At 44.6% G+C, this 72,089-nt stretch overlaps 1 protein-coding gene across 1 annotated transcript; it reads left to right on the forward strand.

Annotated features, from left to right (window-relative positions):
• Nucleotides 1–17,506: 17,506 nt before the first annotated feature.
• On the forward strand, nucleotides 17,507–49,925 carry LOC136621720 (uncharacterized). The gene is made up of 17 exons (XM_066597393.1): nucleotides 17,507–17,646; nucleotides 18,192–18,250; nucleotides 19,158–19,217; nucleotides 20,212–20,274; nucleotides 20,603–20,629; nucleotides 22,684–22,737; nucleotides 25,069–25,116; nucleotides 26,593–26,634; nucleotides 29,712–29,732; nucleotides 33,727–33,747; nucleotides 34,566–34,601; nucleotides 35,627–35,671; nucleotides 37,543–37,590; nucleotides 39,291–39,368; nucleotides 43,046–43,099; nucleotides 46,029–46,221; nucleotides 49,764–49,925. Exons 1-16 carry the CDS (start codon nucleotides 17,595–17,597, stop codon nucleotides 46,176–46,178), a joined length of 858 nt encoding a protein of 285 aa, XP_066453490.1. The 5' UTR covers nucleotides 17,507–17,594; the 3' UTR covers nucleotides 46,179–46,221; nucleotides 49,764–49,925.
• Nucleotides 49,926–72,089: the final 22,164 nt, after the last annotated feature.

Below are 72,089 nucleotides of genomic sequence, written 5' to 3' on the forward strand. Positions count from 1 at the left end.
AAGACTATAGGCTGGTCGTTAAGGGGTAAAGGGCTACAAGGAAAATTCAGGAAGACCTGGTACCATTGGATAGCGTTCCAGAGTTCAGAGGAATACCGGCAATTACTCTGCACTTAAGATATCAAACACCCTGCCACTCTGACCCCCGCAGTTTCCCTCCCTCCCTGTTCCAGCCTTTTACTCTTTCTGTGGGTTGTTAGTAAGTTTTTTGTATATGTCCTGTCTTTCTGTAAGTACATTATGCGAGACGATGCGTTAGCAGAAATATAGAACTGCAAGTGTTGCATTGGGGATTCCTTCCCCCCCCCCCCCTGCCCCCCTGGAGTCACTACACATGCACAAGGGTTTTCACAAAACCAGCACTATCACTTGCCATAATCTCATCAAGAGAAAGGAACGGAAACAAGAGACCTTTCAGTGGTTTTTACTTCTATCTTTCCTTCCTCTCTGTCTCTGTTCCATTTCTTTCATTGTTACACACGCAACGGTACGGCAAAGAGCACCAATGGCTCTGGCTCCCGCTGTAAGAAAATGTCTATTTCTACAATTGTTGTTTATGAAAACCGGTACGAGACAGATGAGGAGATTCCAAGACGAGACGAGAGTAGGAGTATACAGATATACCAGATAACAAATAACTGTTAAAACAGGAATATCTATAGGACGACTAAGTTATGTTTAGCTAAAAGTTTTAAGATGTTTAAAGAAAATGCCTTCTTTTGTGATATTGTAAATGAAAATGAAAATTGAAAATGATAAGTAAGGAATGTATTTAAAAAATTATATAACTGCTTTAAAATAATGTTTCTTTATTTTTTTGGGACAAAATTTTTGTGCTTCTTATAAAGTTTTGGGTGCTGATTCCAAATTTCTGCTCAGATTTTGACTGTCAAGAACAGACTACAGCAAACCAAATTTCATTTAAAAATAAAAAAATCTATTTTATAAATAAATTATAATCCCAACAGGAATCCAATTTTGAACCATAAATCATCTGTGAGATAAATCATAAACACATTATAAATAATTCTTCTGTGCAATACATCCAAAAATTCAAATCATTACCAAAACCAAACTGCTGGTAGGGTTTGGCTATGGAACATTAGGAAAATGCCAGACTCCTCTAAAGCCACAAAAGATTCATCTGTATATGGCACAGGAGATGTTTGATTAAACCACTGATGGTATTGGGCACGGTTTTAGAAAAGAGTTGATGGGGGGCGTGGCCTGGATGGAGTTAATGGCAGACGTGCTTTGAGTAGCTCCGCTGCCTCCATCAGCTAATAAGCAACTACAAAGCAAGCCGAGATCGCAGAAACTTACCCGACAGCTGAGGGAAGCCCTCTGGAGTACAGAGATGTCAAAGAGAAGAACGGGGAGACCATGACCGAAGCGGCTAACAGATTTTTACCCAGCGCGCGGCCCTGAGGAAGAGGAGAGAGCAATGGAGGAGCCCACACACAACGCAGTGGGAGAGCAGGAGGCAGAGGCGCCGAGCTCGGAGGTGACAGCTAAAAACAGCAGCGGTAAGATAACTACATCAGCCCCTGCATCGCCGCTGTCTCCTCACTCCAACACTAATAAATCACACTCCCTCCACTCACGCAGCCCGACAGCAGCACAGGGAGAGAGAAGAGAAAGAGCTAGCAGCGCGGGCTCAATAGAAGGAGGGGGGGCACCAGGGGGACGCCGCCATCTTACACACCACGAGCCACAGCTCACACAGAAAAAAAGAGGCATATCCTCACCTAAAGAAAGCCCAGAGAAAAGGCGCCCCAGAAAAGATCCAGTATCTATCTCTGCAGAACCCTCCATCCCTAGCTGGCTGGATGAAAAATCTCCAGACCCCCTTTTCAATATTCAATGCTCTAACCAGACTGCCTCTGAGTGCTTTATCAGGGACATGGTGATCGCACTCAAAGGCTCTATTAGAAAAGATCTAACGGAGATAAATACAAAAATCTACAACTCAATAAATGAGGTGGGCGCCAGAGTCGATCATTTAGAAAGCAAAACAGGAGAGATTACCAGCTCCCATAACGAGCTTATAGACTCTCATTACAAACTTGAGGAAGAAGTTACCTCCCTTAAGAACAAAATGGCGGATCTTGAAGACCGAAACCGCCGTAATAATATAAAGTTTAGAGGCATAGCAGAATCCGTCAAAACAGACGAGCTAAATAATTATGTCCAAAATCTCATTAAAGCCCTACTACCAGATTCAAAAACTGAGGACCATATTCTGGATAGAATACATAGGCTGCCTAAGCCAAAAGGCGTCCCTGAAGATGCGCCAAGAGATGTAATTACAAGAGTACATTCTTACCACATCAAAGAAAACCTAATGAAAGCAGTCAGAAACCTCAAAGCTCTCCCTCACCCATACGGGAATATTAAGCTATACTCTGACTTCTCCCAGAGAACGATGATTGCACGTAGAAAGCTCGCCCCTATCACAAAAAATTCTGAGAGAAAACAACATCTTATATAGATGGGGCTTCCCCACAAAGCTCTTCATCAATAAAGACGGCCACGTCACTACTATAACAAACCATGAGGAAGGCCTTAACCTACTTCAAAAGTGGAATTTACCAACACCTAAAGACCGAAACCCCAATCACATTATAAGAGATTGGTCTCGCAAGCAATCAAACAAGCAAGGCAAAAACCGCTGAACCTCCCTCACCAATTACCACATCGTCATTCTTTTTTTTTCTTGTTTCTTCTCTGCGACCTCGCGCTAATTGAGAACAGCGCTTAGGTCATAGGCTGAACTGTGTTAACCCCCACATAAGACCTTATCCATAGGACTTCCATCCCAACTGCTGGAAAAGGTCCCTCTTAGTTGCTGGTTGCAACGTAAAGGTCATTACTCATAAGAATATGATGTTTTATTCAAACATGTTCTTTCTCTTTTCCTTATTCTCTTCACTCGCTATCGATTCCGTCCCAAAACAGGATGCTCATACAAGTCACCAAACCTCTTCAGTTACCAACCTGAAAGAAGGAAAACTAACCTACAGATCAAGAGTACAAACAAGGTCAGTCCAATCACGCAAACCCGACCCAGCGCCCCCATGGATGTAAAACTAATCTCTTTAAATGCTAAAGGATTGAACACCCCCTTTAAGAGAGCTGCCTTATGGAAAGAGGCCTTAGCATCAGAGGCAGACATATTCTGCGCCCAAGAGACTCATTTGGCTAAGTTCAATCCACCAAAGCTATCCCACCCTAGGTTCTCTAGGACTTACATGGCCAACTCAACTAAAAAGAAGGCAGGTGTTTTGATAACAATCAAAGACACAGTGGACTTTCAACTGCTGGAGGAGGTCGGAGATGTTGATGGTAGATACTTGATACTGGTGTGTAAAATTAACGGTTTCCTTAACACCCTGGCCAACATCTATACACCCAACGCAAAACAACTAAGATTCTTGGGCAGAGTGGTGAGGAAAATAAGAAAAATACAAAAAGGCTTGCTGATTGTATGCGGAGACTTTAATGCCATTGCAGATAAGGATTTAGACTCAACCCATATGGGGAGAGGTAGAAGCTTTGACCTCTCATCATGGTTATACAAAGCTGATCTATTTGATACCTTTAGAGTTATGAATGTTAACTCCAGAGAATACACTTTTTATTCATGCAGACATAAATCGTTTTCGAGAATCGACATGTTCCTACTGGACTTCCAAATTCTAGACAAAATACAAAAGGCCAAAATAGGCATTACCACATGGTCTGATCACGCCCCGATCTCACTGAGACTCAGATTGGGCCCTAGCATTCCTTTGTTCAACAATTGGAGAAACAATACGTTTTTAATGAAGATTCCTAAATACCAAAAGAAAATCAAAGAAATGATTATAGAGTACGTTCAGAACAATGATCTCCCTGAGACATGTCGATTCTCGCTCTGGAATGCACACAAAACTGTTGGAAGAGGTGTTATGATACAGCTAGGTTCCATTTACAAAAAAGAAAAAAAATCATTCTTAAAAAACACCATAGAAGAACTAAAAAACCTAGAACAAACGGCTCACTCAAACCCCTCACCAAGCCTAGCCAATAAAGTCAGAGAAACTAGACTTAAAATCCGCAACATATTGATAGATGAATATGAAAAAAATCTAAAATCCCTAAAAGCAACCTACTATACTGCCAACAATAAAAACACTAAATGGATGGCTAACAGAGTCAAACAAAAAAGAACCAAAGCAAAGATCCCCCATATACTAGACGCAGTAACAAAAAACAACCTATCAAATCCCATCGCCATAGCAGAGGAATTCAAAAAATTCTATGAAACACTTTACAACCTAAAAAAAACCCCGCAGGTAACCCAACCCACGAAATCAACCAATAAAAACTTTTTGAACCTGCTACAACTTCCTAAACTCACAGATATACAACTAGATAAACTAAACTCACCTATCTCGGTCCATGAAATCCTCCAGATTATTAATAAAGCCAAAAAAGATAAAGCCCCGGGACCAGATGGTTTCTTGGGGGAATATTATAAGTTATACAAAGACCACCTGGTGACCCACATGAGAGACCTATTTAATAAAGTAATTTTGGAGGGCTCCCTGCTGCCTGAGATGCTCCAAGCAAACATTATAACAATACCTAAACCAGGCAAACAACCCACATCCCCTGCTAATTTTAGGCCCATATCACTATTAAATAATGATACAAAAATCTATGCCAAAATCCTCTCTGAGAGACTCCAGGAAGTCATTCCTAACCTCGTTCATAGCGACCAAGTCGGTTTTGTAAGAGGTAGGCAAGCATCAGACGCAACAAGACGACTACTGGGTATAATCAGCGAGGTTGAGGTCTCTCGAACGCCTTCTCTGCTCCTAACTTTGGATGCGGAGAAGGCGTTCGACAGAATACACTGGGGATATGCCTTCTCAGTGCTTGAAAAACTAGGCTTCTAAGACAATATAATGAAAGCCATACAGGCCTTATATAAAACCCCCTCAGCCCGTGTCTTCGTAAAAGGGGTGATATCCAAGCCGTTTGATATCACCAACGGAACGAGACAGGGATGCCCCCTCTCACCCACATTGTTTAGTCTGATTATGGAACCGCTGGCGGAGGCAATACGAATGTCCGACAAAATCTTAGGAATACCATTAACAAACAGACAACATAAAATTGGATTATTCGCAGATGACATCGTACTGATGCTATCATCACCCCTAAACTCACTTAGAGCAGCTACAGAACTCCTGAAAAGATTCAGAGACATCTCCTATTATAAAATCAACCCATCCAAATCCAAGCTACTCCCACTGAACCTACAACTCGGACTCCAAAAACTTATAAAAACAGAATTCCCTTTTGAGTGGGACCCTTCCGGAATACAATACCTAGGCACCATAATAAACTCTCCCATAGATAATATAATGGAACACAACCTAACGCTACTACTGGAAAACATCCAGAAAGACTTGGCCTCATTCAGCAAAGTCGATCTTACATAGCTGGGCAGGATCGTCATTTATAAAATGATGATCTTGCCAAAAATATTGTGTATGTTTAGGACCATCACCTTAAAATGTAATCCCAAGCTACTAAAAAAGTTACAAAAGCAACTTATGACCTTTATCTGGGACGACAAAAAACCAAGAGTAGCCGCAAGCATCTTGTTTAAACCTAGAAGACTAGGTGGACTCGGGGTTCCGAACCTAGTGGCATACTATGAAGCCATCATCATATCCCAGATAAAACCATGGAGTGTACCCCAAGGGGGAATTAGCTGGCCTAATATTGAGCAAAGCTCCATAGGAAACAAATCCCTCAGGAACCTACTTCTTGCTACAAGCATTAAAATAGATCCAGGCCCTTTAAAAAACCCAATAGTACAAAACACTATAGAAATTTGGAAACATCTACTAGAGATCACTAAAAACCATGTTCCAAGATCGGAGCTCCCTCTCCCATTAGAAATCATTGATTTCCATATAAACAATGTAAACACAAAAAACTGGAGACTCAAAGGGATTAAGGTGATCGCAGATCTAGAAACCGGTACAAAAATAAAAACCTTCCTGAACCCTAAGGAAGAATTCAATCTTAACAGCGGAGACTTTCTACTATATTCACAAATTAAAAGCAATTGGCCAAAATTCAAAACAGTAACGACTTCCATTCCTACAATCATAACTGATAATTTGCTCGATCCTTCTATTAAAAAACTCCCACTAAAAAACATCTATGACCTTCTCTACAGCCAAAAGAACATTCTACAAAATCCCTCTAAGGAAGCCAATCTCCTAAACTGGGAGAGAGAGATAGGAAGTTCTTTCCTTCTGTCCCAATGGAACAAAGCGCACGAGTGGGCTAACAAAGCCTCATTATGCGCCTCTTTGATAGATGTTCATCATAAAACAATAACTCGCTGGTACAGACCCCCAGCTAGACTAGCAGACTTCTTACCAGAGGCATCGGACAGATGCTGGAGGGAATACGGGGAAGAGGCTCCCTATTGCATATATTCTGGAACTGCCCCAAAATCAAACCCATATGGAGGGAACTTTTCAACCTCATGGCAAAGATTACGGGCCTCAGAACCCAAGCAACACCAGAACTCGCAATATTACTAATTGGAATAGAAAATATTCCAAGAGATTTTAGGAGACTGTTCGCCCATAGCCTTTTGGCTATGAAACTATTAATAGTAAGAAACTGGAAGTCGAGAAATCCCCCACCCTGTTCAGAAATAATCCATTTATTGAGTGACCACATGTCTTTGGAATACGTCTTTGCTCTGAGACAAGATAAATTAAAATACTTCAAAGACCAATGGATGCCTTGGATCAACTATTTCCAACTGCATTACATGATCTCTAGGTTAAACACATAAAAGAATAAGTGCATTCCTGTTACCAGTTCATGATAATACAAACAGGTCGGAAATCTAAATACAGATACGAGTGAAATGTTGCAATTACCCCCCCCTTCTCCTACTACCCCCATCCTACCCCCCCCCCTTCCACTCCCCCCTCCCCAAAATTACGCCCCCCCAACTACCCTCAGTTACCTCATATATTTTATATGCAATGTAAATCAGCTGTTAAGTAAATTTCTTTTTCAAAATCAACAACTTGTTACTTGCTCAATACATGTGATAAATGTTTGACTGATGATATGTGATGAAACTTGGATTTTTAAATGCCAATAAAAACTATTGAACAATAGAAAAGAGTTGATGAAGAGCAAGAATATGATATACCGGACACACAGCTTATTTTAGGACACAAATATTACATGACATAATTATTTTATTTTTGCGTTGACGGAGCTGTTGGGGGCTTATTTATTGCAGAACAAGTGAAAGTGACTGGAAATGTGCGCGGTATGGCGAGGTGGAGAGTGAGGGATGCTATACACACAGACAATGGTCAGACATAAGCTGTGTGGTGGCCCAATCCGTATGACTGCAGGGGGCTGGTTCATGACGGCTAGCAGGGATTGCAGTCAGCAAGGGCAGGGAGAATGTTATTAGGCGAAGTAAAAAGCCACTTCTGCTGCCATTGATTTTAATGGGTATGAAGCAAACTGGGACACTTCCCTATGACACAGAATAGGTCATCGATAGTTTTTGCCCAGAAAACCCCTTTAATATAAACTAATTTCTAATGTATATGAGAACCTCAAAAATAGTGCCGCAAACATTGCAACTTGTTCCCAACAAAACAAGACGTCATTTGGCAACAGAACTAAAATTTAGGTTATGGCTGCCAAATGCTCTGCATTCAAAGGGACCAATTGTCCAACTCGCTCTATTGAGGGGCCAACTGTCCAATGAACATAAGAGAACAATAACAGCACTGAGAAGAGCTCCATTGTTTCTCCTGTATTGCTATAATGACAGTAATCTTCCTGTGACGGAAACTTATCATCTCCTGACTGAACACAACAACAATATTTTATCTTAAATGTCCACAATTTGTTAATATGACATTTAGTGATAAAGGATTAAAATGTCAACTGAGGACATTGATAGCGATTGTTTCAAAGCTAAATTTTGCAGGATGAAGGATCAAACAATATATTCACAGATATGTTTCCAAGAATGTCAGGCACCTTATTTTCCATTGCGCCTGCATTTATGACCCTTGCCTTAATACAATCAGATACTTTGTGTTGTTTAAGAATGGTCTACAGAACATGACAGACTGAGACATTACAGACAGTAATGTGGATGCTCCATCTATACAGCAGGGTCGGACTGGGGTGCCCAGGGCCCACCAGTGAAATTCATTCTGGAGCTCAGTCTACAGATAGATGCAAATATAACCTGATTCCCGTTCACACATTTTTTTCTGGCCATCTGGCCTTTGCTTTGGACCATTTCTTTCCTAGAGTCTCTCTCAGCTCTGTGAGCTGGGTATACCATGTGCGGGGCCATGCCACAGTAGGAGAAGCCGTAAGAGGATTGGTGATGGAGATCCCCCGCAGCAACACCAAGAAGGTGGTGCTCTGTGACAAAGGATACGTGCAGGCCTGTCAATGCATCCACAGTGGATATAAAAAGTCTGTACACTCCTATTAAAATGCGAGGTTTTTGTCATGTTAAAAAAATATGACAAATATGAATAACTGAAATCTTGTAGGGTGGAAAAATAATGTGGTTGCATAAGTGTGAACACTCTCCTATATTTGGGGATGTGGTTGTGTTCAGAAATAGCCAATCACAATCAAACTCATGTTAAATAACTGTCAGTACTTCGCTGCCATTATGTACACCAATTCTGATTGACCCCATATAAAGTTCAGCTCTTCTAGGAGGATTTTCCTGACATTTTCTTTATTGCATTTTCAGCAAAAGTCTTAAATAGCTTACATCACATCAAATGGATCTGGTTGTTGAAAGGTATCAGTCAGGATAAGGGGACGAAAAAAAAAAACCTCCAAGGCATTACATATACCATAGAGCACAGTGAAAAAGTCATCAAGAAGTGGATTACATTCAATGGAATTGTACAGATAATGGGTCACACTGAAAGTGGAAATCTTAAATGATTTCATTTTGTAATTTTTTTTAACATGACAAAAACATGGCATTTTAACAGGGGTGTGTATATTGTGGCCCGAAGTACATATATCTGGCCCCTCCATAACTGTTATACATGTCATGTCTTTTATGTGGATGCTCTGTGCAAATTGTCTTGTCTCTAGTTATGTGTATTTCACAGCTGCAGCATGTAATAGGTTAAGCTCTATAAAGGTCTGGTAGTGCCCAAAAAGACTCAGGAGAGTTGGCGAGTGGGGGGATGCAGCGGGGAGTGGGGATGGTGAGAGGGAGAGAGAGGGCTCCCCCCTGTTCCCCGCTGCTACCCCCCGCTCCGCCATGCCTCCCCCGCCTCCCGGCGCCCCCCGAACCTTTTCACCCGAGTACGGAAGTACTCGAAAATCGCGGTGCTCGATCGAGTAATTACTCGAAACGAGTAGGTTCGCTCATCTCTAATCATGTACAATTAGTGGACTTTGCTACAAAGCCCCATGTTGACTGGAAGATGGACATTCAAGATGGCGCCCAGCCATCTTGTTTTTTTCTTACAGAATGTCCCCACCACTGAGTTCCCTGCCAAGAATTTCCCACTATGGGAAAAGTAAAGGGGAGGACAATACCCCCTGAGGAACTGTGGCGCGAAAGCCAAGACCGCCCCCAAGAGGAGTCCTCTTCTGCTATAGAGGAGCCATTGGACCTCTCAGCTCATAGCACAACTGACCACCAATACAGAGAAGAAGTCTCCAAGAAAAAGTTTGTTTGGCCAGGGACCCTGAAGCCTGCCAGGGCCAGGAAAGAAGTGTGGACAATACTCGTGGAGGGAATTCCTGCATCTACGGCAGCAGTCAAGATTCACCCGTACCAGAAGAAACCGATGATTTTACCTTGGATAATCATTCACCAGGAGAACTGGGTGGCCAGGGCAGCAATGCCCCCAGGGCTGAGCACCCTGGGACGAAAGTCTACTTCCACTCCCATGAACGGTTGCACCTGTGGGGAGAGCTGTGTTAACCACTGGCAGGGCCACCTGGGCAGAAAAAAGGAAGCAGACCAAGTTACCCACAGATACATTTTGGAGCAACTGATGAGACACTGCTCACATAACTTATTGTCTCATGAACGGACTGGGGAGATAAGGGTCCGGGACCCCGACAGCCCCTCATCTCTGGCATCTTTCGGGATCAGCATGTGGTCAAGCCTACCCACTCCCACCGGCTGGTCTACTGACTCAGGCCTTAGTCACACGGGCGTTTTTCGCGCGATTTGAGGATCGCATGACGGATGCGCATCTGCAAATCGCGTGACCGATGCCCAAAAATCGCCCGAAAATCTGCTCCTAACCGCGTTTCATTAGAAACGGGCCGGAGCTGTGCAGCGCATTGCATTCAATGTAGCCGGCAATACAGCCGGCTCCACTGAAAGCAATGCGCTGCGGGCGAGCGCGGGATGAATTTTCGGGAAGGGCTTAAATATATAAGCCCTTCCCTGCAATTCATCCAGAAATGTGTTAAAATAAAAAAAATATATATACTTACCTTGTCCCGGCAGACGTAGTTCAGAGCGGCCGGCCTGCAGTGGGTGTGAAGGGGCTGTGAGTCAGACCTGCCCCTGATTGGCTCAGCCTGAGCAAATCAGAGGCAGGTCTCACTCACACCCATTGAGTGCATATAGAGAAGAGAACAGGAATCGCAGATCGCAGATAGGTGCGATCTGCGATTTCTGTTCTATAATTTATCGGACGAGCGCATAAAAAGCGCTCATGTGTCCGATACCATTGCAAAGCAATGGTTTTAAAAAATCGCCAGATGCATGCGCATGCGCAAATCGGGCGAAACAACGCCTGTCTGACTGAGGCCTCAGAGAGGCAGACGAGCCTATTCGCACTGTAGGCCCTGCGTCATCCTGTGTCCCGGAGTGTGTGTGTCCAGGAGCCGAGTCATACAGATAACTTAGACTGTAGGCCCGGTTTCATCCTGTGTTTTCCTCCCTGACCTCTTTAACCTGTTCTTCCTGTACTGGTGTGTGAAGTTATACGTTCTCAAAGTAAAGTCCCAGTCTCTGACCATTCCATGCGTCCCTCAGGGGAAGAGTTGGTACTGCAACAGTGACATCCCTAACTATCCCCACAATCTCCTCAGTGGTGTGTCTCGGTCTCTCCATGTAGACTTTTTATATCCACAGTACATGTAATCTTATCTTATAGGCAGCATACAACATCTCCGTCAGTTTATCTGTAGTGCAGGGCCATAGGGAGCCACTCTTGGCTCAGGGCTTACCAGGGGTCCACCTATTCCCCTGTTGGCCAGCCTGAGCCTGCTATATAGGAACTGTTCTGACACCTATTATTCCATAACACTTATCGGGTGGTACAATCGGTGAATTTTTGTTCATGAAAAATCAGCTGCAAAGATTTGCAGAAATAGTTCAAAGCTGTAATTTTCCATACACAAGTTTTCTGTTGGGTAAATACGTATTTCCACCTTTCTGCTGTACATGCATTGCGGGTTTTGGTAGCGGCGTTTCTTCATAGATTTCAAAGTTATTTGAAATTCTGTACTGAAATCTGTAACATGAATCCACAGCAAAATAAACCACAAAATTGGCAACAGTGATTCCACAGGAAAAAGCACAAACTTCCCATTTACATTTGACTGTTCGGTTGGATTGAACATATTTGCGCAGTGTATTATGTAAAAAAATTGCGTGCATAATACGCAGTGAGCAAAACCAATTAATTTCAATGGGTTTGTGCACTTAAGCATATTTTTTGCACACGCATTTTGTTTGCGGAAAAAAAACACAGCATGCTGTTTTCCTGCGCAAATTAAGACCTGCTCTATCTTTCGCAGCAAAAGACCCCATAGAAGTCTTTGAGGGGTGGGGGCTGTAAATACACCCGCAAAAGCGCAATACGCTGTGCAATTCCATTGAAAACAGAACAGATCTGGAACTCATTAGGTAAATTTAATCAGGACATTTAGATCATTAGGACATTTAAATCAGGGCAGGGGTGTGTCCGGAGCCCATGTGAAAGTGTACTGCGTTCGCATGTACAGTAAAATGCACCAATATATTCGCAAAAGCACCTACTTCATGGCACGAATGCGTTGCGCTGAAGCATGAGCCGCCCTAAGGGTTTTTTCCGACAACTATGCACAATTATGCAGGCTTCAGTGCAACGTTATTGCGCCATGAACAACGTTGATTTGTGCGCATATTGGTGCATAGTGCTGTACATTTTTCACATTCATGGCCTGTTCACATGTGCGCACAAGACACCCCCGCCCTGATTTTAAAGGCTATTTCACCTAATGAGTTCCTGACGTGTTCCATTTTTATGAGAATCACGCAGCGTATTGCGCTTTTGCATGCACATTTGCACAACTTCCATAGACTTCTATGGGCTCCTTTGCTGCGCAATTTGTAGAAAGATAGAGCAGGTGTGACTTTTTGCGCGTACAAGAAATATGCCTGCAAAACACCATTCATGAGAACGAACTCATTGACATCAGTGGGTTCTATTCTTGGAGCATTGAACGCACATATCTTATACACGCAAAAACGCTTGCAAATATGATCCTCTGAATCTTATACTATCCTTTGCCTCTGATGTTTCCTCTGACCTCTCGGTACTGACCCCGGGCTTGTCTGACTTTGTTCTCTGCACTGCAAATGAGCGGCTACTCTGGTGATACACCCTAGGGGTTTGTAGCAGCTGAAAACCACATACTGCTTGGAGGGGTTAAGGCCGCCTGCGGACGGCCGTGTCAGATTCCGTTGCGAGAATTCTCACAGCAGGATGCAGACGCGTGCCCCTGCAGAGTCCCAAGGCTCACCCGCTCCCGGCGTCTCCGAAGCTCTGTGATGTGCCGGCTGCTGCCCAGCCACTATTATAAATGGCACAGGGATGATTGGGAGGCCATGCTATAAATATTGCATTGGGGCCGCCTATATCTAGCCTCTGTCTAATCTTTTAAGCTTCTAGCCATGCTACTGCCTGCTAGTGTTGCATCAAAGAGCTTCTTAAAGGGGTTGTCCCGTTGTGAGAAGTGCATGTCTGCACTTCAGTATGGCCATTACAATGCACTTTGTAATATACATTGTGCACTGTATATGAGCCATCCAGAAGTTATATACTTACCTACAGGCATGAACTCTCATCAGGATTTTCTCCTGAACGATGAGTGTATAACAGACAGTCTCTCCTGGCCCCGCCCCCTCCAAGTACACTGTACAGAGCGCGAACACAGAGGGGGGAGAGCGCAGGGCATTGTGGGAAGGCAGCACAATGGCGCCATCTTTTAAAGCTGCATTGAACATCAGATATAAAAGTAAGAAACAGACATTACAGCTGATCTGCCTGCCGGTTCGAGCCTCTCTATGCTGCGTGTTCCAATGCTTGGTGAAAGGCAAGCATCATTTTTATAAAGAAAAATGTCACCCTGCGTGGCGGGACAACCCCTTTAAGGGACAATGAAGAGGAAGGCTGCAATTGTTCTTTCATTTTTTTTTTTATGTGGTTCTTCAATAAAACAAGTTTAAAAAAACCTCTGATCTCTTATAAGCCGGTCAATTAGGAATGTGTTTGGTTAAGTAACTAATTATTGGATATTAATAAAGAATGGGGGTCTGTCTCCCAGTATGTGGTTTGTGATTCTTATTCAGCCTATGGCAATCCCTGATAGAAAGGCAAATAGGATTTAATATAGGTTTGTAGCTAAATCTATTATGATTACTTATCCAGAGCTTATTCGTGAGCTGCTTGACTAAGCCTGGGCTCACACGGCTATAAGCGCAATCCGCTTGTGGAGGCCTACAGCTGAATCCAGCTGTGAACCCGGCTGTGGCCCTGCGTACAGCCGCGTAAGGCGAAAGAAATGTAATGTGCATGGCTGTGTAATCCTCCAGACGGTCATGCGCACTAGTCCTTTATTTTGTTTATAATTCCTGCACCGTCGCTTAGTGGTGACACGAATATCCTCAGCCCATACACAATGTAATTGCGTATGGGCTGCGGGGTTATCCGCAACTATAAAGGACAATGGGTTTTATGCTGCGCATATCTGTGGTAAAATAGAAAATGCTGCGTTCTATTTTCTGCGAGCGGATTATGCAATTCGGACACGCTTATCTGAGCGGAATTGTGTAATCCAATGCATTTGATTGAATCGTGAATCAAGTGTTCGCGAAACCCGCAATTCAAATCCGGTCGTGTGAGACTGGCCTAATAGATAATTTCACATCCGTCATTTGATACTTTTTAGTTGAGAGTTTACGTATGACTCAGTCACATGAGCGTGTTTTTTGCGCATGAATAGGCGCACAATGAGGCCTCAGTTATACGGGCTTTTTTTCGCACGATTTGCGCATGCGCATGTGCCAGCGATTTTTTAAAACCATTGCTTTGCAATGGTATAGGACGCATGAGCGCTTTTTATGCGCTCGTCCGATAAATTATAGAACAGAAATCGCAGATCGCACCTATCTGCGATCTGCGATTCCTGTTCTCTTCTCTATATGCGCTCAATGGGGCCAACGGCAGCAGCGCCGACCCCATTGAGAACATATAGAAGACAAATCATTCTTCTCTGCCACAGCTGTAACAGCTGTGGCAGAGAAGAACGATGTTTGCCCATTGAATTCAATGGAGCCGGCAATACAGCCGGCTCCATTGAAAGCAATGGGCTGCCGGCATGCACAGGATGAATTGTCGGGAAGGGCTTAAATATATAAGCCCTTCCCTGCAATTCATCCAGAAATGTGTTAAAATAAAAAATATATATATACTCACCTTGTCCCGGCAGACGGAGTTCAGCGCGGCCAGCCTGCAGTGGGTGTGAAGGGGGTGTGAGTCAGAGTTGCCCCTGATTGGCTCAGCGCTGAGCTCCATTGCCGGCTCCATTGAATGCAATGCGCTGGACAGCTCCGGCCCGGCTAAGAGCAGATTTTCGGGCGATTTTTGGGCCCCGGTCACGCGATTTGCGGATGCGCATTCGTCATGCGATCCGCAAATCGCGGGAAAAAACGCCCGTGTGACTAAGGCCTGAGATTGCATCTATTAGAACCATTAGCTTCCTATGAAGTATTCACATGTCCATTTTTTTAGAGGCACAAAATGCGCAAATCTGCAAAAGAAAGGACATGCGAGTGCAAATGCACTCATTCACACTCATTTTCCACATGCGTGCAGCACATTTTTTTCACAAACATAGGTGCACAGAAAAACAGGCTCTTCTGACCGAGCCCTTAGGGCTTATTACATACATCCACACAAAACCGTGCATATATTTGAACCATTGGTCCCCTATGGTGTGTTCACATGTCCATGTTTTACAGGCATGCAAACGCGTGCACCTGCAAAACATAAGACACGCGTGCACCATAGGTCCGTGGTGCGCGTCAATATTCTCCACAGGGAGTGCCCTTGTCACTGAACACTCTGACAGCACTGTCACGGCAATGGCAGAGGATCGCAAAGCTCTCCCTTTGCTTTTAATGGGGATGCCGCTGCCGGCGGCCCCTTTGAAAGCAATACAATGACGCCAATCCCCGCAGTTATTTTCGGGGACGGGCTTTCAATATAAGCCCTTTCCTGAAAATCATTCCTACTTGTAGTAAAATATTTCAAAAAAGCAGCGCTTAGCCATTCAATGAATTTAATAAATAGCCGAGCACTGCCTGTGATTGGCTGATCACTGTGACCAATCCCAGGTAGCGCTCAGCTGTCATTCAATGAATGTCTGAGCGATGCCTGTGATTGGCTGAGCACTCAGCCAATCAGATACAGCCCTTTTATCAGCTGAAAGAATTTCATTACAGTGACGGGACCTGAGCGGCTAGACGCGTCTGAGCCCCAGCAGCAGCGGAGAGGTAAGAATAGATTTTTTGAAATTTTTCACTACAACTAAGAAGGATTTTCAGGGAAGGACTTATATTTAAAACCCTTCCTTGAAAATCACTGCAGGGGCTGCCGGCAGACCATAACTTTCAATAGGGCCGCCAGGAGCAGCCACGGCTCCATTGAAAGCAATGGTGCATGGACCTGCATTCACGTGTGTTTATGCACGTACGTGGGTGCGCCGGTTTTGTGCGCACCTATGTATGCATCAGCAAACACTCATGTGAATGAGGCCTTAGAAAGAAAGCTGCACAAATTCAAAACAAAGAATCTTACAAATTAAGTATAATAAGGGCAGCTTCAGACGAATGTATTTATGCGCAATACACAGAGAATAGAAACTATTAATGTCAATAAGTCCTTTCACAGGAACAATTATTTTTATGTCTGCGTGTAAAAAAAAAAAAAGTGCGACCTGCTCTTTGTGTCTGCATATCTGTACAGCACAGGTCCCCATAGACGTTTATGGGAAGTATAAAAAGGCACGCGCAAAGAGAACCCATCTGGACCTTATAAGGCTAAATAGCCTTTTGAATCAAGGCAGGGGGAGTGGGGTGTCGTGCGCACATGTGAACATGACCTGTTTGTGCAAAAAAGTTTAATACAAGGCGCCGATACGCACACAAATCAACCTAGTTCACTGCGCAAATACATTGCGGTCAGGCGATCGTCTTTGTGCATATGCTCGTCTGAAGCCGCCCTAAGAATCTAAGATGAAAATTCAATGTAGAGCATAAGTTTACATTAAGGGCAGGAATCTGAAAATAGACCTTGCTAATTCCAGCGCCTTTCCCCCTGGTGAGCAGTTACTTCAATTCTAAAAGAGCCTTTATCTGTACCCAAGTCATTTCTGATGGAGATCTACTACGACCACAGCATAAAATCTCTTAACTGTGTTTTCAACTTAATTTCTTCATTAGATTCAGTCTGTGAAACTCTCTTTACGGAATTTGGAAGGTTTTCTTTGAGGCCGCCTATCCACTAGCGATATTCCGCTGCGGGGGAGAAGTAAAAGGTCTCCCCGATGAGCTTATCTAATAGATAGGCTCACCACGGGGAATCGCAGCAAATCGCAGCATGCCACGATTTTAATCATGTGAGTGGAGAATCGCTATGATTCTCCGCTCGTGGACGTCGGTCTGCACTTTCAATAGTTATCCTATGGAAAGCGTCCACTGCATTACCTGTGTGCGGATTATCGCAGCGGATAACGCAGTGAAATATCACACATGGACAGGAGGCCTAATATGTATTTAACGATGAAGCACAAAATAACGGGAATGTACCATGTTTATTTCTTCATTTCCGGTGGAATAGGGGGTCTTCATGGTGTGCAGTTAACATCCTCATCATAGTGCTAATCATTGCTTTGTTTCATTGGAAATATTGGTGTAACAAGCTTCTTGAATAAAGGGATTAGTGATTACAATTTTTTATTTAACCCTTTGAACACAAGTTATAAAGTGGATATTTGCCCAGTGTGGACTCTTCTAAGTAATGCCAATTGTTATGTTAAACTTTAAATGTCAAAGAACATTGTTTTTTTGGCACATCACAGTATCATTATCTCCACCTTTCTTCTTTAGTGATGTCAGCCACCTTTAACAATATAAATTAGGAGCCGTACGCAGTTGTCATCAATAACCTGAGGTGAACTCCCCAATCTGCACAATGAAGAGCATCGCTATCTTTATGCTGGTTGGCCTCAGCCTTTTCAGTAATGGTAAGTCACCTGATTAGTCTGCTGATAACTGTTATATGATATATCATGCATTAGGTTAATGCTTTAAGTTATGTAGTCTGGAAAGTTATATGTTGGTTGCCTCTTTGCTATTCATTCACTTCATTGGTAGCTGTTGGGCTGACTACTTCACATATCCATTAGGACAGAGCTATGAACAATGCCTCTTACTCCTACCTCATCAGAGGTTGTCCATTACATCTGCTCTACATTGCAGCATTGCTTGTTCAGACTTTCTACTCTTTAACATTACAGAGGGTTAGTACACACTAATAGATTGTAAACGCCAAGCATCTAAACCACCAATGAGAAATTGACACACATATTATTAGCCAATCAGCAGCATCTAGGTAGAAATGTATTTCTAAGTATCTGTATTGAGGCTACAAATCATAACTGTGTTTAATGGCTTTATATAATGGCACACATGCAAAAAAGTGAAAGTAATGAATGTAACAAGCCGGTGTACACTTATTTGCTTTCTTACCTCATTTACCCATGTAATATTGTTCATCATTTTTTTTCAGGACTCTGCGGTGAGGAAGCTACTGATCCATCCTGTGGATGTATGACTACAGCTTTCAAGGTATTGTCTCCTTTTCAATCAAATAATTCTACATAATGAACTGGAATAAAAAGCCTTTTCATGACCCATAGCACATAAAGCGTATGTGATACCGCCAGGTTATCTTGGCTGATATGCTGCTTTTTTATACATTTTGGGCAGGTATTCATTCTATGCTCACACATAATATATTATTCCCACTCTTCCACCTCTAGTAGTCTTATAACTAAATACTAATATGCTTGTAAGGCCTTCACCTTCAGGTTAGATTTGTTTTGATTGGTGTTTTAACAAAAAAGAACATGGAGAAACAATATAGCTGTAGCAGGTAATAAATAAGTAATGATAGAATCATAATCCGAAATGTTCACAAGTTCCGTATTCGAATGGAGTATTTGGGATTTCCAGTACTCTTACAGCTGCAATAAATATCAGGTACAGAGGGAAAAATCTATATAACCTGCTACAACATTTATACACCTAGATATACTGCATGGCCTAGAAGTTTTTAAAATGGGATCCTATGATCCTATCAGTGATGTACGCCTCGAAGGAAAGTCTAGACTGCAGTGTGAGCTGAGCATTAGCTGAGACTTCACCCTGACTCCCACATGACATGGCCTTTTCCTTAAATAGAATGAACACTTAGGTCTTTAACTGCATCATCATTTCACCGGGGTACTGCATAAAAATCTATACATTTGTACTGATTTCACATTATTGCTTATATAAAAGCTTGAAAACTTTATAATAATCTTTGGGTCTAGGGGAATTAGGTTTCTACTTGTGAAGAGTTTCAAGTTGCATAGAGAGTCTTATATAAGCCATATAATGCTGCATGGGGGAAAGTTATGCAAATAGACCTTCCAGTAGGTATCCATCTTCTATTTATATGCTAATAGTTAATATTTTTGTTTTTTTTTAACAGGGCAATACAGACCTATTGAACAGTATCATTAAAGCTCTCTGCGACTATGATGCAAGGATGGTAATTTATTCTGTTTACCATTTTACATTTTGCTGCATATAATGATGTAATTTAGGCCATACAAAAATAATAGTTTAGCAATTACCATGTAACACCATAAGGAAAGCAGCATAGATCGTTTTAACAATTGGAAGATTCATTTTCAGCCACTCCCTACTATCACACTTTATGTAATTAAGCGGAGTGCATTTGGCTTGGCTCGTAGTGTAGAGGGGATTCCAATCTGAGTACTGCTAGGAAGCCCTTATAGTTTCTGGATATGGCTCTGTCTTATGAGATCTGATCCTATTCTTGGCATTAAATATACAGCCTCCAGACTTAATGTAAATGTAGACTTACAGCTACATTCACAAATAGGCTTATGAACATATCTTGTTCTGTATCTTCTTAACCCCTTAAGGACCAGACACTTTGTAGGGAGTTTACCCATGTGGTGGTTTTACTGCCCTATTTTTCCCCCTTCAGCTAGTTTTTTAAATAGCTTTAATATCTTTAATACCCACCGGCTGGCATAGTGGAAGAAACACTTCCACTTTCCCTTTTAAGTACGCAGGGCTAATTGAGCCTTATATACTGGGGAAAGGAGAAGGCAGAAGTAGTTAAAAACGGTTTCTCCCTTCTCCTTCGGGTTCTCAGCTGTGACTAACAGCTGACAACCTGACCTGCTTCTGCTTGAATGCAGAAGCATGAGCTCAAATCCCGCGCTGTTTTTTTTACTATTGGCCAGAATTAAAGCCCAGGACTAAGCGCTGTATGTTTACCGCCCTTGGTCCTTAAGGGGTTAAAGCTTACAATGAAAGTAATTTATTGTGTTACTTATTTAGAATACATTTTACTTTTTTAAATAAATTGTTTCATCTTAATACAGAAGTCTAAAGGACAAGTAAATGTTATTCTGTAGAGAAAATACAATTAAAATGTACAAAGACAAACTATTCTTAAAGAGTAGTAGAATAAATAAAACAACAGTCTAACTAAGTTCCTATTCTTATAGCCAGGGGCTGAAGTAAATACACAACTGATCGGGGCAGTTGCTGCCAATGTAAAAACAATTCTGGTAAGTGTCACTTGTATTTAGATTGATGTATTCCTGTTTTCCAGAATGCTAAAAACAATAGTAGCTAAATACAAAGTTACACAAAATCACAATTATAAACCCAGATGAAATAATGCAGTAGGCTTTACTGTAGCCCTGCTCAAAGCCACAGATAATGCACTAACAGTATATGGTAAGTGTATGGAGAAATGGTAGTACTGTACTTCCCCGTAAGCAGGTTGCATTTCTACATATATATAACCTCTAAATATTAAACAGATCATTATATGAAATAATCAAACAGTATAAGTCAAGTCCTAAAAATGTTCACTTTCTCATCATTTTACAGGCCCCCACAGGATGTCTAACGAAGATTGTAAGTTTTCTTCATCTAGGATAAATAGTTCTTCATAGAATTAAAATGTGTTTATTATATCTTTATGGAAACCAATTTATGTTTTGTTTTTAAAAGAATTTTCTTGCTGCACATAGAATGGAAAATTTGCAGCAGCGCCCCATAATAAATGACGCTGCCCTGTTTTTCCCCATTTTCGTTTTTTCCTCCACCCTTTAAAAAAATTGTAACTCCTTTATTTATCCATTGATGTAGCTGTATGAGGGCTTTTTTTGCGGGAAGAGTTGTATTTCTCAAGGGTACTATGTAATGTACCATATAATGTACTGAAAAACATTTTAAAAATTCTAAGTGGAGTAAAATAAAAAAAAACAACATTCCGCCATCTTTCAGTGCGTCTTGTTTCTACGGTGCACAAATTGCAACAAAAATGACATGATAACCTGATTCTATGGATCAGTACAATTACTGCGATACCAAACTTGTATTGTGTTTTTTTTTTTGCTGTACTACTTGTATTTTTCTTCAAAGACCAAAGACATTACATTTTTTTAAATTATTTTCCACCGCCATCTTCTGCGCGCAATAATTTTTTTATTTTTCCATCAACATTTTTCCATCGGGCTGATTTTTTGCGAGATATCCTGTAGTTTGTGTTGGCGCCATATTGGAATACATATGACTTTTTGATCGTTTTTTAATTGCATTTTTTCTGGGGGGCAGGGTGATCAAAAAAGTGCATTGCTGGCGTTATATTTTTTTTTTTAGATGACGTTTACCGTGCGGGGTAAATAATGCACTACTTTGATAGAGCGGACTTTAAGGACTCAGAAATACCAAATATGTATTTTTGTTTTATGAGTTAGATTCATTTTTTATAAATATGGCAAAAGTGGGGTGATTTAAACTTTTATTTATTTATTTATTTTCAATTAGTAAAACTTTATTGACCTTGTTTTTACCATTTTTTTAGTCCTTTTAGGGGAACACAACTAGCGATGCTTTAATCACTCCTGCAGTATGAGTAATGCCATAGCATTACATCATACTGCGATCAGGCAAGCAGTCTATCAAGCAGCCCCACGGGAATCACTTGATAGGCAGTCTGCTATGACAGCTCTGGGGCCGTTCAGAAGGCCCCTGGCTGCCATCGCACCCACACAGCTCCCTGCTATCTCCCCTGAATATTGTTTGAGGGATTTAAATGCACCAGAATAATGGGTGGAGACATGGTTTGGCAGCCCTGAGTTGAAGGACACAAGAAGCAGGGCCGGCCCAGAAGCTGCAACCGCTACTGCTGCTGGTCAGCCAGCTGTGATAGCGGGGAGGAGAGTGACAGCGACCCCCTTCCCCTGCAGTGGCCACAGGGATAACCGTAGTGGAGGAAAGTTATGAGCGATTCGCAGTATTGGGGATGACAGTCACAGTGGAGCCGGCTGTAGTGGCTGCAGGGGCAACAGGGAGAGTGAAAGTGGGGTCAGTTGCAGGGTCTGTGCCTCTGTCTTCTGAGCTGTGTGCCGGGTTGTCAGCCACCACTGTCGCTGCTGTTTTGGAGATGGGGACAGAATAGCACTATACCACCAGCAGCCAATCGGCAGCTAGGGGCGTGACCAGGGCGTACCCTCCAGCTAAGCCTGGTCAATGCCTAGCTTACGGTGGAGACAAGATGCACCAGTACCCTCCATCTCCTAGCTATCCCCTATCTGGCACACAAGTAGAATTGGTAAGGTTAGCATTGTATATTAGTAATGTTAATATTCTATTAGTTTAAAGAAGTTGTACAGGATCACAAAAACATTTAAGGTGTCAGTTCAACAAAGCAGTAACACATGGGTGCTATGATAGCTCAGTGAACACTGATGTTAATGGGATTTTGTGCTGACAGTATACTGTAGTTAATACCGTAGCATTATATGAGTAGCTGGGTGGGAGGTAATACATTATTCCTTGGGCGCCACAACAACTTGCTGATGAACTGAATATAATTTAGCATATTTGTGAAGCTCAACTTGAAATATCACATATACTATTTTGTTCATATGTAACTAAAGTCTTTCTCCCTTTTTTTTTTTAAGATTGATGATCTAGAATCAAAAGTTAATTTGCTTGCCAACGTGGTGTCGAGCTTAGTGAGTTCCATTTACTAATTTATTTCATGTGATTTATTAATATATGTAAATGCTCATGTATGCATCTGGGTTAACAGTATTGCTAACTACCAACAAGCATTTTAACAGTTTATACAGCCAAAACGCTGTACATGACCTCATTGTGGATTTCGGTGCTGAATTTCACTGTGCATTTCAGTTATTGCATAAAAATGAATTAAATGTGCAGTGAGGACTGCAGCCAGCAGACGGCCGTACCTGAAGACGGACGTCTCTCTGCAGGGCCGGGAGGAAGAACATGTGACCGTCTCCATTGCCGGTCATGTGTTCTTTCATCAGTGCTGGAGAGAGACGGCCGGTGTACGGGTGCCAATGCACCCATGTGACTGAGCCCTCAAGATCCACAGCTTTTCCATGACAGCTAGAGCAAATCTGCAGCATGACTAGATTCCACTGCTAGTGAACGGGGCTTGTTAAAACCTAATTCACTTACAGTATATTGTTGTAGAGTTTCAGTGCGCATTGCGCTGTGCGTGGAATCACCATCAGAGCATTATTAGGGCTTATTCCCATGAGTGTGGGCACAACTTGGCAGCACAGAGCATAGTTGCCAGAGCTTGAAAAGAAACTCACTGCCCGATCGTCCGCACATGTAGTACTCACGCTCATCTGAATGCGCCCACAAGATGAAAGCGAGGATCCCCTAAGTTGGATTCTAGACTCTGGCTGATGTAATGATGGCATTTTTTACAGCTTGGGGTTAAAAAAATGCTGCATCCAGATGTTGGCTGTGGCTCCACAGGAACATATCAAAAGCCTTAGAAAACATTGCGGTTTTTTAACTGGCTTTTTTCTCTACTTTGATTTTTTTCTTGTGCCCATGGCTTTTTTATTTGAAAATCGCAGCATGCTTTGGGTGTGGAGTTTTTTCAAGTGTTTTTCAATTAGATTCTCTAAAGGATAAAAATGCCAGAAAAAATGCATATGTAGCCAAAAATCACCACTCCAAACAATGCAGATAGAAAATGCAGCCAAATAAAATGCATGCAATGTTTCAGACTTTTTTTTTTTTACAAATATCAAACACGTTTTATAATCTTCTGTTGAGGGAATGACGGAACCAGAATATTAAAATTAGTTGTCCACACTAGAGATGAGCGAGCACGCTCGGATAAAGCAGTTACTCGAGCGAGCATCGCTCTTCTCGAGTAACTGCTTACTGGTCCGAGCAGGCTCGTGGGGGGCGGCGGGGGAAGAGAAAGAGGGATATCTCTCACTCCCCCCACCCACTACCCCCCCTCCCCCGAGGCTGCTCAGACCGGTAAGCAGCTACTCGTGAAGAGCGATGCTCGCTCGAGTAACTGCTATATCCGAGGATGCTCGCTCATCTTTAGTCCACACAGAGATTTTTTGTGCAAAGTCTTCCAGTCCCAGGTAACCAGATCACATCAAATAATAAAAGAGGTTCTAGAAATGAATGAATGAATGAATGACAGCAATTGTAGTTTTAAATAAGCAAAAGTTTGTCACTTACGGCTCCTTCTCACGGCTGTATTTGCACGCTCAAAATTTGTGTGCGCAACACCGAGAATAGAACCCACTGATTCCAATGGGTTCACTTAGATTTAATTCTTTTGCGCGCACGGGAAAAAAAGCAGCATGCTTTACTTTTGTGTGCATTTGTGCACCAAAAGTCCCCATAGTAGTCTATGGTGGAGGTGGGGTACAAATACGCATATAATATGCAAGCAGATGTGTGAAAAACAGCACAATTCTATCTGAAACTCATTAGGCTAAATAGCCATTTGATGGATTTGTTCACATAAACATATTATTTTTGCGAATTTCGGTTCACAGAAAAAAATACAGCATGCTCTACTTTTGCGCTCCGTGTTCCCATAGAATTCCATTTGTGTTGTGCAAATGTGTGCAAAATACGCAAGGATATGTGCCGTACGCTGCACAATTCGCTAGAAAAAGAACACATCTGGATCATTGGACTAAATAGCCATTTAAATTCGGGCGTATCTTTCTGCTGCGCGCAAATGAACATGCCCTGCAGGCGCTAGAAGCACAGTAAGTGCCAACATTTGTGCAGAAAAACCTACTTCATAGCACAAGTACGTTGTACTGTGACGGGCGCAATTGCGCATATGCCTGCGTGAAGCCACCCTAAGGACCTAATCAGCTGACAAACAAACTGCCCTGTTTACATGCGGTGATAATCAGGTAAATGAATGTTCAGACGAATATTCGTTCCCAATCATTGGCCCATGTGAATATGAAGGGCCTTTAGCATGTTCATTTTACATTTGATGATAAGTACATTTTCTCTTCTGTCTCTTTCCATAGGATAACATGGGATTAGTGAGCATTGTCAGGAAATTAGTATGCGCAGTAGTAAGTTCATTATTCTTTATGTTATTGTAATCTTTCTGTTTGGTTACACATCGTTTTCCTCGCTACATTTTGTAGGAATCTAGTGTGATAGAAAAATGTGTAGAATCCAAGTAGTGATCCGACATATGAGCTAAATAACTTATTATAAACTAATGCACAGTATTCTGAAGAGTTTCATCAAGTCCTGCGGGTCTCGCTGATTAGTGAACCCACTACTAGTGAATGGCTTATTCCATACAAGTTACAATTCTCCGCTCTTCTTCTCAACATTCTTGTATAAGGTAATTTCTAACAAGTAAGAGATTCTCCAGTGAAACCCGGCTGGTTTAGTAGCAGGAGGGGTCCCCTTGCTCTGCTATTCCTACAGTAGATACCATGCATGACTAATTCATACAGGGGGCATAGATATGGCATCTTCTAGTAAGCAGCACTAGCTCCACCATTGTTTGCCTCTTGCCACTTTAACATTAGATTTGGGGTGGTTTTTTTTAAATTATCAGTAAGTAATTATATAATACAAGTTGCCCAAAGAATGGCCGCTGTTCATCAGTCAGTAAGTTTTATTTGGAGAAGCTAATTTAATTTCTATATTACAAGTAATTAAAATGTAAGCTCGCTTTTAGCTCATGCAATTAAAAATACACAATTGCATAATAATGGAGTCCTTTCCCAAATTTGAGTTAAGGTAAGGGTGGATGCATCTGCACATCGCAACTGTGTTAGTAAAGTGAATGCAGTCAGTGCCAGATTACCAGCTGGCAGAGTAGGCCCCGTCCTGTGCGCCCCGTGCTTTTTAAAGGCCCCGCAATAATGGATCAAAATAATACTGATTTGATCTTGGAAGAAAGTTTATTTCCAAAACATAGAAAAAATTAATCAACTGAAAGAAAGTAAACAAAAAATTTACATTAAAAACTCGAAGTTGTTATTGGGTACCTTCCATTAATATGGTATTTTCTCTATAAAGTACGTAAACCACGGACATCAGGTTCACATTACAGTTTGTCTCCTAAAAGCTCATCTTATTTCAGTTTGTAAACCATTTCAGTGCGACCTCCGTACGTGTAATGTACAGCAGTAATGGTCATCTCCATGTAGCGGCCGAAGTGTAGCGCACACTGCTCAGTACAATGTTCTCCCACACATGAGAAACCTCGAGAAACCATATAACAATATATACACTATAACAGTATAATAACATAATATGCTAAATTGTTTAATACGATTAATTGTTAATGTTTGCTTTGTGTAAGAAAATTGGTTTATTACAATTGTTGCTTGGGAAAATTAAAAACATTTTAGGGGATAATATGCAGGTATGGGTGGTGGTGGTGGGGGGGGGGGGGCAGATTCCAACTGCCTAGGAGACTCCACCTGGTTAAATCCGGCACTGAATGTAGTGAACGTAGACTTTAAACGTGGACTCTTCTTTTATTATCCAGAAACCCTTCTAATGTATTTCTTTTGGTTTTACAGCTAAAAAGAGTTCCAGTTGTACAGTGTGTGGGAAACCTTTTGGTAAGAACATATCCTTCAGTACTATTACTGTAGCTTTATGACTGATTTCCACTAGTAAATGATTACATTTAACAATGTGGCACACATCCAACCATCTTATATGCGGTGCTGCGGCCTAGAAGATGAAGCTTATCAGCTTAGTTGACCACAGAGTTTAAAGGAGTTTTCCGAGTTTATTTAAAACATTCACAGAAGGGTGAAAAGTGGGTAAAATTAAAAAAACAAACTATCCTCCTCACAAATATCTGCCCGCTCCAGCACCGCTGTTCCAGTGCCGGATGTTTCTGCAGCAATCACATGGCTTTCATCATTGCAGACTGTTACAAGTCACTCACGGTCCTCAGAAGTCGTGTATCACTCAACGCATATGTGACACTGAGGCAAGTGATCGACTGCGATAGTCATGTGTACAATAACATATGACCGCCGCAAGAACGTCCGGCACCAGGCCAGTCTGGATGAAGTGGTGGTGCTGGATCAGGGGGACCTTTGAGAGGTGAATACTGTTTCTATTTACTATATTTTTGACCCCTGTGAACTTTTTAATAATCTCAGAAAATCCCTTTAAGAATGTGCCAGCATTGTAACATCAGCAGTCACCATCTCTTATGTAAGCAGAACCCTAGAATAAAAAAAACAAATTCTGATCAAACTGAGGGCTTAGTCACACGGGCGCCGATGCACCCGTGTGACTGAGCCCTTACTACACAAGAAGACGGCCGCACTTCAGGATGGACGACTCCCCGCAGCGCCGAAGAAAGAACACATGACCGGCAATGGAGCCGATCACATGTTCTTTCTTCCGGCGGTGCGGAGATTCGCCCGCATCTTCAGTGCGGCCATCTTTTAATGCAGTAACACGGGCGCCGATGCGTCCGTGTGACTAAGCCCTAAGTAAAGCAGTCTAAATTCTTCATTTAGTCATCCTATCACTAGCAACATGTAAAAAGGGCATCTATTAACCGTTATATTGACCTTTAAATTCCTATTCGTATGGGACCCTAAGCTTGATCATTAAAAAATATTGCGTGTAAAAATCTAGATGGCGTGTAAAAATAAGCATGACACTTGTATGTTCACATTTGGATCATACTGAATCAATTTTTCTTGTTACATCCATACTTTGGACGGCTTCACACGAACGTATGTGAAAATGCACACGCTTCAGCGCAATGTATTTGTGCTATGAACAAGGGTGATTTGCACATGTGTTTGCACGATGTACTGTACTTTTTGCACCCGCAGAGCCTGTTCTGTGCACAACACCCCCTACCCTGATTTAAAAGGCTATCTAGCCTGAGGAGATCCAGATGTGTTCTTTTTTTCATGGAATTGTGCTGCGTATTGTGTGTTTGAGCCCCCCCCCCCCCCCATAGACTTTTATGGGGCCTTTTGGTGCGCAAATATGCAGAGAAGAGAACCCATTGATGTCAATGGGTTAGTTTACACTCTCATGTATTTTGCATGCAAAAGAAAAAAAATGCAGCATGCTCTATTTTTATACGCATTTGCGCACCAAGCGTCCCTATAGAAGTCAATGGGGGTACACAAATGGGCGTGCAATATGCAAGTGAATGCATGAAACAATGCATAATTCCACTGGAAAAACACCACATCTGGACCTCTTTAGATGAATTAGCCATTTAAATCAGGCGTGGTTCTGTCCCACACGCAAAAAAAAACATACCTTGTGTGTGGAAAAAGTACAGTGGGGTACACAGACATGTGCGCAAAAAAGATTCGTTTATGGTGTAAATACATTGCGCTGAGGCATGCGTAAATGTGCATATGGCCGTGTGAAGCCGCCATAATGATAAGCATCATAAACGAAGAATGCTGCGCACATATTCCTGTTCAGCTCTATGGGAGGTCACTGCTTGCTGTGGATGTTCTGGCTTCACCAAGGGACCTTATGGCAACAGGAGACTGGATGAGTATGAAAAGTGTCTCCCTGGACTCCACGCCACCTAAACTATAAGCACCATGACTTTATGGTCCAATAGTGTGTGACAGGTTGCCTTTAATTCCCCCATACATATTAAGGAAAAGTCATCGGAACATGCTGATTTATGCAGGAGAATGCAGCTGCCATATATGTATGAGGAGGATGGCAGAAAGAAGAATCGGGTACATTGAATTTCAACGCCTAATCCATTTGTTCTTTCTAGAGATAACCTTCCCGATTCCTACTGACTGTGTGCAAGCGACTTTAGGGCTCATGTCCATGGGCATATTTGATTTGTGGAACCCGCGCAGAAGATCCACAATTCAAGCTGCCCATTGGGAAACATGGGCGTCCGCACCTGAATTAAAGCATGCGGATTTGTTTTCCAGATCTTTGGGTGCGGGAAAAAAAATCACAGCGTGCTCCATTTTCAGTGTGGTTCTCGCACAGATGGTTTCCCTTGAAGTCAATGAAAGCTGTCCGATCCGCAGGAAAGCAGGAAAAAAAGACAAACTGTACTGCGCATGTGCGCCGGTCGGCGCTTCCGCACACATCCGCAGTACAGACCGGGACAGGTACGCAGGGTGGCTGGCCGTGGACAAGCTTGGATTCTGCTGAGAGCTACTGCATGTGGAATCCGACCCACCCGTGGACATGAGGCCTGAGGTTAGGTGCACACAGCCATAACTGAGATACTTGTTCGTTCACTCTAAAGTATACGCTGACAGCGCACATTTATGTGCATTGCACGTGCCATTTCTCATCCATGAAACAGTTAGGAAGGAATTGGACATTTCTCACGCAGACCTTGAGTGAAAGAAGATTGAAAACTTGAGCTGCAGTTATCTATTATTGAATTAGATCAGGTTTGACAAATAGTACAAAAACTAACATACCGAGTAAAATGAAATCAGTGTAACCCGGCCCTGACTCTTCTACTATGTCCTGTCTGGAACATATTTCTATAGAACTTTGATTTGAACATTTCAGTTTGTAAAATGGATAAATATTATACAGAGAAACCTAGAAGATAAATCTGAAATTCTCCTGAGATTTCTTATGACTGAGCGCAGGTAGGGCAATTCTCGCATTGGTCATCTGTTATCTCATCTACCTTTTTATGTACTTTTAGAATCTAGACAAGACTCTAGGGGTAAGTAATCACTTTTATAGTTTTCCACTTGCATTTATGTGGTGAATGTTAGCACAGTCAGACACTGTATGAAATTCTTCTTATGTTCTGCATTTGACCAGTTAGGTTAGGCTGTATATTTATTATCGGCTGGGATAAAAGCCCAGAACCATGCGCCATAAATTTACCAAGCACAGTAAATTTATGGCGCATGGTTCTGGGCTTTTATCCCAGCCGATAATAAATATACAGCTGGGGATTAAAGCCCCTGCTTCTGCAATCAATCAGAAGCAGGTGGGGTTGTCAGCTGTTAGTCACAGCCGAGAACCCAAAGGAGAAGGCAGGAGTGATTTTTAACCCCTTCTGCCTTCTCCTTTTGCTAGTACACAGCGCTCAATGAGCGCTCTGTACTAAGAAGTGAAAGTAGAAGTATAACTTCCACTTTGTGAGCCAGCGGTCACGTGAACACTGGAATCCTCTGGCACAGCAGAGCTACAGGAGGATGTTTTACCCTGTAACTGGGGCTCCTATGGATGCCCCAGCTACAGTGGAAAAGTGTCAAACTAAAAAAAAAACAAGAAACACAAGAATGTCCCCCTGAGGTCTTATATGGCATCTTAAGGGACATAGAAAGTAGAAAAAAAGTGATATATATAAGTAAAAAAAGTTACAGAATAAAATTATATATAATATATAAAAGAATATAACCCAAAACCAACGCCAAGCAAAACCGTTGCCGTATGCGACTGTTGTCAAAAACAAAATAAGGAACCCATTCCCATACTTTATTTAAATAATACATATACTAATTAAAAAAATATAACTATAAATGTTAAATATTTTTTTTTAAACTTTTCATCAGCAATAAAACTAAAAAAAAGGGGAAAAAAAGTCAGTGAAAAATATATTAAAAAAAAAAAAAAAGCCTTAAAGGGGTTGTCCCGCGGCAGCAAGTGGGTCTATACACTTCTGTATGGCCATATTAATGCACTTTGTAATGTACATTGTGCATTAATTATGAGCCATACAGAAGTTATAAAAAGTTTTTCACTTACCTGCTCCGTTGCTGGCGTCCTCATCTCCATGGTTGCGGTCTAATTTTCGCTGTCTAATGGCCAAATTAGACGCGCTTGCGCAGTCCGGGTCTTCTTATCTTCTCAATGGGGCTCCGTGTAGCTCCGTGTAGCTCCGCCCCATCACGTGCCGATTCCAGCCAATCAGGAGGCTGGAATCGGCAATGGACCGCACAGAAGCCCTGCGGTCCACGGAGGGAGAAGATGCCGGCGGCCATCTTCACCGGGTAAGTAAGAAGTCACCGGAGCGCGGGGATTCAGGTAAGCGCTGTCCGGTGATCTTTTTTAACCCCTGCATCGGGGTTGTCTCGCGCCGAACGGGGGGGGGGGGGGGGGGTTGAAAAAAAAAACCCGTTTCGGCGCGGGACAACCCCTTTAAATATCACGCGAAAAAAATGCAGCAAAAATAATTTTGTATCTGAAGGAAAAAAATAGGGCAGTTAAACCACCACATTAAAGCAGCCTGGTCCTTAGGCCTCGGTCAAATGACCGTTTTTTGCCGCGATTTGCGGATGCGCATGCGATCTGTGCATATATAGAACCATTGCTTCGCAATGGGATCGATCACATGGCCGCTTTTTATGCAGATGTCCGATAAATTATAGGACATGAGGAATCGCAGATCGCGCCTATCTGCGTTCTGCGATTGCTTGTGTTCTATATATGCGCTCAATGAGGCCGGCGGCAGCAGCGCCGACCCCATTGAGAACATATACTATAAAGATCATTCTCCTCTGCCACAGCTGTAACAGCTGTGGCAGAGAAGAACGATGTTCGTCCATTGAATTCAATGGAGCCGGCAATACAGCCGGCTCCATTGAAAGCAATGGGCTGCCGGCGAGCGCGGGATGAATTTTCAGGAAGCGCTTAAAAATATAAGCCCTTCCCTGAAAATCATCCTAAAATGTGTAAAAATAAAAAAAATATATATATACTCACCTTGTCCCTGCAGCCGGAGTTCAGCCGCGACCGTCCGGCAGTTCTCCTGAACTGCTCTGTGTAGTATTCAGCAGGCGGTGATTTAACTCCTTAAGGACCAGGTTGTTTAGTACCTTAAGGAGCAGACACTTTTTAGGGATTTTACCCATGTGGCTGTTTTACTGCTCCATTTTTTTTCCTTTAGCTACCAAAATTATTTTTGCTACGTTTTTTTTTCGTGACATATAGGACTATTTTTTTAATATCTTTTTCACTGACTTTTTTTTCCGTTTTTTAGTTTTATTGGGGGTAAAATGCTAAAAAAAATGATTTTTTAACATTTATAGTTTTTTTAAAATTATTTTTATATTTACACTAAAATAAAGTATGGAAATGGGTTCCTCTATTTATTTCGGAGGTTTTGATATATAGTATGTATGGTTTTGGTTTACAGGGCGCATACGGCGACGGTTTTTGTTGGCCTCTCCTTTGTGTTATTCTCTTTCTTTTGTATGTATTGTTGTTTTATTCTGTTGTTTTGTTTTATTTATGTATGTAATTATGTTTTTTACTATCTATGTCCCCCATTACGTCATATAAGACCTCTGGGGGACATTCACTTTTTTTTTTTTTTAACTTTATTTGACACTTTCCACTATAGCTAGGGCGTCCATAGGAGCCCTAATTATAGGGGAAAGGAACCCATATGGTGACATTAGTCAGCTGCAGAGCTGCCAGGGTCTAAGTCTGACCCTCCAGCTCTGCATAGCAGGGAATCCCGGGAGGTCACATGACCCCCCGAGGCTCCCGTACTGAAAGTAAATGTTACTTTCAGTTTCCCCATACAGTGCTCATTGAGCACTGTATATCGGGGAAGCAGAAGGCAGGAAGGGTTAAAAACCCCTCCTGCCTTCTGCACCGGGTTATCAGCTGTCACTAACAGCTGATAACCCGTTCCTGCCTCTGACTGAATGCATAGGCAGGAGGCTTAGAGCACCGCCGTATTTTTACTATCGGCGGTCCTCTAAGCCCAGGACCAGCCGCCGTATATATACAGCGGCTGGTCCTAAATGGGTTAAAATACCCGCCTGCTGAATGGGCTGCCTCACAGCCCTCACCAATCAGAGGCAGCTCTCACTCACCCATTCATGAATTCATGAATGGGTGAGTGAGTGCTGCCTCTGATTGGCTCAGCGCAAGGACCAATCAGGGGCAGCTCTCAGCTATTGAATGACAGCTGGAGTTAAATCCCCGCCTGCTGAATACTACACAGAGCAGTTCAGGAGAACTGCCGGCCAGACGCGGCTGAACTCCGGCTGCAGGGACAAGGTGAGTATATATATATATTTTTTTTTTACACATTTTAGGATGATTTTCAGGGAAGGGATTATATTTTTAAGCCCTTCCCGAAAATTCATCCCGCTCTCGCCAGCAGCCCATTGCTTTCAATGGAGCCGGCTGTATTGCTGGCTCCATTGAATTTCAATGGGTTGGACAGCGCTCCTTTGATCAGGCCCGTTTCGCCGAAAACGCTGCCAGCTGCAGATTTTTCGGCGAATCGTCGGCCCGGTCACGCGATTTGCGGATGCGCATCCGTCATGCGATCCGCAAATCGCAGCAAAAAACGGTCATCTGACCGAGGCCTTAAGGGGTTAATGGTATGCAAAAAATGTATGCTTTGGATCAAGTAAAGAGAATCTGATCAAAAACAAATAAGATTGAAAACTTGATCTGAAATAATCTATTATTGAATTAGATCGGTTAGATAAAATGTACAAAAATTAACATACCAAGCAGAATGAAATCAGTATAACCCGGCCCTGACTCTCCTACTATGTCCTGTCTGGAACATATTTGTATAGAGCATTGATTTGAACATTTCAGTTTGTAAAATGGATAAATATTATACAGAGAAACCTAGAAGATAAATCTGATGATCCTGAGATTTCTTATGACTGAGCGCAGGTAGGGCAATTCTTACAGTGGTCATCTGTTATCTCATCTACCTTTTTATGTACTTTTAGGGTGTAACCAACCTTGCAGGGGTAAGTATTCACTTTTATAGTTTTCCACTTGCATTTAATGTGGTGAATGTTAGCACAGTCAGCCGCTGAATGAAATTCTTCTAATGTTCTGCACTTGACCAGTTAGGCTAGAATTTCAAGATCACAACACAATCACCAAGTTTTTCCAATCTTCAGATAGGGACTTAGAAGAACATGTTAAACATTGTTTTCCAATCTTTCATGAGGATTTTCAACTCCTCTACCTCTTTATGTACCAGTGGAGATCTTCTAATACCACAAATCCAGGTTTGATAAGGTTTCCTCATATAACTTAGGCTCCTCTCACACAGAGTTTTCGCCTAGACCTCTCCTCTACATCCTGGCTTTTCATTTTATATGTAGCAAACTGTATAAAGACAGAAACTGGGATGGAACCACAGGGTTTACCGTGTGAGTCGGAGATGACTTTGATCTTCATTTCAATAGTTTTCCATCCTTCTTAATCTTTTCAGCTAGATAGAAAAGCCCCATGGAGATAGACGATGGAACCGCCAGATGGAGAGGGGAGGGTGGACCTGAAAATGCTACATGGAACTTATATACTTGTTATACAAACAATAATTCTGTTATTAAAATATAAAGTGGCCAATTTATTGAAAGTTGACTTATAGTTCTGGTCATGACCGGTATTTGGTAAGACATATCTGATTGTTTCTGCTTGTTACTGGATCAGAGAACACGACAGTAAAACTCAGGAACAGGCCAATTAGATGAACAATAAACCTGCACTGCATTTATATCAAAATACTTTTCGGATTTTTCGGCTAATTGACTAATTTTTGAATTATATTTTTCAGTCCACACTATCCGCATTGACGAAGCTTAAATGTGCGGTAAAGTACAAAATATTTTCTTTATGTTGCTAAATTGGTTAGTCGAAAATTATAAGTAACCCCTTAAGCATACATCACCTTCCTATAAATATGAACTCTATAATCTATATCTACAAAGCAAGTTCTGCCTGTAGATTTTCAGCGCAAGAAAGTTGTCCTCCTGTAAACTGTGTTCAATAGACCTTTGGTCCGGGGGATGGGAGGGTACGGTTTTGCCTTGTGGAGAGCACCAAGATGGCATAAGGAGACTTCTAGACCATACAATGCTTCCTGGGCTAAAAGGTATGCAAGTAGGAGATAGAGAATTGCCACCATAGCTTCACTTGTTAGAAGGTAGCTACAATATAAGTCAAAAACTGACATTTTAACAAGCTTGCCATGTTGCAAGGCCTGCAAAAATGTTGAATATTGATTTACAAGGCAGCTACCTTACACTAAGGCGACATTTTTCCTTCTCCCGCTGCATACAATAGATCTTAGTGACACCCACCTCAAATTCAGTCAAAGGCTGAAGTGTATTTGGGAATGAAAGTATCATTTTAGCACTAATCTGTACCTATTGTACGTTTTATTCTCCAAGAGAAGTGACAGAGGCGGCCGACTAGTTCTGTTACTTTGTGATAATAATAGTTATCTGCAGTATAACTGACATACAGACACTCAGGACTAATGGATGTTAGCTGGTCAGACATCAGGGGAGAAAAAAAGAAAAGAATGTATACAAAGTATCATTCAGACGTCTATACAGTGTGTTAAAGTCATCCTGTATACACATTAGCACACACTGTACTTCGCTATTGTTTTTGAAGCGAAGTAAGGTTAAGGAGGAAAAATAAAGCATAACCTAAGGGGTCACAAATGACCTACGTAACAAATAAGTTTGGGGACCCCATTAATGCCTGGGAAACACAAAATTTAGACTAGAAGCCCGACAGCTGACACAGACATACACAGGGGGAAATTACTGTCCATCTAGAGAGGAAAGTCGTTACATTCATTTAATGCAATGCATTTTGTTGTTACAGCCTCTGAATCCACAATCGACTCTGGATGACATCATGAAACCTTTGGTAAGATTTATATACATATATTTCTTCAGTATTGTTTATATGTGCCATGAAATTAGCAAAATGAGTTCCTATTTATACAGTTTAGTCTCACATGAACATCACGTTGCTTGAGGCGGCTTCACATGAATGTTTCATCAGCATTCCATCCATATGTTTCTATCTGTAACCAGCAGCTAATGTTAGTCCTTGAGTCTAATTACACGGATGTATAAAAGCTGCACATATTTTAAAAATGCAGAAGGCGTTCTGTTCATCTTGTTTGCACGTAATAAATGTCCATTGAAGTCTATGGAGAATGCTTAGAGGGATTCTGTCATCAGATTCATGCTGCCCAAACCACAAGCAGTATTAACCGGAGGCAGGGATGCCCGTCACCCTATGGGTGTTTTAAAAGCACTTTGAAGTTTCACTCAGAAGCTGAGCTCTAAGTCACGGGGACGGGCCATGCCAGCCTCTCCCTGCCCGCTGCATTAAGACTGAGTTATCTCCCTAATCATGCAGGGAGAGAGCTGTCAGGCTTCATTCAGCTGGGGGGAGAAAGTGTCACGACCGGCGCCTGTAACTCGGAGCTCACCTCTCAGTCAAATTTCTGAAATGCCATAGTGTTTCAGAATGAAGAACTCCCAGGGGCAATAGGCATCCCTGTCTTGGGTTCACGCTGACCAAGGTTCAGGCAGCATGAGTCTGATGACAGAATCCCAATAAAATATGGATGCATCAGTACTGCATCCATTCTTGTATCCACATGTGCATTCAATGCTATTATTTTCTATTGGGCAAAAACAGCTAGAAATAATAATGAAAGCAGACACTGATGCAATACTCATGGAATACTGAGAAAATATCAATGCATCCTTTTCAACATCCATCTGCATTGTGGATCTGTATTAGGCCACATGGCACTATATGGGCTAGTATTTTGTATACAGTATTTGTAAGCCAAAACTATAGTACGAGCGCATCCAAAAGGGGGAAGACACAAAAACCTCACTATTGTACTTTATATCTGCTAATGTTCAACTCCTGCTTTGGCTTACAAATACAGATATACATGCCTTTATCTTTCTTTATTGGAGAGGGGGTTTCCGGACCCCATGAGTTCTGTGTAGGCTCCTGCTGCAGGCATTTACAAATACACTTGTGAAATTAGCCTGAGGGCTCGTTCAGACTAGCGTAGTTTTTGCGCAATGTAGGTGTGTGAAGAAAGCGCACCTATACTGTGCTAAAAATCGTGTGAAGGGGCAGCAGCTCCAGGAGAAGAGAAATCAGAACCCCCGCAGGGATTAGGGATTTCCTCATAGCAGGGGAAGGGAGAGCGGAGCTACAGGGGATTAAGGGTGCATTCACACAAGCATGTGCATATCCGTACATAGGTGGACACAAAACCGCGCACTCATGTACGTACACAAACAAGCGTGAATGCAGATTTGTGCCCATTGCCTTCAAAGGGGCCGCGGCTGCTGCTGGCAGCACCATCGAAAGCAATGGGCTGCCGGCAACCCCTGCAGTGACTTTCAGGGAAGGACTTGAAATATAAGCCCTTCCTTGAAAATCATCCACACAATGTGTTAAAAATAAAACAAATATATACTCACCTCTCCTCAGCTGCCAGGGGGCTCAGACACATCCAGCCTGTCTTCTCCCTGCACTGCTCTGAATCTCTTTCAGCAGGAGGGGATTTGAAATCCCCGCCTGCTGAAAGGGCTGTTTCTGATTGACTGAGCACTCAGCCAATCACAGGCAGCACTCAGCCCTGCGTTGAATGACAGCCAATCACAGGCAGTGCTTAGCCAATCCATTGAATTCAATGAATTCCTGAACGAGTCCTTAATGTAAGCTGTACTAAAATCTGAGTTTTATTTATTTTTAAGGATCAGCTGTGTCCTGGCTTGGGCCAAACTGTAATTGAATTGAAAGAGGTAAGATACTGTCTGTAATTTATATATATATATATATAAACACACACACACACATAATATTTTTTTTCTTGCTATTTCAACTATATACCTACTTGTAGCTTGAGGCTCCTTGAGACCCAGTACAAGTTTGATACTATAGCCGCCTCTATTGTCATCTGTTACTGATTCTTATTCATGTATTTGCATATTTACGTCTTCTCAAGGTGTTGAGAATATGTGATGGAAAAGTAGCTGGGCGAGTTAACACAGCTTAAAGGGGTTGTCCCGCAAAACAAAGTGGGGTTATACACTTCTGTATGGCCATATTAATGCACTTTGTAATGTACATTGTGCATTAATTATGAGCCATACAGAAGTTATTCACTTACCTGTTCCGTTGCTAGCGTCCCCGTCTCCATGGTGTCGTCTAATCTTCAGCGTCTAATCGCCCGATTAGACGCGCTTGCGCAGTCCGGTCTTCTCCCTTCTGAATGGGGCCGCTCGTGCCGGAGAGCGGCTCCTCGTAGCTCCGCCCCGTCACGTGTGCCGATTCCAGCCAATCAGGAGGCTGGAATCGGCAATGGACCGCACAGAAGACCTGCGGTCCACCGAGGGTGAAGATCCCGGCGGCCATCTTCACAAGGTAAGTCAGAAGTCGCCGGAGCGCGGGGATTCGGGTAAGTACTGGACGGTTTGTTTTTTTATGCCTGCATCGGGTTTGTCTCGCACCGAACGGGGGGGCTATTGGAAAAAAAAAAAAAACGTTTCGGCGCGGGACAACCCCTTTAACATCACTACTTTCTATTGTTTTAACTGTGGTAGTGCGAGCTGCTTCATTTTGCTTTTTTTCTAGGTAATAATTAACCAGTGATTGCCAACAGCCAACTTTCTTTAGGCCGCCTGCACATGGGCGGGTCGGACCCCGCATGCGTCAAAACAAGACGCACCGAAAGATGGCGGAATTTCCTTTTTCTTCTCCATTTCTCTCCATTAAAAATGTATTAAATGTTTTTCAGTACATTATACATTCTTAATGTAAATATCACTCGGCAAACAAATCGCGGCATGCTCTATTTCAGCCCCGCACAGAAATGTCACTCACCCGCCGCCGGCTCCGGTCTGCGCATGCGCGTCAAACAGCCAGAGCCGGCGGGCGCGGGTGAGTACGCGCTGGTTCCAGCAGGCGCTCGGGTTGGGTCCCGTCTGCAGGCGTCCTTAGTGCAAAATCAACTGTGGATTGTCCAGTTCTTAAGAGCTAATGCCCATGGACAGATTTCTGTTGCATTTCCTGCGGCAGAATTCCTCAGCTATTAGGTTCTATTGAACACTATAGCTTTCCTGCTGTGCAATGCTCATATGCAAAATTCTGCCACCGATCCCCGCTGCAGGAAAAAAATCGCGGTATGTTCTATTTCACCGCGGATTTCCACAGCCGGACGCCTCCATTATAATAGTAATGGAGACCGCGAAAATCCACAGTGAAATTCCGCGATCAATCACAGGCATATCGCGTTTTTAAACGCTGTACTCTTGCGGCGTAAATCCGCGGGCTCCGACTGTTGGCATGAGCCCTAAAGCTATTAGATAATAAAGGGAGATTCTGTTGTTGGACAGCGGTAATACTCGTGCACATTTGACATTTACATCATTTTATGTTTTAGATATGAATATCTTTACTCATTCTTCCTAAAATGTGACTTGTATATAACGGTATTTTTCAGGAAATATTGAAATTGGCCGCTGAATTGCAAAAAGTGGCTGAAAAGACGTGCGTCGGTGCTTTAGTAGGCAATCTTCTGGTAACTATCATAAGTGTTCTACATCTGTGTGTCATTGTACATACTCTCAGCATCATTTAAAAGCATTTCCTATTGAATATAAACTCGATATAGTTGTTCCCACCGCCATCAGTCTGGTTGGCAATCAGTTGTCTAGGAACTGAAAACTTGGCGATTGTAACTGATTACAGTAAGAAAATGGCGCTGACTGCTTGCTGCCAGCTCTGTGTAATAACTTACATAGAACAGACTTTTTCAAAACCATGATTGACGCAATTTGATAAGTAAAGTTAAAGCAATCCTCCGGTCCTGGGGACAAAATGTTTTCCGGTAACCGGGGTGAGAAGTGATACTGCTGTTGAGAAAAATTTGCACCAATTCCGCTACGTGTGAATGCACCTTTAAAGAGTAACTGATAAGAGTAGCCGTCTAATCAGGTGTTTCCTGTTGAAGCAAAAGAGGCTGCCTTGAGGCCCATTTACACGGGACAACGGTCATCTAAATGATCTGCAGGAGCCGGTGACGTCACCGCTAGTTGTTTGCTCTCGTGCAGAACATTTAGACAGGCAGATCCTCGCGGACTTTCACTCACTTTTAGCTAAATTCTCGCTCAGTGCTTCACATTCTATGTGACACACTGAGCGGGGAGCGATTAGACGCAGCGATAAGTGAGCAAACCGACGATGGTTTTTTTTTAGCGACAAACGAACAGTAAATAAATCCCACATGATGGGTTTGCATTTAGACGTGACGATTATTGCGCATTTTTGCTCATTTGAATAAATTTTGCACAATAATCGCCCAATGTAAATAGGGCTTTAGCAATACCTGTCTCCGGAGCATGAAACATCTGATAAGACAGCACTCCAGTGCAGAGACTCTGCAGTCGGAACACAACTTACTAAGAAGTGATGTATCAATTAGGGCGCATTTAGACGATCGTATATCGGCTGGGTTTTCACACCCAGCCGATATATGTCGTCCCTCTCTGCAGCGGGAGGAAGCTGGGAGAGTCAAGAGCAGTGTACTGAGCTCCCGCCTCCTCTCCACCCCCTCTCCGCCCCTCGCCACTATTTGCAATGGGAAGGGCGGAACGGGGTGGGGCTATGTCCAGGAATTTAGCTCCGCCCCACCCCCTCCCACAGAGGGACGACGTATATCGGCTGGGCGTGAAAACCCAGCCGATATACGATCGTCTGAAGGCACCATTAAACACAGAAATAGCAGTTTATAGCAGCTCCCAGAAGCTATGTGCAGGGAAGTTCATTTGAAATAAAAAGGAGGCAAAACCCTCTTATTATACAAGTGCTATAAATATATGGCGCTTGGTCCTGGGCTTTAAACCTGTGGGTTTAAAGCTCCTGCAATCTAGCAGAAGCATGTCAGGTGCTCAGCTGTCAGAGGTGACCAAGGACCTGGAGGAGAAGGCAGAAGAGGTTTATAGCCACGTCTCCAATCTGTTTTCAGCCTATACCGCACTCAGTGAGTGCTATGAAGTGGACAGGGAAGCAGAAGTGTTTCCTCTACCAGCAACCCATGGAAGAACCTAGTCCAGCTCGGTGACAGTTGTCACTATATGAGGATGCTTACCCCTATAACTAGGAGTCCAGTGAAAAACTGTTAAATAAGAAAAATAAAAAAGCATTGTAAATGTCTCCTAGGGGTCTTATGTGATAGCATGGGGGACATGCAGTAAATGTTTAAAAATATATACAAAATAAAGAAAATTATAGCATAAAATACAAATATATCAAAATACAATAACAGCCTACGTCAAACTAAACCGTTACCATAGCCACCCTGTAATCCAAGACTATATAAGTTATATATCAAAATGTCCAAAACACAATAGGGAGCCCATTCCTATTCTTTATTTTAGTGTTACTGTACTAATTTTAAAAAGAGCTATAAATCTATAAAAATCTTTTTTTTTACTTTTCAACCCCTTCCCGCCCTAAGGAGTAATGTACATCCTGCCAGGGAGGTAGTTAGCACAACAGGGGATACAGATACGCCCTGAGGATAGAGCAAAATCAGAAGAGATCCCGCGGGAGCCGGCTGTCACTGATAGCCAGCTGCCCCCTGCAGCAGCCGGGGTGCATCGGAGCAGCAACCCCCGTTGCTCCTTCTGTGATGATACAATCGCGGAGAGCCCTGCGAGTTGCCATTGCAACAGGACGCCAGATATCAATGCTATGGTGCAAGTTCCCCACAGGGACACATAGAGTTAAAAAAAATATATAATGTGCAAAAAAGAAAAATGTAAAATCTTTTGTTGTGCTTTTTCTCATATTAAAATAAAAAAAGCAAAACATTTAAATCCCACATATTCAGTATCGTTGTATCCGTAACGCCACATACAAAAAGTTCAATATGCTTTTTTATCCTGCAATGCAAAAAGCATTAAAAAAAACTAAAAAACCGAGGCAAAATGCCAATTTTTTACATTTTGCCTCCAAAAAAAGCAATGAAAAAAGCCATATGTATCTAAAAATGGTACCAATAAAAAGTAAAGCTCGTCTCGCAAAAACAAGCCTTCACTGAGCTCAATCCATGAAAAATAAAAAACTTATAGGACCTTCAATGCAGCAATTTAGAAAAAAAAAGTATTTCCATAAAGAAAGATTTTTATTGCGGAAAAGTGGAAAATCCTAAAAAAAGTATACGAATTGTGATATCATTGTAATCATACTGACTCACAGAAACAATGCATTGTGTCATTTATGCTGCATGATTATGGGCTTATTTACACGAGCGTACATCGGCCGGTGTTTTCACGGCCAGCCAATATACGCTTCCAACTGACCAGTCCCCCCATCCCCCTTCCCTTACCCTCAACGTCTCTCTGCCTCTCTCCTCCCCCTCTGGATGTTTTCAATGGGAGTGAGTGGTACGGGGGCAGAGCTAAGCTCCCTCCCCGCCCCTTGTCTGCAGCCAGTAATGGCAGAGGGCAGAACAGTGTGGAGCTTAGCTCCACCCCATCCCGTCCCCTCCCATTGCAAACGCCAGAGTGGAGGAGAGATGCAGAGAGTCGGTGAGGGGAGGGAAGGGGGAAACTGCTCAGATGGAAGCGTATATTGGCCAGCTGTGAAAACAATGGCCGATATACGTACGTGTAAATAAGCCCTAATGCTGTAAAGAAAAATCTATGGCAGAATTGATGCGTTTTGTCTTCCTGCTATCATAAAAAAATAATAAAGTTTTAAAATACAGTCTATGCACCCAAAAATGGCACCAATAAAGACAGTTCACCATGCAAAGTTATGCTTATAAAAAATGGAGATGAAAATCCGCCAAAAATCGTTGTATCCTTAAGCCCAAAATAGGCCATGTCCTTAAGGGGTTAAACGCAGTACCCCTAATAAAACAATGAAAAAATTATTGATAAAAGGTATTTAAAACAGGTCTGTATGTCATGAAAAGTAAATATAATACAAATGGTTTTGGTAGCCAAAGAAAAAAATGGGGTTATAAAACCATCACATGCATAAAATCACTAAAGTGCCGAGTCCTTAGAGTTGCCTTAAGGGGTTAATTCAGTGCAATCTGTTCAAATACCGATACAGACAATTTATTGGCTCTTGTACTTGCACTTCTACGAGGAATTACAGATTTAATATTAGAAATATCACAATCTGAAAAGCAGATTTCACAGATAGTTTACCCATTGTAATTAAATTGCATTTTCTTTCTTACAGGGCTCACTTAGTCCGACTGTTAATGCACTTTTAGGCACTGCTGGATGTCTTATGGTGAGATGGAGAATTCCTGTATAGAATTTGTGTGACCTTTTCATTTAAAATTATGTCCTATGTTATTTACTTAACTTGAGACAATCTCAAGTCAAATAAATAACATATGAGCGAGAGAGAGAGAGAGAGAGAGAGAGAAAGAGAGAGAGAGAGAGAGAGAGAGAGAGAGAGAGATTAGACAGACAGTAGATAGACAGACATTAGATAGACAGATATTAGATAGATTGGGGTCCCCCTGCAACTGCACTTCATGCCTCGCCCATCTCTTTTAGCAGCATCACTGGCCTTTTAAGTGATTCATCTATGCAGCACAAGCCTTGAAACTTGTTTTGTATCCCACGCAAAAGCAAATAATAAATTAGACATACACACTGAAGACAAGATAAGATAACTTTCATACCATGTTAAGGCCCTTTTACACGGGATGATTATCGTTCTGGTTGTTCAGGCTCTCGCTGGATTTTGGACGAGAATCGTCCAGTTTTAAGCAACTTAAAATGCTGAACAACGATTGTTCAGTGTAAACAGCGGTTCTTCAGTAGTGAACAGCCGCTGCTTACAGTGAATGGAGAGGAGCGGGGAGAGAACTCCTTCAGCCGCCTCGCCTTCCTGCCAGCCGTGCTGTGAGCGATCCAGCAATACTTGCTCCTGTGCAACAGCACGGGAACAAGTATACACAGGGATGTGCTGTCAGGCATCGTTTGCCGACACTTGTTCTGTGTAAAAGGGCCTTTAGGCTCAGATACAGCAGCTTGGCTCTAGTGTACTTCTAATAGTGAACTTAGCATATGATGAACAGATTCTACACAGTGATAGTGATTACAGTGCAGTTACCTACAGTGATAACAGATGATGTCTTACCTGATTCGTATCATTCACTTTCGGTTTTCACCTGTAGCTGGCCCAGACTGCTGCTCCCTTTAATAATGCCAACCAGCTTAGACTTCTAATAAGTAATCTAACACAAACTTCTCCACATGCCACACTCTCACAGAATGCTCTCCATGTTGCCCTCTTTCACAGAATTCTCACCTTTCACACAAACTGCTCCCCATCATTCCCTACTCTTTACACAGACTGATGGTTCTGCCCCCTCCCCATCACACAGAATGCCCCTCATAGTTCCTCTAGTTCATCATTCTCTCCTTGCCCTGTCATCACACAGGAAGCCATTTCTCCATCTGCCTTATCACACAGAATGCTGCTTTTCTCCCCCCAAACAAGATGCCTTAATCACACATGATGCCCCCTATACTTCACTCTCTGCCCCGTCACATATCCTGCCCTGTAATGTGGGTTTCGGTCACCTAAATACGCTGCGTGTAAACACAGCATTTATACACAAGTGGGTACATTTTTAACAGCGTATTTATACACTCCCTACTTACATACAGTATGTCAGTCCAGAAAATACCCGAATATCGGACAAGCTGCGTTTTTTTACATGAGCAAAATACATAGCGAAAATATACTAATGTGACTGAATCCATTCAAATCAATGAGTTATATATGCAGTGTATATTGTGAATGAGCTGTCATAGTTCTCCCTCTGCCCCGTTGTCACGCATGATGCCACTTTATTTTTCCCTCTGCTCCCTGTCACACATATTGCCCCTTGATTTCTCCCTCTGCCCCATAACACATGATGCCCCATGATTTCTCCTCTGCCCCTTGTAATGCATGATGCCCCTTTATTTCTCCCTCTGCCCCCTGTAACTCATGATGCCCCTTTAATTCTCCCTCTGCCCCATAACACATAATGCCCCTTGATTTCTCTCTCTGCCCCCTGCCATGCATGATGTCCCTTGATTTCTCTGTCAGCCCCTTGTCATGCATGATGCCCCTTTATTTCCCCCTCTGCCCCCTGTAACACATAATGCCCCTTTATTTCTCCCTCTGCCCCCTTGTCACCCATGATGCCCCTTTATTTCTCCCTCTGCCCCCCCTGTCACACATGATGCCCCTTTATTTCTCCCTCTGCCCCGTTGTCACACATGATGCCCCTTTATTTCTCCCTCTGCCCCCCTGTCACACATGATGCCTCTTTATTTCTCCTTCTGACCCCTATCACACATGATGCCCCTTTATTTCTCCCTCTGCCCCATACCACATAATGCCCCCTTTTTTTCCCCTCTGCCCTGTCGCAGATAATGCCTCTTTTTTTCTCCATCTGCCCCCTGTCACACATAATGCCCCTTAATGCCGATGCTGGGGAGGAAGTTCTGACTATCAGTCACAGTGCAGGGGAAGCTGTGCAGCGCTCACCCCAGACACATCGTGTGGGGGTCCTAGGCATAGCATTAAACAGTGCAGTCAGGCAGCCTCAGCATGGTGAGGGGAACCTATCGGCTGCCTGGCTTAGGGGCTGGTGCGTAATTTCGACCCCTATAGTTACGCCAGGGAAGGGAGGCATGGATGGATGGATAGATATGCTCAAATATCTATATCCACTCTAAATAGTTAAAATTGCAATGGCAGATCTTCAAGTAAGTAAAAAAATTGCAAGATCCCCAAATCACTGCTTGCAAAAGTAATTTGCTTGATGATTTGGCAATTAATTAAACAACCAATCTAGACTTCTGATGCGGGAGCAGCCGCTAATTGGCCGCTCACTGATCATTTGCATTCTTGCTGCGCTGGAGAGAAGAGGAAGCGACTGTTTTGTTTTACATTCCTTGAAATTGTTGACTGGGGCACTAAGTATGGGGGCACTCTATGCCAGGGGCCCTGCTTATTGGGCACTACAGACATATTAATGCGTACATAGACATGTAAAATCAGATGTATAATATAACTGCCATTCCAGTATTATTGTAAAATCCTGCAGAATGTTGTGGAATTAGTACTGAATGTAGTTCTGCTAGTTTATGTCTATTTTATTCACTTGTACATCTTAATAAAATTATATTTGTATTTATTTTTTAACCAGGGGACAGTAGGACAATTAGCTAACGGAGTAACTGGTAACGGATTAGGAAATGCAGTCGGAGGTGGAGGCGGACTCGGAAGCGTACTCGGAGGCGTACTCCCAGTCGGAGGTGGAGGCGGACTCGGACTCGGAGGCGTACTCCCAGTCTGAGGCGGGCTCTAAGGCCTACCACACATTTCAGAGAATGATAAATGTATGTATTAAATAAAAGAAAATCTGTAACATGGCACCAGTTGTGTTGGGAAGGGGTCCGAGTTCCAACACCCCTCAATAATATAACTGCTAGAACAAAGTGCACTCTGCTGACCTCCATGACTGTTTAGCTCCTATAAACACTTCTCTACTCTCCTTAGAGAGTAGAGTACAAACATTATACTACTTTTACACAGCATGATTATCGTGTAAATCATTTGTTAGATTGACCAGTCTGGACGATAATTGTGCCATCTAAATGCAGGCAGCGAGAGAACAATCAGAGAAATTATTGATCAGATCTTTCATGCAGACCATGAAATTATTGTTGGTCTGCCGCTGCATCGGCCAGCGTAAATATGCAGTCATTCATCTATGAACAACTGCCTGTTTTCTGTAAATGGAGGTGGGCGGGCGGAACGATCTCCGACACACTCTGCCTGAGTGATCATCGCTGGGATGACAGTCGTCCCCTATACAGTTTTTTGAGGAGAGCCAAAGTCAACAGGAGCATGCATCCATCAGCAATCATAAGGGGTAAGTGGGGTGGGTGTCTTAACATCCAGAATCTCACTAATCTTAACTTCTGATATGTTACGTTTCTTACCATTCTAGATACCCTCTACATACCTAAATACCGGCTACTGTTACTTGCTCAGTTTCATGTCTTGCTCATCTCGAAGCAAAGACAGGCTTAAATAGTGACGTAGCTGGTCAAAAGCACAAATCAATCAAGTACAACCTATAATCCTACTGTGTTGATAAGATGGTGACAAAACCCCCATGAGGTAGTTGCCAACAGCCTCATAATGGAGGGAAAAATTCCCTCCCGACTCCACAGATCAGAAGAAAATCCTGGATCAATGTCTCTCCTTCAGAAATCTATTATACTATCTACCCTCTCCTGCACCCACTCCAGTTCAGCTATGTCCTTATACACAGATGTCCAAAACTGTGCACAATATGCCATGTGTGGCCAACTAATGATTTGTACAATGGCAAAACCACGTTCTTGTCATGTGCATCCATGCCTCTGGTTGTATCCCATTATTTCATTTACCTTGGCAGCAGTTGCTTTGCACTGCCAAAGTAAAAATTAGTGCCCACCTGCTACTTTTGTGCTGAATGTTTATGTACAACGCCCGGCACGAAAATGTTCACACAGGACAAATAAATACTGCTAGGTCCCACGTAAAACACCAAAACCACCACCGAACACAACCAAGAGGGAAAAAGAGAAATATAACCCTAACAACCTTAACCCTTTCCAATCCACTGTCTGACGTCTAAAGACATTCTGATTGAAGGCTGCACAGCTTCCGATATTGGAAGACATCCGGCAGGGTATTCTTACTGTATATTACTGGCGGATCTGTAGTCGGGGGCCTCTCCAGCATGTCTAATTCCGCAGTACTGGCTCTAGCTAGTAGGTGGCACCATTGTATAATGGCAGAAAGAGAAAACCCCCTAGAAAACCCTGAATCCAAAATTGGATTGCAAAGGGTTAAGAGGTAAAATCCCAGCCGAAAGTGGGGCGATCATCCCGACAAGTATGACCCCTCATACAGAACCTGGACCACCTGCACTGACCCTAAGTGAAAACAGGGAATGTCTATAAAGAAGTTGAACAACTATAGGCAGCAGGGGCGATGACAAAAACAACTCCAATATACTAGTTAATAAACCAGCTACTTAACTGAATCAGGGTGGCCATACCAAGGGAAATATGGACTAGACCAACTGTGCCACAAGAGATCAATAACCAGCAATTAGTAAGAGCAGGGGCTGGAATATATAAACTCCCACTCTAATAGATGGGTCAGCCAGGAAAAACATCTAAGGGAATCTGAACATACGACTCCCAATGGCCCTTCAGCAATGATGAGGAACCCTAAGGGGTAATAGACATACGATCCAAGAAAACGTCATAACGTGCTCATGCTGACATGTCATTTCCTAACTCACTTTTTGACCCCTTTTTGGATATTTGATAAAAATATGGAAATTGGCCTTCATTAAGTTTACAGTTTTTTTATCTCTTCTACTAAAAAATAATATTAAAGAAGGAATAAAAATTAACTATATTGTGGTCACTATTACCTAGCTGACCGCCAACCTGCTGTACTTTTGATATCCAGTCAGATCTATTGGTTACAATTAGGTGTAGAGCCCCCCCCCCCCCCCTTCCTCTTACCCTCTTGTTAGAACTCGTGGATATACCATAACAATTTGTGATAAGAATACAACTTTAAGGGGGGCTTCACATGTAGCGGAATCACTGCAGGCTTCCACCAGTGAAAAAAACTGCAGCAAATATGCTGGAAAGCGAAAGTGGCCAAATCTGCAGCTAAATGGTCCAGATTTTCTTGCAGATATGATGCGGATTTTAAGCCTTGTATTTCAAGGGGTGAAATCTGCGGCATAAATCCACAATATAAATAGACATGCTGCGGATTTAAAATCCATAGCGGTTTTCAAAAATGCTGCTGCTTTGTTGTGAACATTTTCTGCACCGTGTAAGGGAGACTTTAGACGTCTTCTCCATGCGGTTTGTACTGTAAATGACTTTCTGCAGCAAAATCCACTCTGGAAATTCCACAGCATTTACAGTGCATGCGAAGCCGCCCTAAAGGGTTAATAAAAGGAAAAGAGTTATATATAACTGCATAGTAAACAGAGATAAGATGGACAGCAAGTTTAGTGAAATTTGCATTCTTGCGGAGTAAGCAGCACCAAAATTCGCACTGCTAAATTGTGGATTTTGATGTGAAATGAAATTGCAGAATTCTGCTGGCAATTCTCTATCAAAATTTGCATTTAGATGTGCGGATTCCGGGACAGAATATTATGCAACATTGTTGTGGAATAATTTTGCCCATGTGAAAGCACCCTATGAGTATGACAAATAAGCCCGTTTGATTTAAATGTTGAAAGTAAACTCCCATATGACTTATTTAGTCATGGCCATCCACTTTAAGCCTTCTGCACACGGGCAGATTTGCATTGCGAAATCAATAGCAGGATTCCACCTCTGGATTCTGCAGCAAATCCATTCCATAGCATGCTATGAGAAAAAACGATTTCCTGCTCATGAGCGGAAATAGATTGCGATTTTCCGTTCACGGGGGAGAAATTGCAGCATGCTGTGATTTTGTGTGGGCTACCCACGGCCGGCTTCCATTGAAGTCAAAGGAAGCTGTCCGTCCTGCTGCCATTCTGAAATCATCATTGCAAAATGGTCGCAGGAGCCTCGTCATCACCATAGCGACAGCGCGGTGTCCTATGTACTGCGCATGTGTGCCGGTGCGTCGGCCGGCACATCAGCAGCAGAGGAGAAGACGGCAGAGAGGTAAGCTGGGGTCACCGGCCAGGCACCAGGTCGAACTCCAATGTGGCGTCCGACCCACCCGTGTGCAAGCAGCCTTACTCCACCATGTTGTTGAACCATGTACCTTACATACATAACAAAGATACAGCCAACAAACAGCCCTACAGACATATGAAAAATATGGAATATTTAATTTCTTTTTGTTTTTTTTCCAGGCATCAGACTGAATGTAGGATGCAAAGAAAATCTCCAATCAACAACACAATCAACAATCACCTTTAGATTAGCATTCATCTATAAAAATGATGATTTTACCTAAATTGTCCCCACTCCCTATACCCCTGGAATGATTACTAAATAAATTTTCAGCATACTAACCTATGGTTTGTCTTATTTCGGATGAAGGTGTGAAGGTTTGGGTGGATTGATGAAACTAAAGAGAAAGGATGTGCAGCATGCCATAGGGTGACCCCGGACATAGGGCCTACGTTGAGGAGCAGGGAGGGTAAGATTCTGGCTTCTCATGGTGACATTTACCACGCTCCTCCCTGGAGGGACTCACGTAGCCTCGGCCAGGGCAGCGCTGGGCCTCTTCCGGACACCCGCGGCATTGGGATGCCCAATTAACTGGGGAACAGGGATTGTGGTTGTCATGGGTGACGCCGCTGTTCTGGTTCCCACCGGTATGAACATCAGCAGGGAAATAATTGAGCCACAGACAATTGTAGAGTACCTCAGGTCCCCGGGAATGGTCAGGGCCTGGAATAAAACTTTACTTGGCAAACTTCAGCAATACACAAGGCACAGATGACAGGATTGGAAAGTGCAGGAATTAGATAAAACAAAGTACCTCCACACAGCAGACCCAGACTTCAGGTCGTCTGTGCGTGACCAAATAAAGACGTGTACCTCCACTCAGCAGGACGCAAACTTCAGGACTCTTGAGTGTGAACAATGACAGAGTACCTCCACCTGGCAGTCCCAGACTTCAGGAGGCGCGGGCGTAAAACAATTATAATTGAGTACCTCTGCACTGGGCCTTGGAAGAATGCACTTGTTGGCTGCCCACTCTCTCTCTCGGGGGCTCACTCTGTCATCATTTCATAAACAAGCACTCCGGGAAACCTCTCCTCTTCTTCCATACTTCACTACACAAGGGTTAAAGGGGTATTAGTGTATCTTGATGCCACGGAAAGCTAGAGGTTTGACAGGGCTTCAATGCAGAAACGCCCCTGTCACACCCCTAGCTCCCGATTGGCTACCTGCAGCAGCGTGTGGCAAGTGTTTTGGCCACCCTCCAGGGTTAAGCCGGTGCCTTCGCTCCTGACACTGCGCTCCCAGGCCCCCTTTCCCCCTGCGGCTGCCTGGCCATGTGGGCCCGGTGACTCTGTGCTGCCTATGTGCCCCCGCCGACACTCTCCTCCTCACTGTAAGGCAGCATGTGGCAGCTGTACATGTTTCTCCCATGCGCAGGGCCGCCAGCGAGCAGTAGCGGCGCAGCACGCATGCAAGATGCCGGCCCACCACTGCAGTGCAGAAGAGAGCACGCTGGCCGCTGCCAGTGACACCGGGGAACCAGTACCAGGTGTGGAGCAGGCAGGCAAGAGGACAGCCTGCCCGCCGCTGCAGTGCTGAAGGGAGCGTGGCGGGCTGCTGGGACTAAGACCGGGGGACCCTGCTGCTCAAGTGCAGAAGGGAGAGCGGCGCGCCACAGGGACTGATCAGGGGAGCACTCCTAGCCTCGGAGCATGCAGGGAAAATGTCGGGCTGCCGCTGCATTGAAAAAGGGACAGCAACGGGGACAAGGAACAGTGCCAGGAAAAGGTGAGGGGGTATCTGCCACGGCCATTACTCCTTCCTATTGTATCTTTTCTCCCTATCCGAAGCTAGGGGTGTGATAGGAGCATTCACTCCTGGTGACAGCTGTTACACCCCTAGCTTCCGGTGGTGTCAAGATACACTAGTACCGGTTAAAGGTACCCCCCATGTAGCTGTCATTCCTCAACAGGAACCCAGAAGACATGGACCTTTTCTCACTCTCAGGCACTCGTTTTTAGCCTCACTCATACCACGTGACAGGATAGAATTTGTTACATTCACAGACAGTCACCTCATATTTTGCAGACATTTAACTTCTCATTTGCTGCAGCTGTGCAATACACATACTAGAATGACAGGACAGATTTGCACAGTGCATCAACATAAAACATGACATTTATGGAGGGGACCAGGATGATGTACTGGGCCACTGCAGATGTTCTATGCAGTAGATTAGAACAAAACCACAATACTCATATTGTTTCCCACCAAGGGTTTCAGTATGAAAGTTGACATGTCTGATGCATTACATGTAAACTCTTAAGATCAGTCTCTACGGTAAAGAAAATACATTTATACTGGGTGTAGTCAGAAAGACCGATCCAGCTTTACATCTCAATACTTGTGTGCTATATTGAAAGAACAGAAGTGTACTTGAGTAGGAAGTCATGGATGCCTTACACTATGGTGTGGCACACAGGCCTCTGAGGGACCCGGACCACAGTAATTGTGTGTTGTGACCCCTGTAAGAGATAGAAAGTAAGGGCTCAGTCACATGAGCGCTGATCCGCCTGTGTTTCTGGACGATAAGACGGACGCACCGCGTGCAGACGATTCTCCGCATGACCAGCTCCATTACCAGCCATGTGTTCTTTTTTCTAGCCACCACGGAGAGTCATCCGCACCTGCAGTGCGGCCGCCTTATCATCCAGAAACACAGGCAGATCGGCGCCCGCGTGACTGAGCCCTCACGCTGCATTTAGATGCAACAACATTCAAAAAATCGTTCAAACGACTTAAAGTGAACGTTAATCGTTCAGTCTAAATGCGAGCCAACAACTGAATGACAAATGGGAATCATTCGCTTCTCGTTCGTCATTCAGTTTCTGCAGGACTGTAAATCATTGTTGGCTCGTTCACTTGTTCCGTTTAAACACTTCTCACTCAGTGTTTCATGTAAGGAATGTAAGCACTGAACGATTCTTGTTGAACGAGTCAAGAATGAATCTGCCTGTCTTAGTAGGCTGCATGGACATGAATGAGCTGGTCATGACATCACCAGCCCGTTCGCATGCGCAAACGACAATTGTGCAGTGTAAAAGCAGCATTAAACCTAATTGGAAAATTGAAGAGCAGCATGTGAGAAGCTTCAAGAAATGTGCTGTGTGTCGTTTTAAAGGGGTTGTACCAAGATTACAAGTTATCCCCTATCCATAGAATACGGGATAAGTTGCTGATTGGTAGGAATCTCACTGCTGAGACCCTTAGCGATCTTGAGAATGGGACCCCTGTGTTCGCCTCCTCCTCACTGCGAGGTTACTGCACCTCCTGTAATGGGGCAGAGACTGAATTGTTGGTTGCGCAAGTAGCATTCCATTCACTTATAATGGAACTGCAGAGATACCTGAGCGGGTGCCACTTATTTCCGCCAGCCCCATTGAAATGCATGGTGCGCTGACCACATATGCTTTGCCAGCGCTCCATTGGCAGTGTCATCACTGTGGAAGCAACTTCCCCCACAGTAGTACCGTTCTTGAGATCAGCGGGGGTTTTAGCAGTGAGACCCCATCAATCATCAAGTTACCCCCTATTTTGTGGATAAGGGATAACTTGCAATTCTGGTAGAACCTCTTTAACCCCTTCTCTCCACAAGACGTAAGGGTACATCATGGCAGCGGAGTACTTCCCACAACTGGATGTACCCTGATGTCCTGTGGATAGTGCTAGATCAGAAGAGATCTCGCGCTATCCGGTAGTGGGAGCTGGCTGTCACTAATAGCTGGCCTCCCGCTGCAACAGCGTGGGTGCATCGGAGATGCGACCCCCACTGTTAGCCCCTTCCCTGACGCAAACTATGTAGATCGTGGCACGTAAAGGCTTCACAGAGGGAGCGCACTCTCTTTGTGACGTCATTGAGCTCTCGCGATGTAATCGCAGAGAGCCTGGCTGCTTGCCATGGTAACAGGATGCCACGTACAGAAATCCTGTATTACCACTGCCTATGATCGCTATAACAAGCGATAAGGCATTACAGGAGCAAAGTCCTGCAATGTCTTATCATAACATTCATCGGTGCTATGATGTAAGTCCCCCAGAGAGACATGTAGTGGCCCAGCGGGTACTACAGAACACTATAAGCACACTTATCCTGTCTCACCTGTTTGTTTGCTGTCCCAGGATACAGAAGGTGCAGTCTGTGGGAGAGACCCTGTCTCTCCCCTTCTGCTCTAAGCTAGAGCTCATCACTGATGTCAGTTGGCCTCTCATTGGCTGGTTGTCAGGTTTACTCTTACTGGTGCAGAACCCCAAAGGCGGGAAACAAACATACAAGTCACTATGCAAGGTGGCGGGTAGTGAGAGAGATGATAAAAGGAAGTGACGCATAGCAATTAGCAGACTCAGCCAGGTGCGTGTGAGGAGAGGTTGCAGTTCCCGTAGTCGGCGCGGAGGAGTGTTCAGCGAGTTATCTTAAGCCAAAGTCGAGTGTGGGGACAACCCGCTCCCTTGTGATTCTATAGCAGAGTTCCAGAAATCCCTTTCAGAGGTGCCTCTTCATCAAATAGTAAGTTACAGCTACCCGGTGAATTCAAAGCCAGGATCAGCATATAGCCACCAGTTTCTCTGCTTTACAAGTACACCGTCAGCTAACTCCAACTCAAACCTGTTCATCTAAACTTTCCTAGTGTGGAAAATTGTCTACTTCAATCAATCTTCAGTTAATATTAGAGAGAGCGTTGAAAATCTGAGAATCATCAAATCAGTCTTACTGTATCTTGCCAGTCTTATATTGGATCCTTGTTCAGCTGAGACAAAGCCCTCCACAGAAAGTTGTAAAGTTAACCTGTTGTTTACCGATATCAAACTTAGTAAAACTGCTCACTCTCAGTTTACTAAACTATACTGGACTGGTCTCCATTATTTCTGCGTCGTCATCATATCCAAATAGAGTGTGGCGTCATGTGACAACCAAAGGCCTCCGGCCATACCAACTGTAAGTGCATTGCGGTGTTACAGACACAAATGGTGTAAAAAAAAAAGATAAAAATACTGTACAATAGAGAAAAATGTAAAAAAAAAACTTTTTTGTACTTTTTCTCATAGCATAAAAAAATTAATAAAATCCCACATATTTGGTATCGCCGTGTTCGTATCGATGCATACAATAAGTTGAACAGCCTTTTTATCCTGCATGGCATAAAGCGTAAAAAAGATGCTAAAAAACTGTGGCAAAATGCTCATTTTTAGCATTTTACCTCCCAAAAAAAAGCAATAAAGGTAACCAAAAAAGCCATATATACCCCAAAATGGTACCAATAAAAACTACAGCTTGTCTCACAAAAAATAAGCCCTCACAGAGCTCCTTCCATGGAAAAATAAAAAAGTTATAGGTCTTTGAATGCAGTGATTTAGAAAAAAATTAACCCTTCAAATGACCCTTTAAATCCCCCAAATGCTGTCCGGGGGTCCCGCACGCCCCCCCCTTCCCCGCGGTGAGATCGTGGGAGATGTGCAGGTGTCATGGCAGTCAGGGGCCTTCTGAAAGGCCCCAGGGCTGCCTGGAGAGACTGCCTATCAAGCCATCCCTGTGGGGTGGCTTGATAGGCTGCCTGTGAAATTGCAGTATGACGTAATGCTGTAGCATTACGTCATACTGCAGGAGCGATCAAAGCACCGCATATTGTAGTCCCCCGGGGAACTTGAATGTAAGGTAAAAAAAAGATCAATAAAGTTTTTTTAGTTGTTAAAAAAAAGTAATAAAAGTTTAAATCACCCCCCTTTTGCCATACTTATAATTAAAAAATTGAAATAATAAAATAAAAATACATATCTGGTTTTGCCGCGTCCATAGAAGTCCGATCTACCAAAGTAGCACATTATTCACCCTGCACTGTGAACGTCGTCCGAAAAAAAAAAAAAATAACGCCAGAAATGCACTTTTTCAGTCACCCTGTCTCCCAGAAAAAACACAATAAAAAGCGATCAAAAAGTCGTATGTATTCTGAATTAACTGAAACTACAGGACATCCCGCAAAAAATGAGCCCTCGTTCAACTACGTTGACAGAAAAATAAAAAAGTTATTGCGAGCACAAGATGACCGCAGAAAATAATTGAAATTTTTTTTAAAAAAAAGAGTAGTATAGTAAATAAAAACTATACAAGTTTGGTATCGTAGCAATCGTACTGACCCATAGAATAAAGTTATCATGTCGTTTTTGTTGCAGCTTGTGCGCCATAGAAACAAGATGCACTGAAAAATGGCGGAATGTCGTTTTTTCTTCCTTTTACTCCAATTAGAATTTTTTAAAAGTTTTTCAGTAGATTATATGGTACTTTAAATAGCACCATTGAAAACTAAAACTCGTCCCGCAAAAAACAAGCCCTCATACAGCGACGTCGCTGGATAAATAAAGGAGTTAGGATTTTTTTAAAGGGGGAGGAAAAAACGAAAATGGGGGGAAAAAAGGGGCCATGTCATGAAGGGGTTAAAAGGATAGAAGAGATCCCTGAAATACGTTACACATTTGCCAGTCTGGTTCCCGTGGTATCCTGTATGATTTTGTTTTGAAGCTAATACATTTCTTGTAGGTTTGACCTGTGACAGCCTATTTGTCACTACTGATTACAGTGGATTAGTGCTTGGTGGTATAGAGGGGGTACATCGGACCCCACCAGAGAGTAAGTCAGCTGGCCTTTTTACTACTCCTTTATACCTCTTCTTAAAGTTGTATAATTCCCTGAGCACAATCTTTCTTTTTTTTCTTTATTAAAGGGGTTGTCCCGAGGCAGCAAGTGGGTCTATACACTTCTGCATGGCCATAATAATGCACTTTGTAATGTACATTGTGCATTAATTATGAGCCATACAGAAGTTATAAAAAGTTTTATACTTACCTGCTCCGTTGCTGGCGTCCTCGTCTCCATGGTGCCGACTAATTTTCGCCCTCCGATGGCCAAATTAGCCGCGCTTGCGCAGTCCGGGTCTTCTTCTTTTCTGAATGGGGCTCCGTGTAGCTCCGTGTAGCTCCGCCCCGTCACGTGCCGATTCCAGCCAATCAGGAGGCTGGAATCGGCAATGGACCGCACAGAAGCCCTGCGGTCCATGAAGACAGAGGATCCCGGCGGCCATCTTCAGCAGGTGAGTATGAAGACGCCGGACCGCCGGGATTCAGGTAAGCGCTGTGCGGGTGGTTTTTTTAACCCCTGCATCGGGGTTGTCTCGCGCCGAACGGGGGGGGGGGGGGGGGGGTTAAAAAAAAAAAAAAACCCGTTTCGGCGCGGGACAACCCCTTTAAATCTGGTATGATCGGGAGATTTGGCTGCATATGGGTAAAGAGCGCCCTCCTGTGGTGGATGTCCTGATATGGACAGGGGATAGTTGGTAAAGGACTCTATCCAGTAAAACATCCCAGGCCTGTGCTGTAGGGGGTTCACAAACACCCAGGGAGTGGGGTTTGTTTTGTTTTGTTAGATTTAGGGGCGCTGTTCTGCTTTTTTAACATTTTGGTGTAGTTCTTAGAGAGACTCAGAAAGCGGATGTCTGCTTCTCACATGCTAGTCTTCAACTTTGTAATTAGGCTTATTGAGATACAGAGCGTTGGTTCAGTGTTTTTGACTACACCCTGTGTAAAGTAGGTATATTTGGGGCTTTCTTGACCCAACCTATCTCGCTGTTCAAGTTTAGAACGAGCACTTATGATACAGCTGTATACTGTATATTTCCGCATAATGGGTTACATTCCATTTCCATACAAAAGTTGGAAATTCAGGTTTGGTCAGAGATATAGAGGTCCATGCCACCCCAAAAGTACCACTTACCTGATCGGGGCTGTTGTGGAGTTCCCCACTGTCCACTACTAGGTCGTTGCTGAACCTCGTACTGAACATGCCACATAACTAAGGCCACTCTCACACATACCGTGGGAAAAACTCTGCGATTTGAATCATAATGTTTTGTTGCGATTTTACCACCATTTTCGGACACGGGTTACTGCGTTCGGAAGTGGTTTTTAATGCACCCCATCATTATGAATGGCTGTGGTTTGTTCAACGAGTTCTGGCTCTGATTGGCTGAGCACTACGGCACTCAGCCAATTAGAAGCAGCGCTTCCTGGAGGCGGAGGAATTTCCAATTCCCGGCCACAATGCATGCCTGAAGACCAGTGCAGGGGATCGGGGAGAAGACGACGCTGGACAGAGCTTCTTAGGTGATGTATGTGTTTTTTCCGCAGCTAGGGCTTAGTTTAGGGCTTTTACAGTACGATTTCCTACTGTCAAAGTTGCACCGCATTTTTGTTCTATGCAATGCAACAGAGAGGAAGGCTCCATAGGGAAGCATGGGCTTCGCAACATCGCAAATCGCAGGCATATCGCGAAACCCGCAAGGTTTTTGACTAGCAATGTCACATGCTACAAAACATTGCAAATGTGAAGAAACCCATAGGAAAGCATGGGCTTCACATACACGTGACTTGTCGCATTGCCGCAACGCGAGAAAATTACGCGACTTTGTCGCCCAGCCTTAGACCCACTGGACATCTAGTTTTCAAACTGAATATCTAAAAGGCCCTCTTTTTCAGTAAAAGTCTCCTCCTATGGTCGGGTTCACCTTCACTACATGGGAAAAGATAGGTCCGATGCTACCCGATCTGTCCTACACATAGTATTCACTACATGGGGAATGATAGGACCGATGCTACCCGAACTGTCCCGCAAGTAGTATTCACTACATGGGGAGAGATAGGACCGCTGCTGCCCGATCTGTCCCGCGCGTAGTATTCACTACATGGGGAATGATAAGACTGGTGCTATCCGATCTGTCCCGCGCGTAGTATTCACTACATGGGGAATGATAAGACTGGTGCTACCCGATCTGTCCCGCACATAGTAGTCACTACATGGGGAATAATAGGACCGGTGCTACCTGATCTGTCCCACACATAGTATTCACTACATGAGGAGAGATAGGACCGATGCTACCTGATCTGTCCAGTGCGTAGTATTCACTACATGGGGAATGATAGGACCGATGCTACCCGATCTATCCTACACATAGTATTCACTACATGGGGAAAGATAGGACCGATGCTACCCGATCTGTCCCACACATAGTATTCACTACATGGGGAATGATAGCAGCGGTGCTACCCGATCTGTCCTGCACATAGTATTCACTACATGGGGAATGATAGGACTGGTGCTGCCCGATCTGTCCCGCGCGTAGTATTTACTACATGGGGAAAGATAGGGCCGATGCTACCCGATCTGTCCCGCGCCTAGTATTCACTACATGGGGAGAGATAGGACTGCTGCTGCCCGATCTGTCCCGCACGTAGTATTCACTACATGGGGAATGATAGGACCGGTGCTACCCGATCTGTCCCACACATAGTATTCACTACATGGGGAATGATAGGACTGGTGCTACCCGATCTGTCCCGCACGTAGTATTTACTACATGGGGAATGATAAGACTGGTGCTATCTTTTCTCGCCCGTACAATTAATGAAACCACTGAAATCCATGGAGATCAGTGGTTCCATTTTGTCCCGTTATACGGCCATGATTATCACAGCCGCACAAGGAAAGAATACTACGCTCATCTGAATCCGCCCTGATTGCGATATGGACTGACCTCACTTGGGAAAATAACCCATTCGTTTGAATGGTTTCATGCACACAAGTGTTTTCTCTTTTGCACTGCAGGTCCAAGATAGAAGAATCGCCGCATGTCCTATTATTGAACGATTCCTGTTCAAGAATATGCATTATTTGCTACGGCAGTAAATAAATCGCATCGCATGCAAATCCCTTTTTACCATTTTAACTGTAGGAACCAGATGTGATATTTTTTATTTTTTCGGGTTTTTTTTACGCATGTGAAAACTGTGTGTGAAAAATGCATATACATTGATGTGAATCATACGTTTTTACTCCCAAAACGCATTGTACATGCATGAAAATCACTGAAAAATCACTAGTAAATGAGTGCAATATAGGTCAGATTTCCACCATCTTATATCACACTTGCCCGTCTAAATACAGAGTAAGGGTGGCCTCACACGAGCGCCATATACGCAAAAACGCAAGCGGTAGAGCAACGTATTAGCATTGTGATTGAATCTTTTCTCCGCACGTTTTTGCGCATATTACTGTACTTTTTGCACTGGTGGGGTGATTGCTCTTTGGCGTGGTACACAGCCGCACCTCGATTTAAAGGGCTATTTAGCCTAATTAGTTCCAGATGTGTTATTTTTAGAGATGAGCGAGCACCAAAATGCTCGGGTGCTCGTTGCTCGAGTTGAACTTTCCGCGATGCTCGAGGGTTCGTTTCGAGTAACGAACCCCATTGAAGTCAATGGGCGAATCGAGCATTTTTGTATATCGCCGATGCTCGCTAAGGTTTTCATTGGTGAAAATCTGCAAAACCCAAGAAAGTGCTGGAAACGACACAGAAACGGATAGGGCAGGCGAGGGGCAACATGCTGGGCTGCATTTCAGGTTCCCAGGTCCCACTATTCAGCCACAATAGCGGCAAGAGTGCCCCCCCCCTAACAATTTTTACTTTGGACAAACCCTCATTAGTAAACCACAGCTTAGCTAAGCACCACACTACCTCCAACTAAGCACAAGCACTGCCTGCGGGACACACCCCTGCCTCTTCTCCTGGGTTACATGCTGCCCAACCCCCCCAGATGACCCAGTGTCCACAGCGCACACCAAAGTGTCCCTGCGCAGCCTTCAGCTGCCCTCATGCCACACGCTGGCCTCATAGCCAGACCACCCTCATGTCTATTTATAAGTGCGTCTGCCATGAGGAGGAACCAGAGGCACACACTGCAGAGGGTTGGCAGGGCCAGGCAGCGACCCTCTTTAAAAGGGGCGATAGCCCACAATGCTGTACAGAAGCAATGAGACATCCAATCCTGTGCCACCTCTGTCAGGAGCTGCAAACGTGGGCATAGCAATGGGGAATCCATGTGCCACACAGTATTCATTCTGTCAAGGTGTCGCATAGCTCAATCCACACTGCAAGGGGAAAGCCGTCAGCGCTCTGCCCCCTACCCAAGTCAGTCAGTGTCTTTGTGCCAGACAGGTCAAACACCGCGATGGGAACTAAGTTTGCACCAACAGCATAGGTGGGTCCTAGGAAGCCCAAGACATGAACAAAAAATTGATCTGAGCGGCCAAACATGGCAGACTTGCACCGCGCCCACGACATAGGCCTCGGCCCACAGCTTCAGCAATCGTAGGCAGGAAGCAGACTTTCACTGCACCAAGGACATAGGCCTCTGCACAAACTCTCAGCAATCGCGGGCCTACAGCGGACTCCTATGCTAGCGGAGCTGTGCACGTCTCATTAGCGCTGTATTGCTCCTGTAGTTTGTCCCAATGCAGTGCCCCGGATAGTAGAGCTAACGTCAGATTAAATACAGATGGGCTTCGGCCCACACTCCATGCCCCAGTCAGACCGGGGTTTTTTATAAATAGTCACAGGCAGGTACAACTCCGCAATGGGAATTCCGTGTGCACCCACAGCATGGGTGGCTCCCTGGAACCCACCGGCGGTACATAAATATATCCCATTGCAGTGCCCTGGACAGCAAAGCTAACATCCTGTCCCCGTGTCCATGGTTATATGCACCTTCCCAGTGACCGCGTCGCTGAAAAGTTGTCGCGCCTGTGGAACCTAGTAGCGTGGGCTCGCCACCATCATGTCTTTGGGAAGCCTCCGTTTCCACAACCCTGTAACATTGCAGTAGCAGCAGTATAGGCAGAGCCGAGAATTAGTAACATTTCAGCGGTAAGAGTATGCACAAACCCCTGTAACATTTCATTGGCAGCAGTGAGGACAGACCCCACTAACATTTCATTTGCAGCAGTATACACAGACCCCAGTAACATTTCAGTAGTATCAGTATAGACAGACCCCAGTAACAGTAACGTAGAAGCAGTATGGGCAAAGCAGCAGATTCACATTTCCCTGGCAGCAGTGTAGGGAGAGCATAGTATTGGTACGATTTCAGTAGTAGGAGTATAGTCAGGCCCCAGCAACAGTAACGTAGAAGCAGTATGGGCAAAGCCCACTATTAGTTACATTTCTGTTATAGCAGTATAGACCTGCCCCAGTAACATTTCCGTTGAAGCATTATGGGCAGAGCCCAGTATTAGTAAAATTACAGTAGTAACAGTATACACCAACCAAGGTAACATTTCAGGAGCAGAAGTATCGGCAGACCGAAGTAACATTTCTGTTGCTGAAGTATAGTCAGACCCCTGTAGCATTGCTGTGGCAGAAGTATAGGTAGGTAGAACAGAGTAACATTTCTGTAGCAAATGTGGAGGCCAACCCCAGACACAGTGGTGTACCATGAGTGCAGGCGAAGCCCATAAAAATTACTTGGATTACATTGTAGGCGAGGGCCCGAAAAATTGTTGTACCGACAGTACAAATGTACCCCAGAAAAATTGCCCATGCCCAACCCAGAGGGCAGGTGAAACCCATTAATCGCTTAGCGTACTGTGGCTTAATTTTTAACTAGGCCTGGAGGCAGCCCAGTCTATAAAACAATTGGTTCAGGTGGAAGTTTCAATGCTTTAATGAGAATTGAAACAGATAAATATTATTTAGAAAAGTTATATGAGCCTTTTAGCCCACAGAAAAATTGCCCATTCGCGGTGATTACGAGAGGTTTCAGGAGGAGGAGCCGGAGGAGGAGGACGAATAGCATACACAGATTGACAAAGTTCTTTAGGTAGCGCTGCTGTCCGCTGGTGGAGAAGAGAAGTCTGGGGAAATTCAGGCTTTGTTCATCTTTATGAGTGTAAGTCTGTCGGCACTGTCAGTTGACAGGCGGGTACGCTTGTCTGTGATGATTCCCCCAGCTGCACTAAACACCCTCTCTGACAAGACACTAGCCGCAGGGCACGCCAACACCTCCAGGGCATACAGCGCGAGTTCGGACCACGTGTCCACCTTTGACACCCAGTAGTTGTACGGAGCAGAGGCGTCACGGAGGACGGTGGTACGATCGGCTGCGTACTCCCTCACCATCTTCTTACAGTGCTCCCTCCGACTCAGCCTGGACTGGAGAGCGGTGACACAGTCTTGCTGGGGAGCCATAAAGCTGGCAAAGGCCTTGGAGAGTGTTCCCCTGGCTGCGCTGAACATGCTGCCTGATCTCCTCGTCTCCCCTTCTACGTGGCCCTCGAAACTGCGCCTTCTGCCACTAGCGCTGTCAGATGGGAAGTTTACCATCAGTTTGTCCACCAGGGCCCTGTGGTATTGCATCACTCTCAAACCCCTTTCCTCTTTGGGAATGAGAGTGGAAAGGTTCTCCTTATACCGTGGGTCAAGCAGTGTGTACACCCAGTAATCCGTAGTGGCCAGAATGCATCTAACACGAGGGTCACGAGAAAGGCATGCTAACATAAAGTCAGCCATCTGTGCCAGGGTACCTGAATGCAACATATGGCTGCCCCCACTAGGACAATCACTTTGAGTATCCTCCTCCTCCTCCTCCTCAGGCCATACACGCTGAATGGATGAGAGGCAAGCTGCATGGGCACCCTCTGCAGTGGGCCCAGCTGTCTCTTCCTCCTCAGGCTCCTCCCCCTCCTCCTCCTCCTCCTCCACGCGCTGAGATATAGACATGAGGGTGCTCTGACTATCCAGCGACATACTGTCTTCCCCCGCCTCCGTTTCCGCCCGCAAAGCATCAGTCTTTATGCTTTGCAGGGAACTTCTCAAGAGGCATATCAGGGGAATGGTGACGCTAATGATTGCAGCATCGCCGCTCACCATCAGGGTGGACTCCTCAAAGTTTCCAAGGACCTGGCAGATATCTGCCATCCAGGCCCACTCCTCTGTAAAGAATTGAGGAGGCTGACTCCCACTTTGCCGCCCATGTTGGAGTTGGTATTCCACTATAGCTCTACACTGCTCATACAGCCGGGACAACATGTGAAGCGTAGAGTTCCACCGTGTGGGCACGTCGCAAAGCAGTCGGTGCACTGGCAGATTAAACCGATGTTGCAGGGTGCGCAGGGTGGCAGCGTCCGTGTTGGAATTGCGGAAATGTGCGCAGAGCCGGCGCACCTTGCCGAGGAGGTCTGACAAGTGTGGGTAGCCTTTCAGAAACCGCTGAACCACCAAATTAAAGACGTTGGCCAGGCATGGCACGTGCGTGAGGCTGCCGAGCTGCAGAGCCGCTACCAGGTTACGGCCGTTGTCACACACGACCATGCCCGGTTGGAGGCTCAGTGGCGAAAGCCCGCGGTCGGTCTGCTCTGTCAGACCGTGCAACAGTTCGTGGGCTGTGTGCCTCTTCTCTCCTAAGCTGAGTAGCTTCAGCATGGCGACGTGCTGCTGCTGACAAGTCTTGATTGCGAGGTAGAGGTTGCGTTGGAGGAGGAGGAAGAGGAGGAGGAAGGTTTAGTGGAGGTGGCATACACCGCCGCAGATACCAGCACCGATCTGGGGCCCCCAATTCTGGGGGTGGGTAGTACATGCGCGGTCCCAGGCTCTGACTCTGTCCCAGCCTCCACTAAATTCACCCAATGTGCCGTCAGGGAGATATAGTGGCCCTGCCCGCCTGTGCTTGTCCACGTGTCCGTTGTTAAGTGAACCCTGGCAGTAACCGAGTTGGTGAGGGCGTGTACGATGTTGCGTGAGACGTGGTCGTGCAGGGCTGGGACAGCACACCGTGAAAAATAGTGGCGACTGCGGACTGAGTAGCGCGGGGCTGCCGCCGCCATCGTGTTTTTAAACGCCTCAGTTTCCACCAGCCTGTAGGGGAGCATCTCCAGGCTGATCAATTTGGCTATGTGGACATTTAAAGCTTGAGCGTGCGGGTGCGTGGCGGCGTATTTGCGCTTTCGCTCCAATGATTCTCTTAGTGACAGCTGGACGCTGCGTTGAGAGACATTGCTGGATGGGGCCGAGGACAGCGGAGGTGAGGGTGTGGGTCCAGGCCTGGAGACGGTCGTGCCTGTGTCCTGAGAGGGCGGTTGTATCTCAGTGGCAGGTTGGGGCCCAGGGGGAGAGGCCGTGGCGCAAGCTGGAGGCGGTGAACAGCCTTCATCCCACCTTGTGGGGTGTTTGGCCATCATATGCCTGCGCATGCTGGTGGTGGTGGCTCCCCGGCTGATCTTGGCGCGACAAAGGTTGCACACCACTGTTAGTCGGTCGTCCGGCGTCTCCGTGGAAAACATCCACACCTTAGAGCACCTTGGCCTCTGCACGGTGGCTTGGCGCGAGGGGGTGCTTTGGGAAACAGCTGGTGGATTATTCGCTCGTGTCCTGCCTCTACCCCTGGCCACCCCACTCCCTCTTCCAACCTGTCCTGCGGCTGCAATTGCCTCCCCCTCTGAAGACCGTTCCTCAGTTGGCTTATCACACCAGGTGTGGTCAGTCACCTCATCGTCCAGCGGCTCTTCCTCCGAATCCTTTGTGCGTCCCTCCCTCGGACTTACTGCCCTTACTACTACCTCACTGATAGACAACTGTGTCTCATCGTCATCGTCCTCCTCACCCACTGAAAGCTCTTGAGACAGTTGCCGGAAGTCCCCAGCCTCATCCCCCGGACCCCGGGAACTTTCCAAAGGTTGGGCATCGGTCACGACAAACTCCTCCGATGGGAGAGGAACCATTGCTACCCATTCTGGGCCGGGGCCCGAGATTTTAATGGAGTGAGGAGGCTGAGAGGAAGGAGGAGCAGCAGCCACAGGATTCAGAGTTGCAGCAGTGGATGGCGTAGAAGACAGGGTGGTCGATAGATTGCTGGATGCACTTTCTGCCATCCACGACAGGACCTGCTCACACTGCTCAGTTTCTAATAAAGGTCTACCGTGTGGACCCATTAATTGTGAGATGAATCTGGGGACCCCAGAAACTTGCCTCTCTCCTATTCCCGCAGCAGTCGGCTGCGATACACCTGGACCAGGAGCTCGGCCTGTGCCCACACCCTGACTTGGGCCTCCACGTCCTCACCCGCGTCCACGTCCTCTAGGCCTACCCCTACCCCTCAGCATGGTGTATTACGAGTAGAGCAGAAACAGAATGCTGTAATTAAATGTGCCACTTATTGGCCTGTAGTTGGAGGCTGACTTCGCTTACGGAATGCATAGCAGAGTCAGGAAACAATTATGCGCACGCCTGTAGTCAGACCTAGGTGCATATGACTGAGCTGCTGGAATTCACAGGGCAGAAGCAGTCAAGTGGCCAAAGGCCAGTGGTAGGCCTTAAAGGGGTTGTCCCGCGCCGAAACGGGTTTTTTTTTTTTCAACAGCCCCCCCGTTCGGCGCGAGACAACCCCGATGCAGGGGTTAAAAAAGAAAAACGGACAGTGCTTACCTGAATCCCCGCGCTCCGGTGACTTCTTACTTACCTGGTGAAGATGGCCGCCGGGATCTTCTCCCTCGGTGGACCGCAGGGCTTCTGTGCGGTCCATTGCCGATTCCAGCCTCCTGATTGGCTGGAATCGGCACGTGACGGGGCGGAGCTACCAGGAGCCGCTCTCCGGCACGAGCGGCCCCATTCAGAAGAGAAGAAGACCGGACTGCGCAAGCGCGTCTAATCGGGCGATTAGACGCTGAAAATTAGACGGTACCATGGAGACGAGGACGCTAGCAACGGAACAGGTAAGTGAATAACTTCTGATAACTTCTGTATGGCTCATAATTAATGCACAATGTACATTACAAAGTGCATTAATATGGCCATACAGAAGTGTATAGACCCACTTGCTTTCACGGGACAACCCCTTTAAGTATTTTGCTTCAATTTTTTAAAATGGTGCAGTGAAAAACCAGACAGACACCGTATGCAGCGTATATATGTATACTCTTTCCCTCTGTCGGGATGACGGCGATCATGTAACGGACACAGCAGAGCCAGGAAACAATTATGAGCAAGCCTGTAGTCAGACCTAGGTGCGTATGACTGAGCTGCTGGAATTCACAGGGCAGAAGCAGTCAAGTGACCAAAGGCCAGTGGTAGGCCTTAAGTATTTTGCTTCAATTTTTTAAAATGGTGAGGTGAAAAACCAGACAGACGCCGTATGCAGCGTATATATGTATACTCTTTCCCTCTGGCGGGATGACGGCGATCATGTAACTGACACAGCAGAGACAGGAAACAATTCTGCGCAAGGCTGGGTATTAATGAGCGACTAGTACCTGCAGCACACACGCAGTAAACTGAAGACGGTCACAGGCAGGCCAAATGTAATATTTTTTTTACAATTTTTGGGAAAAAGCCCACTGCCTGTGATATAGCCTGTATATGGATTTCCCTGTTGGAGGATGACTGTGGTTATTGAAAGCACAGTGCAGCCACAAAAAATTATGCGCAAGGCTGCAGTAACACCTAGCTGGGTAATAGTTAGCGACTACTACCCCCAGCAGACACACAGTAAACTGAACACGGTCACAGGCAACCCAAAGATTTTTTTTTACAATTTTTTTGAAAAGGCCCACTGCCTATATAGACAGTATATCTCTTTCCCTGTACCACTGTCCCTGCCTCAGCAGTACTGCCCCTATACTCTGTAAAATGACTGCAGACTGAGGACGCTATGGTCTGCACGCCCGATATACAAAAAAAAAAAAATTGTGCAACACTGCTAAAAGCAGCCTCAACAGTACTGCACACGGTCAGATGTGGCCCTAAGAAGGACCGTTGGGGTTCTTGAACAAGAAAATAACAGCCTAACACTGTCCCTATAGCAGCTACAGCAGCAACAGCACTTTCCCTAATGTCTGTCAGCGTGCATCTGTGGTGAGCCGCGGGCGGGGCAGATTTTAATACTCGAGTGTCACCTGATCTCCCCAGCCACTCACTGCAGGGGGGTGGGATAGGGCTGGAACTTCACAGGAGGAAGTTGTAATGCCTTCCCTGTGTTTCTATTGGCCAGAAAAGCGCGCAAATTTCTCAGGGAAGGAAATGTAATGGAGTCAAGTACCACGTGGTGCTCATCTCGAGTAACGAGCATCTCAAACACCCTAATACTAGAACGAGCATCAAGCTCAGACGAGTACGCTCGCTCATCTCTAGTTATTTTTCCAGCTAAAAGCGCAGTGTAATGCTCAAGCGCACTGGTATTGGGTGCGTATTTGTGCAGCCCCCAAAGACCTCTATGGGACTTTGGTGCGCAAATGCACACTAAAATAAAACACGCTGTTTGTTTTTTCATGCGGACGTAATTACATGCACGCAAAAATGAACAGTCAGAATGACTCAGGAAAATACATCCGTGTGAGTCCGCCCTTGGGGTACATTCACACGGGCGTAGGCATATTTCTGTCTGTAAATACGCAGCGTATTCACGGGCCAAAATACGCTGTTGCCTTACAATTTTCTGCCTGTCGTCAGTCTTGTTACTTGCGTGAATACGCAGCGTATTTACACGTATGAAAATGAATGCTCAAAATCACACTGATTGTGCATAAATAAGCAGCAGATACGCCGGCTTCCTACGTATTTGGCACCTATTTACACACACCCATTGATTTAATGTGCTTCTATGGCGCGTAGTACGCACCAACCTAAAACATTCTGCGATCGCACATTGTGTGAAAAAATACGCTCAAGTAAACAAACCCATCAAAATCAATAGGTTCTATTCACTGCGTATTATGCTAAAATTGCACGCATAATACACTGCGCAAATATGCTCGTGTGAATGACCCCCTAGACATCCAGTTTTTTTTGTGTGTGTTGAAGAATTCACGCCTCGCTGAGAAAATCCGTGACAAAATCTGAATTATAATCTGCCTCAGGATTTTGATGCGGATTTTGCCCGCAGAGTTCTCTCGCTGGCTTCACACGTAGGCCTTAGCCCAACTTTTTTTGCACTATGAACGCAGCTTTTTTGCTTTGCGTATCAGCAAATTTTATTGTACTTTTTCTGCCCACACGGCATATTAATTAATTTGCGCACGGCAAACAAACGCACGGATTGAAATGACTAATTAGTTCCAGATGTGTTCTTTTTCCAGCATAATTACGTATTGTTTCATGCTTCACCTTGAGTGTTGCGCACGCATTTGTGCGCCCCTATTGAATTCTATGGAGACCTCTGGGGAGTCAATGCACAGAATGATAAAGCACGTTCTACCTTTTTTTGCATGGCCGAAAATGCGCACCCAAAATATGTGCATTTGATCAAATCCCTTGTAATCAGTAGGTTCTATTCACTGCGTATTGTGCACGCCAAGATGTCCGTGTGACGCCGGCCGTAGGGCTCCTGCAGACGGGCAAACCGCAGACAACAGAACCCATTCATTTCAATGGGTTCCTTTACATTCAGCATTTTTGCACTAGATTTTCACCAACGTGAAAATATACGCAACGTGCTCTGTTATTGTTCACATTTGCGCACTCGGGGCACCATAGTAGTCTATGGAGGTATTTGCAAAAAACGCACACTGAACTGCGTGATTTTGCTGTGTTAATTTATAACATCAGGGACTAATTAGGCTGCTCAGCTGGTGCGGACGTGTCTCGTGCCGATATAAACATCGCAACAGCGCAAAAACTACAGTAAGCAGCGCTGCCACACGCATGAAAGCACATGATAGCGCTCCCTTCACAGCGCAATCACGTCACGCTCTATCAGACGTATATACGCCTACGCTCGTCTGCAGGAGCCCTTACTCCCGCTGCAGAGTGCTTCTGCTGTAAGTGAACGGCGTTTGATAAACCCCATTCACTTATATGGTACTCTACGTTGCCGGGGAATATCCATGATGTACGAACCGGGAAAGAGAAAAATACGGATCCTGCTATAACGGACTAGGAAATGCACCCTGCGATACACAGCGATTTTATGAATATCAGTCCTGGAATATACAAAGTGGCCACAAAAATGAGCCCCGCACTGTTATGGAAGCTGACCAAAAGAAAATCTGTGTTGCCCATAGCAACCAATCACAGCGCAACTTTCATTTTACCCCAGCAATATAAAAAATAGCAACCAATCACGGTGCAGCTTTCATTTTACCTCAGCAGTATAACAAATAGCAACGAATCACAGCACAGCTTTCATTTCACCTCAGCAGTATAAGAAATAGTAACCAATCACAGCGCAGCTTTCATTTTACCTCAGCAGTATAAGAAATAGCAACCAATCACAGCGCAGCTTTCATTTCACCTCAGCAGTATAAGAAATAGTAACCAATCACAGCGCAGCTTTCATTTTACCTCAGCAGTATAAGAAATAGCAACCAATCACAGCGCAGCATTCATTTTACCTTAGCAGTATAACAAATAGCAACCAATCACAGCGCAGCATTCATTTTACCTCAGCAGTATAAGAAATGAAAGCTGAGCTGTGATTGGTTGTTATTGGCAAAAAAATTACAGGGGACGAGTTTTTGATTTTTAATTCTGCCAGTATTTGTCGCTGCTGCTGCAGAACGTTTATGCAACGTATCACTCAAATCGGATCAGAACTGTGGATTTGTATCTGACACAAACAGATTCTGCGTTTTATATATAAAGGTACGCCGTGAAGCCGCTATCAGTATCCAGTTATTACGGCCAGCTGAGGGAGGATTTATAAAACTGACTAAAACAAAAACTGCCTTTGTTGCCCAAAGCAACCAATCACAGCTCAGCTTTCATTTCTCGTCATGCTCTTACAAAATGAAAGTTGCTCTGTGATTCGTTGCTATGGGCAATTTTTCATTTTAGACAGATTTCAGAAATCTGACTAATAATGTATCTTTATGATTTTTATGTTGCAATCTTAATATTGCCAGCAATCATTTCTATAACATCCAAACACTACACTGCAGCGACCAGCAGGGTGCGCTGTATGAGCTGTAGGAAAGCCAGTGATTGTCCTGTTTCTGGCACCAGGTGGCGCTGTTGTATAAGGCTCCTGCAGAGCTCTTTCCCTGCCGCAGATTTTACCTCATGGTTGTATCAGTAGCAGAGACCAGGGAGGTTCCCGCTGCATATTTGTAGTTTACGCTTAGGTTGAGCAGCGCTGCTGATTAGAGCCACCTGATTGGCTCTTCGGCACCACGTGACTACACAGCGTGCACGCGCATTGCCTTCAGCAGCCGTGCACTACACACTACACTTAAAGGAGATGTCTCGAGGAAGCAGTGAATTTTTTTTTTTGCCCAGTCCCCCCCATTAAGTACACATTACTAAGCCCCCCTGTAAATGACATTTCTAGCTGGTTCGTACTTACCGTTCCAGCGTTTCAGCAACTTATAAAAGTTTCCCCAAGATGGCCGCCAGCTCTTTTCCCGTCGCTCGCTGCAGCCCGACGTGCGCGCTCCCGAGACGCTGCCAGCTGTGTCTCCATGGCAACCAGACGCCCCGCAGCCGCCGACCAGTCACCCACCGCCAGGCAGCAGGTAACCGGCGCAGCCCCCCCCCCCCCATCACAGCGGCAGCCCCCCCGGCGCAGCGACAGCCCCCCCCGGCCCAGCGCTAGTTCCCCCGGCCTAGCGACAGCCCCCCCCCCGGCCCAGCGCTAGTTCCCCCGGCCCAGCGCTACTTCCCCCGGCCCAGCGCTACTTCCCCCGGCGCAGCGCTACTTCCCCCGGCGCAGCGACAGCCCCCCCCCCCATCGCAGCGACAGCCCCCCCATCGCAGCGGCAGCCCCCCCATCGCAGCGGCAGCCCGGCGCAACGGCAGCCCCCCCCGGCACATCACTTACCAGGACAGCTGGACGGCGGGACAGCTGGGCGGCTTCTCCGGACAGCTCGGCAGCTCTGCACCTTCCTCTAACAGAGGATGGTACAGAATGGCCGCTCCAGTGCGCTCCCGAGCAGTGACAGCTCGTCTGCGCATGCGCAGAAGAGCTGTAGCGGGGAGCACACTGAAGCGGCTCGTGCTGAATGGAGAAGACCGGACTGCGCAAGCGCGTCTAAAAAAGCAAGCTGCCAGCGAATTTAGACGGCACCATGGAGACGAGGACGCTAGCAACGGAGCAGGTAAGTGAATAACTTCTGTATGGCTCATATTTAATGCACGATGTATATTACAAAGTGCATTAATATGGCCATACGGAAGTGTATAACCCCACTTGGTTTCGCGAGACAACCCCTTTAAGCAGCACGGGGTTAGGGTTTAGGGTTAGGTTTAGGGTTTAGGGTTAGGTTTAGGGTTAGGTGTAGGGTTAGTTTTAGTGTTTACGGTTAGTGTTTAGGGTTAGGTTTAGGGTTAGGGTTGGGGTTAGGTTTAGGTAATCCTAACCCTAAACCTAACCGTAAACCTAACCCTAAACCTAACCCCGTGCTGCTTAAGTGTAGTGTGTAGCGCACGTCTGCTTAACTGTAGTGTGTAGTGCACGGCTGCTGAAGGCAATGCGCGTGCACACTGTGTAGTCACGTGGTGCCGAAGAGCCAATCAGGTGGCTCTAATCAGCAGCGCTGCTTAACCTAAGCGGAAACTACAAATATGCTTCCCGCTGATGTGCGCTCTGACGTCATCCTGCTGCTGAGCTGCTTGTTGTGCCGGGCGGAGCGTCGTCATGGAGACTCC

This window comes from Eleutherodactylus coqui, chromosome 3 (assembly GCF_035609145.1).
Source record: "Eleutherodactylus coqui strain aEleCoq1 chromosome 3, aEleCoq1.hap1, whole genome shotgun sequence".
Lineage (NCBI taxonomy): Eukaryota > Metazoa > Chordata > Amphibia > Anura > Eleutherodactylidae > Eleutherodactylus > Eleutherodactylus coqui.

What these genes read in the sequence shown, in the direction of transcription:
- LOC136621720 (XM_066597393.1), top strand. Translation starts at nt 17,595, where the DNA reads ATGAAGAGCATCGCTATCTTTATGCTGGTTGGCCTCAGCCTTTTCAGT. An exon ending in AGTGTGTGGGAAACCTTTTG is followed by an intron (nt 26,635 to 29,711) that starts GTAAGAACATAT and finishes ATGTACTTTTAG; the next exon opens with AATCTAGACAAGACTCTAGG. An exon ending in GTGTAACCAACCTTGCAGGG is followed by an intron (nt 33,748 to 34,565) that starts GTAAGTATTCAC and finishes TATATTTTTCAG; the next exon opens with TCCACACTATCCGCATTGAC.